We start from the raw sequence: 72089 nt of genomic DNA on the forward strand, positions 1-72089 counted from the left end.
AAAACATACTAAATACTAGGCTCATCATGCACTTATTTCGAAGATTATTATATAGACAAGATAGATTTTTAAGTTGATTTTCAAAGACCACGGTGTTGAAATGGAATGTTCTGAATATCAGTCATAAATAGTAACATCATCATTTAAATAATTTCAGTTAGCATTCATTTCATTAACAAAATAAATAATATGTACAACATGTATGCATACAACATTAATTAATACAACATATTCAATATTTGTATTTGAATGGTATATGGGGAAATTCGGACCCTCTGGTAGGGCACACACCCAAATGAACCTCATCAAATGGGTTATGGGTTCGAATCTCGGTTCAGTAACATCAAAGAGTTCTAGCCTGGCGATCGGCACTTAATTGTATATAGGACTTGCTGCTAGAGCAGTTTTATTACTGAACCAGACATGGTAGCTCAGTGGTTGAGCACCCGCCTCATGAACGGGAGTTCTTGAGATCGATCCCCGGCCGAGTCATACGATGAACCTTTAGACTTAATTAAAAAAGGGAAACATGTTTTATACGGACTCCCCCCCCCCCCACACACACACCAAAATAAGAATACATATTCATAACATATGAAAAAAAAAAATATTAACAATGATAATAGTAATAATGAATAAATAAATTCATAAAAATGTACATATAAAATATATATTTAAAAAAAAAAAAAAAATCTTTAAGCCGACGAGTGAATGATTAAACGAATCAGGCAATGAATAAAAAAAGTATTTAAAAAATGTTGGAAAAGTCTATTTCTAAGGATATGGTTTTCTATTTGGTCACATGAATGTGGTAGGTGAATATTATGATGCAAGGTAGGGATAATTTATCTTTTTTGCTTCAATGCACAACATGACCAAAAAAATACTCCCCCCCCCCTCCCCAACCCAGAACTATAATTTGAGTTATGTGTGTGTGTGTGCGTTTAATATTGATGCTAACTATTAAGCTACATGAATATTTTCAGCCTGGTGGTTGAGTAGCTGGCCGGCAAGCAGTAGATGACAGGTTCGAATCCCACTGGTTCCAATTTTTTCTGACTTATGATTTTCATTTCAGATCGAGCGTGCGATCTTAAACACATAGGAGTAATGCCAAAAATTTGTTCTCAAATTATTATTACCTCATATTAAAGCCTCTTTATTTACTTCGAATATTTTTATAAGAAAATAATGTATTATGCAGGTGTAAAAAAACAATCTTCTTTAGAACTTTCTATTAATCATCATTTATGCTGAAAGAAAAATAATTTATTACGAATACTCATGCAGTTTCATCGTCGAAAATATAACAATTTTGAGCAAAAATAAATTACCTAGTTACTATTTACAATGAAATGCTCGCGCAACGAGTCGCAATGTATTTATTTAAACCTTATCAAGACCGTCAGGCTTCTTACTAGTTTTGTTTGTATCAGCCTCTACTGTACTATACTTTGGTGATCAAGTGAAAGCGACACTACCGTGTGTTGCTGCCCTCTACGTTCGTTGGTGAATCAATGCTTATAATAATAGGTAAAAATGAAGAGATCGATCCCAGACATAGCACTAATGTCATGGTCGTTGTTGTGAAAGGACATCGGGGGGGGGGGGGGGCGGAGTTGTCGCTCTACGACATACGGCGGATTCAAGAACACAGTAAATCCATTGAAAATGCGAGTCAAATGACAAAGGACAGCTGGGAGGTCTTTGTCGAAAATTGGTGAACCGGTGCAGCAGTTTCGTCCCAAGTTTCGGAGCTGAGGAAAAATTACAAAATGTCGTTTGTCCAGAATCAAGGACGAAACTGCTGTTTCGACAAAGACTTCTTGGTTGTTCTATGTCATGAAGGGCATTTGACAATACACTTTCTATGTTCTTGAACCGTCCGTACATCGCGGAGCAAAAAATTACCCAGTGTTCCAGAATGTTTCTCATTTTTTAGTGGGCAGCGGTGTATTTGTTCTTCGAGATACAGCTTCTGAATTGTGTGGGATTTGGTGGCTCATCAGGGAGTGGAGGGTATATGGGCTTGGAACTGGTCTTGGTAGAGTTAGGCTTTGTTTAGTCCCTCGGCCTTCTATCGGGAAGGAACATTTACGTCGGTGAAGCGATCCGGATGCGACCATGAACGTTTCTTGTTTCTCCGATTTACGGTGGAAACTCGTCAAACCTTACCAGGCTCGGCCGGTTTGTAGGCGGGTACGGTGTGGGGTACGGGTTGGAGTGGGGGCCGCTGGATGGCCATGGGCATGGTCGTGATCGTCGAACTCGAGTTTGGGGGTCGATGACGTGCGCTCTTTTGATGGGCTCGTAATCCGGCGAGCTGCGAGTAGGCACTGTGGCAAACGTTACATCGGTAGGGCTTCTCACCTGAAGAACGAAAGCAAACAACAAGAGAGGAAAGAGAATGGTTAAATAAACATGTTTAATGATAATATTGGTTTTACAAAATGGAACTACGTAAGTTTCAAAATAAAAAGTTCCAAATCTCATCCTCTCCATCGATACAATGTAATATTTCAATAATTAAATCGTTAAGTCGCCAGGGCCTGCGATGAGTAAAAAAAAATGCGTATATGAGAACCATTTTAGCCATTGCACATACACCATAATTTCATTTCATTTAGTCTCGTTAATTTCCATTTACAATATGTTTTGTTCCATACATCTTCGCCCTCGCCGCAATGGTTCAAAATCGGATGAAAAATAAGAAAGTTATGACATTTTAAAGTTTCGCTTATTTTTCACAAAATAGTTATATGCACAATTTAGTCACAAGCAAATGAGAGAATCGATGATGTCCCTCACTCATTATTTATTTTGGTTTTTATTGTGTGAATTATACAATATTTCAATTTTTACAGATTTGACAATAAGGACCAACTTGACTGAACCATAGTAGTTCCACATGTTCAGGGCAAAATAAAACATTGTTTCACAGGACAATGAGGAGAAAATTAGAATATTTTATATTTCATATAATAAATACAAAAGAAAAAGTGAGTGAGTGTTGTCATCAGTTCCCTCATTTGCATACCGACCGGGATGTGCATTTAACTATTTTGTAAAATTAAACAAAAGTTTAAAATGTTATAACTTTCTTCTTTTACATCCGATTTTGATGAAATTTTCAGTGTTGTGCTTGTTGGATTTTTTTCTTTTTATTCAAACCAATTTGTTATTTGGGATGTACTTGTCCTTAAACGTGAAGTGAACCCATTGCGCAGCGAGGTCATTCACTTGCTGTTAATGAATGATCAGGCCCTTATAATTCACGAATTTTTCTTTACTGTGAATCTAAAAATGACGTGAATCTCTTTCTTTGTTGTTCAGGCCCAATTGTTATAAATGAATAACAATACTTGGAATCCAGTACACATATACATGATGCTATGTCTGACAATCCTCTGGCAGGCTTCCAAGAGCAACGTTTGTTAAGAGAGCGAATACAAGATTGAATAGGTTAGTATTGGAAACCGTTCTGTCCTGAATGTATACGCAACTTGCTGTGCCGTCTAGCGAGATATGCGTGTTTGCAAGAAATTAACTTTGGTTGGTTATACAGTGTGCAAAACAGACGCCGAGCATGTAAGTTGTCGATTTACCAAGATTTTGTAATATTACACATAATTATTTATACAAAAAAATTGCCTAAAAATACTAATCATTAAATAATCATTAAAAATAAAAGTATGCGTTTCTTTTTATCATCCTAAATTATTGAAGAAATGACAGGGGTCGGATCAGTATTCTAGGAAGCTTTCATGGAGCGTATTGTCAGTGACTTTCAGTGACAAAATCAACTCTCGGCCAATCACATGCAAGGATTTCCGTATCTTATAACAGCTTTCTAATGGAATCCCTGATAAATCAATTCGTGAAACGTTCACCAGCATGGTGATCTATTGTGTGTACTTTCATACGGAAAATGAGATTCACAATGGTGGTTTGAGGCTAGCTAGGCTAATTGAATTTGATGCAAAAGTTCAGCAAGTGGCTCCTTGACCTAATATTTTTTTGTTTCCTAAGTAGAACAAGAGTTAATCTTGTAATATGTCAAACATTGGATGGCGTGTGTCACGAAGGGGTATAGCTTTACACGGATCTGAAGAGGGACATTACAGAATGAAAAACTAACGAAGTCGGAAGAGCTTGTGGCGTGTTTTTGGCGGGATAACAGACGAATCTTGAAGAGCAGTTTTCTTTCTTGACTCTTGCTCCCATTTTGGATTGTATTCTCAGATTTCTTGGGATACGTTTCTCGCGAGTCAGCCCGTCAATCTGCCACAAGTTGTTGAACCAATGTTGCCGGGGAAAGAACGGATGAAAACCATGTCACTCTTCAAAGCGTTTGTCAATTGACATGCAGCGAACAAACTGGTATGATATGGCCCGCGAGCGCTATGCCCTAGATGTCCCAGATTTCCTTTTATGTTCTTCACTCAACTTGCGTTTCATATACACGATCGTCAACCCGCAGAAATCGTGCACGCTTTTTAATGAAACCCTCCCCAAATTCCATTTTCCTTTGAAAGAAATCCACTCGTGAAACGAAAGAAAAGGGCAAATGCCAGTGTTTTGTCAATTTGTGATTATCGCTAGTTGCAATCAAAACAATATCCTTTTCTCTCTTTCTTTTCTCCCCAAACTATTTTCTCTTTGTGAAAACGTAATATTTCCTTCTCGCCAATTCTATATTATTCCATTTTGGTGGTCATCCCTGCGACTGGCCCGTTGGCCGCAGGGTGTTGGTATTGTTAGAAGAAGAATAGAGGGTATTATCGGGAGCAACCCATCCGTTACTCATCGCAATGGATAGGGGTACGATAGAGACCCCCTCTCTCCCCTCTCACGTGCATAGGATGGGGGTAATTGGCCTAGTGGAGGGTCACTGTGCATGTGTTTGACCACTCTTTCAGAGTTTCATTTTCTCTTCGATTGGGCCGATATAGGGTGATGCGGTTCTGAATTATCATTTCTGCAATTCTTATCTTCTATTATCCAAAGCAGACGAAATCGGATACAAGTCACGTATACGCATGCACAAAGTACAGTTTCTCAGTTGATTGTAGTTTATGACATCATTATCGACTGATACTGCTATGACATTTTGATGTATTTCCTTACTATTCTTTTGAGGAATGCTTTTCAAAAATAAATTTTATTAAGTAATCCTTTGGATAACATTCATCAATGAATCAACCACGCGATCAGTCAGTCAATCCATATGTCAAACATTTATTATCTATCAAAAGGCTTATTATCTATCAAAAGGCTTATGTTTTAATTAAATGAATAAATAACAAAGATAAATCGAATCAAATTTTATATTAATCAAACTATTTATCCATCTATCTATTTATCTATCGAACTATCAACCCATGAATACTTGTAATGTTGCATATACATTAGAGAGGTCGACATTATTTCAAAAGCATGAAAATGGTAAATGGTTAAGGGTGTCCAAAAGTGAAAAACAAACAAACAAACAATGGTATCTGATAAAGGGACAAAATGAATAACCATACGGATCTTATGTCCTCCTTATGAGACGAGGAATGGTTTTGATTTTCTGGGGGCGGGGGGCTGACCATGACAAAAGTCACAATCAGATTGTGGGGGTATTTTTTTCGTTTCTGTATACGTTTATTTTCTCTGGCCACTCATCCCGACCAAGAGCACATGGGCCAGCTCCCCTACCACCCCCCCCCCAAACAAAATATATATATATATACATCTCGCATCTATAACGCGGCGCAAATCAAACATCAAAATGTAACCCTAACAAATTATGTTTGAGTAGCATGAAAAAAAAATGACATTACAAAGTAAACAAATTTGATGATGCGGGGGGGGGGGGGGCTGCGGTTCGTTGATGATCGATGCTTCTTTTATCATTCTGTATATGAAAAAAACAATGACAGCGGAGAACAATCATTGACATAATAACATCGGCACGGTTTTCGTCACATTTCTATAATAGCAGGGAGTAATAAAACAAACTTTAATGGAAAGAAAGGACGGATAAAACGTGGCGGGTCATTTCCCTGCAACCTGCAAGGGATAAAACAAGAGATGGTGTGAAAAAGAATCAACGGGCTGCACGCCTCTGTCCGCAACAGGTCCGTATTCAAATCGGTCAGTGACAAATAGAAAGCCGTCCGCGTCGGTGCATTTGAGCAACATTATCCCCTCAACACTTTCAACAAGAAAATGCCTAATCGTTGTGTATAGGGTTAATAAATGCCACTCTTTTTTTTTCTCTCTCTCTATCTTGCATTTTTTGTTCGTTTTGTTCCGATGTCCAGCCTTCCCTTTGCAAGGTCGAATCCGCCCGAGGAGTGTGTGGTATTGTTTCTCGGCGGCAGCTCGGACCGTTGCTAGGCCGGCGCATGCCGTTGAAAATGGACGGAGCACTCGCTTAGCATGCAACTTTATCTATGGGGTGCAGCTTTTTAAAACCTCGTTAGGCGTTCATTAGTTCCTCGTGAAAGCCAACAGGAGAATGTGATATTCCTTTATTTTCCCTCTCTTTCTCGATTTTGTTTTTAAATATAAGATTCATCAATTTGCACACCAGTTGCTTTACGCGTGTATTTGCACCTGAATTTCGACAATTTGTATTTAAGAAGAGGAAGGCCTATATTTGTTTATGGATTTTAAGGAGTTATTAAACGTGTAAAGATATTAAGTAGGCCTAACGTTAAGGGAGAAGTGAGATAAAGTACATATAACCACATCGTAAATGAGATTTTAAAAAAATAAATAGAAATGTAATAGAACTCCTTAATAAGATACTTTTTGGTTGTCTAAAAACATTTCGCGGAGTCAAACGAGATAAAGAGAAATATTTAAAGACAGATGGATTATAGCTTATTGTGAACCATCAATAAAATCTGAAGAAAATCTACACAATAACAATCAAAGATTTAACCTTAACCCTAACCTCTAACCCTAAGGTCTATATGTATATGCCTGTTAAAAATACGATAAATCTTTAGTTAGTATATATACTGTTTACATTTTGGCGCGTGGCTATACGCAGTCCATAACATTTCATTCAGCAAGAAAAGGGGTGATCATCATGATCATGGAAAAGAAGTAAACATATGTTTTCTTCCATGCATGGATGATAGCCTATCATTATTCTCGCAAAATGTAAACTTTAATTTTGACCGATCAACTATCACCATTATAATACAAGTTATAGATCTCACCCATCACAATTCATAATCACAGGAGCAGAATCAATAATAGTATCATAGGATGGAGGACCCCATTGACCTCCTATGTACCTAAATAGATGGGAGGACCCCACAAATTAGCCAAATGATTAGTTTTCTCTTTAAGATCGTCTTAAATACCCTTCGGCCCATTTTTAAGCTAGGTGTACCTAAGGTTTGCGGACAGTCGGTAGGAGCTTGCGCCGAAAAGCCCCGGGGTTAATACGCCGCGTGCCGTAAGAAAACCCGTGTCCTCTATGTGGATTATACTGGAGGCTCCCTACCACTTAAAATGAAGAGGACGCTTGTTCGCATCTCTTTATTTTCTCGTTTTTTTTATATTCTGTTCTTCACTGAAATGTAGATACCGTTGACTGGCTTCTTCCAACATATTCATGGTCTTCATTGACCAGTGCGTGTTTCTCCGGATTGTTCGTATTCTATAAAACTGTAGACGTCTTTACTAAATAATGATATCAAAATAGGGCATTTTATCACTTCGGAGACGCTTTCTATCACGCAGAGAATCTATTGTCAAAAGTCCTTCATAACAAAGCAGTCTTTGTCGAAGATCAATGAATCAAAAGGGCAGTGACGTCCTGGACTCTGGACGAACGATATATTTGCAATTATTTGTCCGGTCCGAATCTTAAGACGATGAACTCTCCCGGTCCACTATCTTTCGACATTATCCTCTAATCTGTCCATAGTGATTTAACGGTCATGATCAATAGATTCTGAATGTTGCAGAAAGCGTCTGAGAAAGTGGATGCTAAGATACGTTAATAATAGAATCGCGATCAGAGTATTTTAGCTAGTAATCCTGAGAGTATAATGATAAGGGGGGGGGGGGAGTGGATTACTGAACCATTTTTAAAAAATTCGTTTAAAGGGTATTCCACTTTGAAACAACAATCAATCCATGTACTGCGCGAATTTGGGAAATTATGTAAAAATAGAGAGAGAAAGAGAATAAACATGGACATGCAGGAGGGAAAAAAAGAAATATGATAGAAGATGGGCAAGGATGGGGATAAAGGGAAGACGTAAACATATAGAGAGAGTGACAAAATACATAAAAACAACAACACCCCCTCCCGCCGATAAATCATGCTTTGTGATTCCGGGGGTCAGTTGAGAAAGGATATGGCCAATACTTTGAGCGAATCACAGTTTGGCCTTATAGTAGTCTGCAACCCATATTCCGTTCGCTGACATGGCTGAGTGGTTCGTTCGCCCAGTGTCCGCAACTCACATCTCGTTGCTGATTGGTTCGTTCTGTCTATCTTATCCAAGTCGCTGATTGGTTCGTTCTGTCTCTCTTATCCAAGTCGCTGATTGGTTCGTTCTGTCTCTTGTGTCCCAGTCGCTGATTGGTTCGTTCTGTCTCTCGTATCCAATTTGCTGATTGGTTTGTTCTGTTCCTGCGCACCACGGTTGCTGATTGGTCCATTCTGTCTGAAGCTTGTATTCCAGCTCCTGATTGGTTCGTTCTGCGTAGAGCACTAATCACGTGGCGTTTCGGAGTTGACACTCTCGATCTCCAGCAGTTCAACTCCTCTTAGCCAATTTCACACGCAGGTTTTATATGAACAAATTAACAAAATAATGTCGATATGTATTATAGTTTTCCTTCCAAACAAAAATGTCGATAAAAGAACACTTCGTGCCTTATTTTTTTTACATACGCCGTTCAATAAGCTAGCGGTCAGTCATCATCTCGATGATGGCCTACTTTCGTTTTGACACTGCCATAAGAAGAGCCTCCTAAATTATGGCAATTTTTAATGCTTGAATTAATCCCAATACACACAGCACTGCTGCATATTATTTTCTATTATCCTGTAATGTGTGTGTTTTATGCTATGACCCGTGGTAATAATGATGGACAGATATAGTGGGGTTTTTAAGGCTTAGAAGTCGGAGCAGGTCAAATCTTGAGATTGCCAGGAGTAAAGGACGCATTAATTAGTGATTTTAGGGAGAGATCCAGTCAATAAGGAAGTTCTGAAAAACTGGAACGTGTTGATAATATGACACCTGCTATAAAGAAAAACGATTGCAATATGGAAACGCTGGGAGTGGCGCTGGAGGGCTGGGCGGCCAGCACCGGGCTGGCGTTCACCCACTCTCCGGTGGAAAGCCCCTCACTTTAAATTCGCAGCTGTCTGATTTTTAGACTGAGATGTAAGTGCAAAATATGAAGAAGGGGAGAGGCGGAGGGAGAGTGAGAGTTAGCGAAACAAACCTCGTTCTGATCGCGATCGGGCGTATTCCCCTTACTTTATATACCGACAATCCGGGCTCAAGGGGATTTTTAAATAGTCATAAACGAGTGATTTTCTCTCCATTATCCTCTCCCGCAATCATAAATTACCAACGGTACATAGGAGAAACTCGCCCCAGGAGTTTCGGGGCATACGAGAGGCTTGAGAGTACGTTGATCCGGCCAATGAATTATCGGATAATGCCTTCTTCTATAATAACTACGTCAAGTGCGCGTTTTACTCCCTTTCCTCTCAATAACTCTTTTCCATTAGATTTCCATTCTCGACATTCTGCGCCTCAAAATTGATTTAGGTTATTCAATATCAACGATAACTCTTCTAACTTCAAATTATAAAGTCACAAGTAGAACGAATATTCCGATGATAAAATTAGAAATCAAAATACAGTAATTTATAAGAATGGCAGGATAAATAAAAAATCACGAATTCACGAATAAACTTTTAGTTGGGCAGTGTTTGGAAGCTTCGTCCAAAAGAATACAGATTTTGTCTAGCACCTATGAGACAGAGTCACCCCCTGCCCCCGCCGCTCGGAAATGACGAAAAATAAAAGACTAAAATCGCCGCGCCTGGTCATGAGGTAAAGCTTTTCAAAATATTTAAAGGGATGAGTAACAACGTTCAACTTTCCAAACGGTATATTAAAAAAAAAATTAAGCATGTCGAGTATATCGTTGGGTCCACTTCCCACTTCAAGTTGATAATTTCCTTATTAATTGTGGCTAATATTACATTTTGAAAACAAGAGAGTCTCCACCTGACCATTTTGGCTAGTAAAAGTCAAAGCGATTTTTAAACTTGGCTTTGGCAAAGACGCGTTAGTCTCCGAGTTTGTCTTCTCGCGTTAGACGACAGGCCTCTACGATGCATTTGATGTGCGAAAGATATACAAATTCGAAGGGAATCGCAAACTGAAAGGAAAAATCTTAGAATGAATACAAAAATATTGTATATTACTCACCTGTGTGGAGCCTCGTGTGATTTCTTAGCGTTGAAGACTGGCTAAACCGACGATGACAAAACTTGCACATGAAAGGTTTCTCTAGCGTATGAATGCGCATGTGCGAGCGAAGGTTGCTACGAGAGTTGAAGCCACGCCTACAAACTACACAATGAAGACGGCTTTGAGGAGTGGGTGTGGTCTGCAGATCACTTACGGTGTCTTCTGTATAGGGTGTGGGTTAATAAAAAGGTGTAAAGAACGAATAAAAGATACATAGATATAGAGGACATTTGCCCCCAAGCCAAGTTGAACTTTAGTAGCAGTAATAACTTGGAAGTCATGGGAATTGTGTATGCATTGTTAAGAGACAAGGGTTTTTTTCCCCAGAGTATAAATATAATATCTAATTTTACAAATTTTGTTTGATTTTTACACATTGTACATTTTTCATCCATATAATATTTTAAACAAATATGAGCATGTCCATTTTTGGCTAAATATTTTGGTGATATTAACCAAAACTGTTTAGAACATGTAGAACGTAATTACAATATTTGATATGAAATAATTGAATAAATTATATCACCCCTCCCTCCCTCTACCTTTCTCTGTCTCTTTCTACTTCGCCCACTATCTCCTATAGCTCTTTTATTCCCCCACACTCCCTCTTTCTTCTTTCATTTGCCCCTTTATGACTGATATATGATGTTCTTCTTAATCTACATAGCCATCCCTTCTTTATGTGCTCTTCGCACTCTAACCCAAGTTTACTTGTTACACCCAATTTATCTTTCCCTTTTGTTTTAATTTGCCCCTATATGTTTACCTCCTCCTTTTCATCGTAACCTACACCATGTCTCCTTATCATCCGCTCTTAACCCACTGCGGATTGCTGCCCCTCCCGGTGCGAAGTTCACACCCCTACCCTCCCTCTATACACCCCTCCACCAGCACCATCGATCACCATTAATACCCCCTTTTCTTTGACATAGTACCTGTTGAGATCTTTGTTCGCTGCTCTTGAATCACGGGGCCACAGGGGATGCCTAAAAAGAGGTCAAATGATGACCCGTAGTAGACCAACAACTCCTGATCTGGGGGAATGGTCTAGACAAAAAAAAGAGAAAGAAACCGGGAAGAATAAGAGAAGTTAGAGGTAATGAGCTTATGAAAGATTAACATGAACTATAAAAACCTAAACAAAAAAGGTGTCACCATTCATTCCATGGTGACGCGGTGTGGTACTGGGGCGCCCACCAATCCATATTGCGGGAACATATTTTCCCCGGATATTTTCTAACTGAATTGAAGTAATATTAAACCTCCTTTGAAAATCAAAGTCGGTTTGAAGTCGTGAGCGATCGCAATTCATAAACCAGTCTGACGTCACTTAGAGGTTCAGTTCAACGTCCACAAAAACTTGAAATCCCGTTGTAATCTCAAATTTCACAAAAAATCGTTACAATGCATTTGTACATAATACTTCAAATATTCCAAAAAGCGAAAAAATTACCCCAAATTATATTTTTATGACGTTTTAACCAGGTTTGGATGCTATTCAGACAGTATATATTTTGCTACTTGGCTCCCCACTTAACAAATCTTAAGCACATTTAGAGTTCCGAGCACTGAATCGATCGTTATGATTAATTAACACCATGTACCGACACACTGTCCCCAGAAGTTTAATGTTGAATGAACAATACCAGGACAGAAAACCACTGACACCACTTCTCACCTTGATTGCACGGTAGTAGATTTCAGAACCCATTTGGAAGACTTCGAGATTTTGTTCCTGGTCGTTTCGCGCGCAATTTACGTGTGACATCCAAGTCTGCGTGGCTTCCTCGGACGCGTCGACGAAGTGGATGAGTCTACCTTCATCATCGAAAACCTGGAAAGGGGGAGTAATAAATTAAACAAGATTCTGAAGATGTTCTCAAGGGTAGATGTTTTTTTTACTTTCATTAAATTACCAATTTGTGAGAGTGTCAACGAGTACCAACTCGGCGCCCTGTAATCCGTAGGTTTTGTTTTTTATAATTTATTTATATTTTTGTAGAAACGTTAGTAAAATGGAATCCCTGAAATTCTTGAATTGAAGGAAATTTTTAACCAATGCGTAGAAAAGTAATCTGAACTGATCTTAAGGCGGGACTAACGATTATAGTAATTCTGCCATTATAATGATTATAGGAACTACTATGGGCAAATGGCTCGACTGTCATTCAATATCAAGATTAAATAGAAGTTAACAGCATGATTGGCAAAGTTACCATAACCGGAAGTGTTTATGAAATTCAGACTTGGACCAGCTAAACCAGTCTAAACTAGGACAGCTTAATTACCTCCCACATGAACCTGTTGTCCCTGTCTGTAGGGATATCCTGCGGCCTGACGATACGGCCCGAGTAGGGTCCCATCTCTGTACCCTCCTTGATCCAGTCTGTTGAAAAGACCCCTAGGACTACTCCGGGTAGGGAGGACGGGCACAGGGTGACTTGAGGGGGCATCGGTAGACCTGAAGTCAAAAAATGAAAGATGGTCCCATGACGGTGTGATTGATCAAACAAAGTAAATTGATATAATTTTTTACGTTTTGTTGAGAGCAGTCGTTTTAATGACCCCTTCACGGGCCAAAGTGATATATACCAGTCATTATACATGTTACACCACTCGACTTCTGGCTTACGTCGTGGTATTCAAGATTCCCTCGAACCGTCCAAACTCGCCAAATTTGGGGATGGCTAAACTGGCATTATTGATCGATATTTTTTTTTAATTAGATACCAAAGGAAGATTAAATGCTTGCATCGAATAAAGTTGTGACTATGATCGCAGTGATGATAACGTAGATGACGACGACGAGTGTTATATTTTCATATTGTATGAACTATATTCTTGAACCCCATGATGCTCAAGTAAGGGGAAAAAACGAGAAATTATAGCTCCTGTGCCTTCTGTCTGCAAGTCTTTCTCAGTCAATCTTCTCTATCCTTCCTTTTCACCTTCTCCTCCCCAATATGGCCAGGTTACGTATGTCTATAACTGACAGAAGTCTATGACTCGAACTTGAGCAGTTCTTGCATATAGTCGCTAGAATGTTTGTAATGAATAATTCGTGTACCTGTCGCGTAAAGCTCTCCATTTCACTAAAAAAATGGGACATAAGTCCCCCAATTCCCTATGCTCTCTCTCCCTTGCTCTGCGATTGAGCCAGAAAGTGTCAAGATGGACAGAATGGTAGATACACGTAAAGAGAGAGAGAGATGGGGAGGGGATCCCGTGATTGACATGTTTTAGGTTTCTAATTGGCTTTCATGGAGATGTCCACACGATGGCCATTCAAAGTGCACTCCCTTTTGTTGTCTTTATTCGTGTGGCCCATGACGGGACGTCCAGACCGGGCGTCCAGAGCACAGGCATGACAGGTCAGTCGTAGGACCTTCACTCAAAGTTAAGGTCACGGATGATCAGGGATTTCATGAGTTTGATCAAGAACAAGTAACGATCATACTGGCGCGTGGCCCGGGTCCATTGAGGTACGCCCCGAGGTGTTTGGTCGGAACTCCCAAGGGGCAATACAGCGGCCATCGCTTTCCCATTGATGCACGCAGCTTTCTGGAATTGATCACATTCAACATTTACATGGAAGGGGGTGAATTTGAAGGGTGAAATTAATGTTTTGGACCAATGAATTTCAAAAGTATTAAGAGCATTTATTTTCTTAGAGTAACGGGTATTAAATGGGAAAGAAGGATATAAGAGTAACTGAGAGAAGGAGACATGGTAGAAAAGACAAGATGCGCAAAAGTACAAGAACGTGTCTATCTTGAGTAAATAATTCTCGATTTATCAGTTATTTAAAGGTAACCAAAACCCCAAGAGAGTAAATTAGAGGAACAAATTAAAACAAGTTTCGTCAAAATCGGTTAAGAAATAAGTAAGTTATGGACGTTTAAAAAGTCTTGTTGTACTTTCTATGGGAATCCTCAAGCATGCTTCAGAATATCGAATTTTGTTGACAACCGTTCATTTGTTTTAAACACAAATTTTTTGATTTTCCCCATTATCTTTCAAATTGCATATTGCCTCCTTCTGAGCATAAAAAATTGCTACCTCCGTGTATTTGTTCTGTTAAATCGGCACTCTTGTTCATGTCTGTGTTCTCAATACAGGGATGTTCCCATCCTTTCTAGTATTGTCCATCGGTTGATGGAACTGCGAGCGAGCAGTGTGAACAACGCCAATTCAAACTTCACGGTTTAACGATTAATGTACTTGGGACCAAGTACAAGTAGGGCTCGAAGTCGGTCAGGGTCGCCCCAAGGGCACGATTTACTCCCAAAACCGCCATGTCAAGTGCTGCAGACATTCCAAATGCATATACCATCCATCATGGCGCAACCTGATACAACAAGCCTGTTGATAGGAGAAAGAAACGGAGAATAAGTCTTGTAGACAAACTTTGGTTGGTCAATCTGTCACTACCACTGTCCAGCTGGTGGTCTGAGACTGACTGCCCCTCCGACCGACCAGCGGGCCGGTATGGTACAAGATTGGGAGGTGGTCGGTGGTTTTGCTCCTATGGAAAAAATAAGCTGCGCTCAATTCGTTTTATCATATTATTTGACTGAGAGGAATTTCTTTCAAAATTTGCTTCAGAGGAAGGTCATTAAACATTTCGTGGACTTGAAAATCGGGTTATACGTTTGCATTGATTAACAAAAGAAGCATATTCGTTGAATGAAAAGAGTAGCCTACAAATGGATGAAAAATTTGAAAACTTGGACTTGAAAATTGAGTTATACGTTTTCATAGATTAACAAAAGAAGTGGCATGGTGGCTCAGTGGTAGAGCGTCCACCTCATGAACGGGAGGTCGTGGGTTCGATCCTCGGCCGAGTCATACCAAAGTCTTATAAAAATGGGACCTTCTGCCTTCTTGCGAGACGCTCAGCATTTAGATTGGAGAAGGGTAAAAATAAAATATTATATTATGCAGGGCCCGCTGGTAGAGCAGTTTCCTAACTGAAGTGGCTACCCTGCAGGGTAAATAAAACGTTATTATCTATTATTATTATTATAAGTATTTTCGTTGACTGCAAAGAGTAGCCTACAAAATGGATGAAAAATGGGAAAATCAGACTACGTTGTTCTTAAATATTGATAAAGAATAGTATGCCACCAAAATAGATGATCATTTGGTTCTTTCAAGGTCCTTATGTTAGGGTGGGAACCTTAGAAACACTCATAATACTGTAATAAGATTCCCATCATGTGGAAAGAGATAGGAAGGAATCATAATATACCATATACTTTTCTAGAAAAAATGCTTGAATTGCAATGAATACCATTAGTTTTGAATGAAAAATGGTTTGGACAAAAGGCGTTGCCTGGGCTCTGGAGAGTACTTAAAACGTTGTTATGCAAAATTAATTGACGATTAGACAATGTTAGAGTATTGGGGTTGATCAACAGTCGAGCCACTCGAATCTGACAGGTTAAAAGCCAGACTCTGAGGGAAGAGACCGGATAGGCGGATGGGGTGCAGCTGATGGGGGTGTCCTGAGAAAACACGCAGCTGATTGCAGCATGTGGGACTGGGCTCAGATGGCGTACATTCTTGGGCAGTCGGCGGGGTCGGAGGAGGAGAGGGAAGTGGAAGGAGAAAGAGAATGGCAAGGTAGATAGAGGTAGGGGAAAAGATGGAAATTGGACTAAAGTAAAAATTGGATGACGATGGCATGAAAAACATGACAGCAAAGAATCACCATGTTCATAACCATACATGAAAGAGTAGATCAGGAGGAAGGGATGGCATAACGACAAGAGAAGCACGGGTTAAGTTTGAAGAGAAAGAGAGAGGGGGTAGACAGAGAGAGTATGAGTGAGAGGGACAATTGGTTGGAGAAAGGGGACGTTGTGAACATGGACATATGAATAGAAGAAAATAAGATGAACAGAAGAATGAAAGAAAAAAGAAAGATAGAGTAAGGGCTGTAGGCTAGATAGCAGGGTACGGCCTGGTAAAGTATACAGAAAAGTGGGCGTGGCAGAAACGGAAACAAAAGCAATCCCCTTTGTGTGAGAAAAGGAAACGACAAAATCCATGGCCCCATTTTAGAACTATGTCTCGCTCAAGGAATACTTGTTTACTGGCACGGAACTGATGCATAAAGTCATAAATATATCGACAATTACAGGCATAAAAAATTGCCTTCAACTTTTTACAATTACAGACCCATAGCTCGTGCAATTCGTTGAATTGTTCCGCAAAATTCAATTGCTCTTTTCTTGTAAGCACTTACTATAGCAGTAATTACTATATGATTTAAAGTATATTACATGATTTTAACCTCATTCTACCTTTTAAAACAATCCTTCATTTATTATATATTTATCAAGTACCATCACTTCTTGTATTCTAGACTACCAAACATGATTTAGTGTCTCGACACAATGCGGGCACTGTGAAATATTATTTAAGACACCCATGCTCTCTTAAAGAAATAAACATGAATTAAATTATCATCAGGTGTTAATATCAGCATTGGTCTATTAATCACTAATCATAAAAAATAACTATACCGGGGGAGCGTTTCATCAATATTTTCATCCGACAAGTTGTCAGATCTGACATCTTTCCATGATTATGATTGGCTGAGGAGCACTGTTCCTATGGTAACTGTCTGATAAAATGGAACTTGTCGGATAAAACGTCCGACAAGTTCTTTCATGAAATGCCCCCCAGATAACTTATTTCTCCTGGGGGTGTTTCACAAAGATTTAAGTATGACTTAAGTCGCACTTAAATGCCTACGCGTACATGATATGGAACGCGCGATCTTATTGATAGACACGCAGTAGTGCACTTCCTCATGACACGATCTGACCAATGCGGTCAAGCCTTTCATACCGTACGCAACTTGGTATTTAAGTGCGACTCTAAGTCATACTTAAATCTTTGTGAAACACCCCCTGATGTGCAGATAAGGGTCCTAGTTAAAGGAGCATCTTTTTACTTACAAAATTGCGAAAGAATATACTCTCAAAATAGCAATTATAGTTGGGCCTTCTTAAAAATAATAACGACAATGTTATTACTTTTATTGGAAACCACCACTTTTTTATACTTAAAGTTGAAAAAGTTGAAGTGCTTATTGAGTTTTTATCGAAAATTGCTTGGTGATTATTTTTATCATGATCACCGAAAAACAGGGTTGTAAATCTTCCACAAGTTTCCCACGTGCGGACGTAGGCGTAACTAATGTCATTCATTCGTCGTCAAATACTTTGACCCTTGACCTATTGACGTCACAGACACGAGTTCTTTGTCAACAACCAAAGTAACGTTACTCGGACGTGCCGCGGTGCACATCCAGACGAACATTTTTGTTTTCATCGACAGAAAAATAAAAAAAATATATACAAAGCAGAATAATTATATATATTATATTTATGTACCCTAGGTGCTTATAACTAATTAAGTCTTAACTTTTGGATGAATTTCTAATTTAAAATGAAAATGAATGACATACATTCATTTATTCTATGAATACATAAACTGTTTTAACAAAACAATCGTTCTAAATTCATTACTTTCCTCTTTTGAGTTAGCGTGATATTCAGAATTCAAGTAGGCTATGTGATTCCGTTCGACAGAAAGGGGTTAAAAAGAAATATGAATTGTTGTTCTTTGATATATTAACCACAATGGTTAAGTGCGATTTCCTTTGTTTTGTCCTTGTTTGTTGATTCTTTTCATGATTATATCAGTCTCTCTTGAGATTGATGGATTCGTGTGGCTATGATAGGGACAGTTATTGCACATCTGTATCCAATTAGCAACAATAATATCGACACCGAATAAAGAATACAGGTTGTCGCCATACTGATTTATTTACTCTGGAGAATCTTCGTGGTGTTAAATGCCCACTACGTGTTCATATTAGACAATGGGGAAAAATCAAATAAGCCTCATCAAAGCGACACGTCACTAATCATAAAATTCACAAAGAGTTATATTAAGATAATACAAAGCAGTGTTCTATTTGAAACGAATAACGCCCAAATCGCGATACGATATCATTTGTCTTACGCACTCAACCCCGCCGATGTCTATTTATGAATAAAGAAAATTATGGAAGAGGACACAGGCATAGTCTTGCAATCAAAACTCCTTTTCCCACTATGCGTGACAAAGTGTATGGAGTCATATGACTACATAAATCGGTTTGCTTCTTTATACCCTTCTTGATATCATATTTTATAAATCAATCTGATATAGTTGGTCTGAAAAGCCAGGCTGGACTCAAGACTAGGTGGAATCGTGGTTTAATTCATTACGGGTCTGTTATTATAGAATAGCATTAACTGAGCGTAACATAGGACATCCCATATTCGCATCCATCGAATATTCGAAGGAAGTTGGTTAACTCCCCATAGAGAAGCGATAAAAATTTATTGAATCTGAAATTATGTTTTTCAGTCTTGAACTTGATTATCGCGGTCATGTCATAATGAAATCACTTATAGTACTAGACTCGGACACGTATTTTTCCCACCACATTTTTTTTTTTTTTGGGGGGGGGCGACATTTTGTGATCGAGAGTTTTTCCTTCTACAAGATATAATATCAATCACAATCATCTGAATCTAACTAGATTATTACGTGTATTAATTTATAGGACATTATTTTCTCTTTTTTATTTCAAAGGAAAGGATGAGAAATTGCTGGCACTACATGAGCTAGGATATTAAACACAACTCATAACCATCTTCCATACCTGATGAACATTATCATAGTTACGGCGTCAAGTTTCCAAGGAGACGAGCGACAAATAAATTTTATCATCGGTGAGTTAACAATTATCTTTTAATTGTTTTAACATCAAGATTACTATCTTGAATAAGTTTAAGGATAACATTTCTGAAGGTTTGTTGTTTTTCCATTTTTCTGACTGCATTTGTCAACATTCTCATATTCACTTCAGCCAATCTTGCTTCACTTGTGTATTTTTGTCTGGACTTCCATTTAAAATATTCTCATTTGACTTATCTTTTTGTCTTTTCGTGTAGCTTAGTTTACTTCCCTTTCAACTGCTTTTCATTTCGTTTCATTGTCATTTTCATTTTCATTTCCATTTCCATTTCCAATTTTCATTTTTCATTTTCATTTTCATTTACATTTCCATTTCCATGTCAACTTACATTTTCATTTCCATATTCATTTCAATTTACACTTATATTTACTTTTTCATTTTGATTTTTATTTTCATTTTCATTTCCATTTTCATTTCATCATTTCGTTATCTTCTGTATGTAATTTAGAGACGTCACGAATGTATGTTCTTTTTGTAATTGAGCAGAAAGTAAAACTGAGAGGGTGTTGTCAATACAAGCAAGGGCCGCGGAAGCGGGGGAGCCCCCCCCCCCCACACCTTTTTCCAAAACCGTATGATTGTGTGGTTGTTGTTTTTTTTGCATGGTCAGCCCCCCCCCCCCTCCACACTTTTGGCTGAGCTACCCCACTTTGAAAACCGTTCCGCGGCCCCTGACATGGTTGAATCAACTGTCCTTTAAACAAAACAAATTGCCACGAGAATTTGTGTTGGAACCATTGCTTTGAATGGTGTCATTTGTGGGGGACACGCGCATCGTCTTTGAATTGTCTGTCGGTTTTTACATTGTTTCCCTTGTTCGTTAATCCTGTATGACCTCCTTCTCACCACACTCCCTTTCCTCGTTTACTCCCTGAAAAAAACCGAAATGATACATTCACTCATGTTACAAACCCATCTGCACTTTAAGGGATTCTTACATTTGAGTACACGAACTAAAACCATTTTAAAATATCGCTTTACGCAAGAGACCCATGATCAACATTAGGTTTGTATTCTTATATAGGTTTCGACAAGCGTGCCCCGTTGTGGTATACGATCTATTTACATTTAGGGCTTCTCGAATCGGACACAATTTTTTCATTAGTGTTGCCTTACTTTCAAACTGTATATCAATTGTACGATTGTCAATTTTTCTTGCAGGGCATGTTTTTTTTTCTTTGTTGTTTAAGTGGACACTAGCTTGATAGCATAAGTGGCCAATTCATGACATTAATCTGCAAAGCATTAATCTGGGGGTTTAATACCGATTGCGCTGGGAAATTTTGCCACAAGAAACCTATCAAGTAGATCCAGTCAATTTTAATGCCCCTTGGAAAATTGAAAGGGGTTACCCCTATGAATGAAAGTGGGTCTACAAAAGAGAGTGGCAAATAAAGCTATTTCACGTAACTATGGTAACAGACAAAATCGCAAAGAGTGTAATTCCAGAGAATTGTTAGTGTTAGTGTATCCATAGTTGTACATGGCTGTAAGTAACCTTTCTGAGAATTCCAGAAAGGCCTGCCTAATGTAACACTTTCTCTTGGAAACGTACAGCGGCGAAAATATTTTTTTTCTCGAGGGTATAAAATGGCGACCAAAAAGATGTCACTGATGGTATTACGTCGGTAAGTTCAATTAACTCACTTTCTAAAAGAAAAAAAAAGAGTATCGGGGATTAGGATAGTGAGAGGGAAATAGAGAAATTGGGAGAATTCCATAAGATGTCAAAGTAACCAACGCTCATAATGCATGTATGATATATTGAAAGAGGTGACACGACATGCGACATTTTGCTTCGGGGGGCATAGGGTTAGTGTTAGGATTGTAATCAAGTTTTCGTTTCAGAATAATGAAAAGATATGAAGGATTAGGGTTTATTTAGTTATGGAGATTAGTTTTTTTACGTTTGGCTTAACATGTAGATTTTCCACCGGAGAAATTGTCGCCGGAGCAAACGTCATGGAACCATGTTTGACAGGACCATTTTTCTTTTTACTGTATCAGAATATTAATTGCCATCTTTGAGATAATCATGTGATCTAACGCACGGTCAGGTGACCGATCTTGTCTACTCGGTTGTCAGGTGACGCTTTGCGTGTGTCCATCTCGAATAGTGCACATGAACTTCGGAAAGCGACCGTGCGAGACCGGAAGTATTTTTGCACGCAGCAGGAAAATCAATCGAACACACTGGTAGTCTGCGGCTATGCAGACCCTATGAACAATTTCCCCTAAAAAAACAGTGTCAGCAAGTGCTCTAATTTGACACTTTAACGCTGAAATATCTGATTACATTCTTATAAACGATTTGATTTCATTATCTCACAATATTAACTTTGTGTTTTAAAAAGCAGTCTAGTGGATGCCTGCTATTATATTAATAATTATGTACATTATTTCACTGCGCTTCATTACAAAGACTAGCTACGAACGTGTTTCAATAATCAAATGCCATATGATTACTTTAATACCTTTGTTAAAATCGTTTTAAACACAAAGGCTATCTTTCTCATCTACAAATCAGTTTTCAGACCGAGATAAGTCAACGGTTTTATTATTTATTTTTTTAAAACGAATTTCGTCTGTCCCTTCTCATTAATTATGCATGAGTTTACTTTCTTTTACATTACCATTGGAGCGCGACGTGATCGGGTTTATGGCATATATACGTGTGTTACATGCGTGCATTTTTCATGTTTATCAACGATTTCCCACGTGACTATATAAGATCACATGAACAAAGAGTGACTTAACAAAGCGAAAATTGTACGTTGTAAAAATCACTAATTCATGAGAATTGGTTCGATTTTAGATTCAAATATTAGAAAGGGAGAGAAAAGGGAGAGGAGGAGGGGGTGGGGAGTGGCCGGGGAGGATGTATCAGATGGATATCGAATTTAAACAAGAATGTCTCGGGTTCCCTTCTATATTTCATTATTTTCTAATTTCATTTTTTATGTATAACAGAAGTACAATCAACTCAACAAAACCGACTTTAAACCAATCAAACTCTCTTCCCGTGTGGCGTCGGTCTATTTGGAGTCGGGTTTGTTAAGAGGCCGATCCACAGTTCTCATCTTTTTGTGAAGAAAAATAAATCAGAGTGAAAGAGAAATAAGAAAAAGTGTATAAATTATGTATGAATTATGATTTATCAAGGTTTATGTTTTAAAAGAAAGGGGAAAAAATGCTTGGGTACAGGTTAACCTTGGATGCGCTGCTTCCACCGCACGCTTTCGTGTTATGTCATTGTTCCCGCGAGGAATCCCCGCTGGGTAGCTGCAACGAAAAGTCGAATTGCAAACATGCGTGAGTCGGTATTTTTGGCTCCATCCTACCAAACATGCAAACCTTGCGAAATATCAAACCATGTATATCAATGCGAATGGTATAATGATCTTGAGTTTACTTTGAGTTGGTTCGAGAGAAACGTGTTCTTTTTACCTCGTCTTTGGTTTCTTGCATTTGGGGTGTCAGATCTGATAGAAGTGGATAGCAAAAACGAAAATAAAGATATACTGTCATAATAAGCGCTAACGTGTAAATTTCAGATTGAGATTCAGATTTAGAAGTTTTTTAAATCTCTCATGACAATATATACAAAGTTCTATGAACGCAAACTATAAAGCATTATCAAACAATGACGTAATGATAACTTTGCCGACTCTGAGAGGCTTGTTATTTAATTAACAATATCAATAAAAATCATGTGTACATTTTTTTAATTCAAAATGATTGATTGGTTTGACGATGGTTTGCATAAAGTCAACTTCATGTTAGTAAAGCATAACATAATTTCGGTTTAGAAACTTAAATCAATTATTTTGTCCTCTATATATTTCGTAACAACTAGTCATAAAGTAGTTCTCAACTTCCTTTAGTAAACGACTTTAATTTAGCAAGGTCTCGTATTTCGGCTCATAACGGAGTTGCCTATTGACTATTGTAATTAAATCAATATGAAAGAAGAAACAGAGACCACTGTCTCTCTCAAAATCATAATTATGAAAGGGGATTGGAAAGCATTGATTTTGTTTTTGATCGTGCTAAATATTAAACACCATCCCTCTGATGAAGTTGTCATAACAGCAGATCCCGAGATTTATTATTGTACTGGACCGAGTCGCGTGTGATTGTTTACGGTGTGGCTACGGTACAACGACCCTCAACTCTCGGGCTCGATCTCTCTAGAATATGCATATATTCCCGATTATAACATCTTCCACCATCTTTCTCTATCACCCCCCCCCCCCTCCGCTCCTTCTCTCCCTGTCTCTCATTCTGTGTTTTATATCAATAATATTCTCACAAGTGGTTGTCCGATTCCCTTACACGGCCTTTTGCGTTTCACGTAGACCGTTAAATCACAAGAGAGCCATAACAGTCCCATGCCATCTGTTTTGTGTTGGGCAGAGCTCAAAAGCAAGGGGGATTTACTGTTGAGGGGAGTTTGATGATATTTTAATGGAAGCGGGTAGTTGTCACCCGTATGGTGTGCATGGCACCTTGCAAAGTCGAAATTAATAATGGCAAAGGACCGTATCATAAATCATATTCGAAGCCTGTAATGAAAAGTAAACGAGATTTATATTATCAAGCCGAAAGGACCGCAAAACGGTGTGCGATCACCGATGGCCTAACTCTTATAGTCTTCGAAGAAAACAAGTCAAGAAGGCCGCTTTTAGAAGGTAATTAATCTAGTATATTTTAGAAGCAAGTAATACTATGAGTAATTTATCGCCGATCCCCCCCCCCCCCCAGTATAGGTAAATTATGTGTTAGGATGTGTCAGGGGTGATCACCTGCATTGTTCTCTTGAAACCTTTGGCAGCTTGGAAAGCGCCCCCTTGGTTGATATTCTAATATTTGTTATCAGTAGTTAAAGAAAATACTGCATAATTATGACGAGATGGGGCGGGACACATATACACAATAATGATCATTCAATGAAATACTATAGCAACGATTTATGATATTATGATAATTTGGAAATTGTAAAGGTTATTAAAAAGACAAATATATGAAGAAAAAAACAGTCCTGGGATTAAGGGATTTTTTTTACCGCCTGGAAGATCTTAAACATTTTTGGTTAAATTGAAACAAAAGAATTTTCATCTCTTTCATGTTTCTTTCTCAAACATGCTCAAATGATATGGAATCAATGTGTTTTGAGAATCCACGAGCAAGGAAATGGCTTTGATTATCTAATTTCTAATTTTCCCGTCGTAATTATGTAAACATGATCCTTCTCTGTGTTTCACAACTATGAGCAAAGAAAGAAAATTTTAAGAGGAGTAAAAAGGCAAATTGTTATAAGCTACCGAATGACACGATTGTGGGACTGCGCGTCGAGTAACAATCTAAAGCAACAGATGAACGAACAGGCTCACGACATCTTGGAGACGGTCAAGTTTTAGTATTTAGTTTATATCCCGTTTACCCTCTCAAATCACTGTGTTTTCCTCCCTCGCGCTGCCCTCACTCTCATCTTATTATCACGGACACGTTTGATTACAATACCAGAGAGGCGGCAATATCATGTCACGCATGAAGGTGCCTTTCGTGAAAGTCTTCTTCACTTTTGAGGGCTGTCAGGATCCACTTTTGTGGCCATCGAATGATTCTTTTAAGAAATTGAAGAAGTTTCTATGTTCATTTGTTTTGCACCCGCGGTGTAATGTCTTGAAAATAATCATGGCGTTTATTATGTGAAGTGTTTGATAGACAAACAAATTAAAATCTGTATCGTAAGACAGGCTGCGATTGAATCAAAGGAGTGACGAATTCGACCCAAAGCTAGAGGTTTAATCGTATATTGTCTAAGATCAATTTGATGTATTTAAAAGTTTTGGAAGATTTACATTTAATCAATAAAACATTGAATTTTTTCTCATCATTATATTACAAATAGGATGCGACGTGAATAGGCCTACGTAAGAAACAAGCATTCAGTATGAGCTTACGCAAGCGTCTTTAACCCAAACAGGTCAAGACTGTCTCCGCCTACTCTGGGAATCGATTAATCTAAAAGCTATCTAGTCGCCGAGTTTTGTTTCTTTCTTTCTCGTTGGAGTTTCCCCTTTTCCTTCTCTTTAGGACCTGGTGAGGAATGAATGCGTAGCTCGGAAGTAACAAACAGAAGATATTCGAAGGTCCACACTTTTTATTTGAATATGTAATGAAACGCAACGAAAATCACAACTGTGGCGCAGAACCTCGTAATTGAGCGCGCGTGCGGTGAATACACCGCGTGCATACGAACACACGCGCACTCACCTCGTTCTACACGCAACACTGGGTTGAACTTTGAGGGGGAATAAAACTGAACAAGAAGTTTACAGTGAAAGCTTGTATAAATGAAAGAAAATGGGCGAGGGGAAGGGATTTTGATTTGGAATTACAAGAGAAGGGATAGTGTAAAAATAGAAAGACACAGGAAATGTACGAAAAGGCACGAAGAAATGAACACATTGATCGTCAAAAGCATGCTAGGAAGATGGAAAAGAGAAAGGAGACAGCGAACGAAAAGGGAGGAGTCGGAGACAGCGAGATTTCAAAGAAGAGACAAGAGACGTAAAATGTGAACCATCGGCTAAAATATCATCGGTTGTATCGATTTTTGGCAAACGCACCTCTTCTTTTACATTTATCCTCTTTCTCTATTCCTCCTATACTCTTGTCCAGCTCCTTTTTCATTCTCTTTCTTTTTTATGTCCCGGTCTCGTTCCTTTTCTCTTGATTTTAATACGAGCATATGACACGGTCTGTAATGATCGGTCTCATACAACGCCTTGTGTTGGTGCCCAAGTCTCGCGTCATTAACCCGACCGTTTGGAACAACAAAAGAAACCATCTTCATATGTAGAGGACCGTTGCACTAATCTGATATGTTATTATCAGACCCGCCATGCGATCGCCAACGATGCCCCTCTCTTCCTTTCTTCTCTCCTTACCTTCTTTATAATTCCTTTTCCCATCACTTTGTTTATCTTCTTCTCATTTCTTTCTCTCTTTCCTTCCCCTCTCCCCTGCATATATTTTCTTATCTCTGTCTCCCCTCCCTTCAAATTCAATACGCGCATGTAATAAGCATTTATTACATCAATTTGAGTATAGGGGCAGTGCCTTGTGCTTGTAGCAGGTCCTTGGTAGCCCCCGTCCATGCCAATGATTTGTGATTGTTTGGGGCCGAGTACACCCGCGCCAGATGATATCGTCTGTCTTATTGGTCGTTAGTGTGTAATGCTCCCTCCTTTTGAGATGATAATGAAATTGAAGAAGAGACGGAATTTGAATGAGAATGAGCTTGCGATGCTGCAGCTCCGTCGCCTCCCCCGACCTCTCCGCAATCGAAAGTGAATGGCCTGTCTTTAAATCACGTTAAATCACAACCCCGAACAGATTTTGGAGTCATTACACGATAGAATATTACTAGCCTCACTTTGGAAGGCGAGTGCGCTGGACTTTGTTTTTCACTCATATGATTGTAGGGGAAGTTCTCACCCTACAATCATTGATGTAAGAATTGCATTAGAAATACAGCATGGCACATCATTACAGCTTACCATGCAGGTGGCACAGATAAATAAATACAAAGTGAGTGAACTATAGGGAAAAGGAAGAATAAGAGACAAACATATTGGTAGAACAGAGAGTTAGAGAGGAAGAAAGGGAGTGAGAGAAAGAAGAGAAAGAGTTTAATAATCATTAATAGAAGGTCGAAAATGTATTGAAATACTGAATTAATAAAAAACTATTTAGGATAGTTTATATACCAACATTGATATTGTAATCAGGGAAGTAGGACCGCCCCCTTATTTGTCAAAAATGCGTATTGATCAGAAAAAAAAAAAAAAAAAAGTATTTAAAAAGACAACCTAAGAGATTTTTTAAGCTATTGAGTGGGATAGAAATAGAAGAAGTACGAAGGATGAGGAAAGGAAATAATTCAGGGATGCGAAAGAATTGTGAAGAGATAATAGGAGAGAGAGAAAGGAAGGAGGAAGAAAAATTGACATAAACTGTTGCAGAGGTAATATGAACGGAGGGGAGAGGGGAAGAGAGGGGAAGGGGTGAGAGTAAGAGAGAGAGAGTGGGAGAGAGGGAGCAAGAAAGATGGAATCGGCACTGACACTGTAGCTACTATTTCTACCATCTGTTTCTACGGAACTCCATTACCGGCAGACGACATATGGGGACTGTGGATTTTTTTGCCCTTTTTTTGTTTGGCGCGTTTTTGCCCGTACCAGATGGGTGTAAGAGTTCGTTCATGTGTCTCCCCACCACACACCAACCAGTCACGTAGCTTTCCCCCTTCCCCGTTAAAATTTACCTCGAATAATAAGAATTCAATTCATGAGAAAAAAAGAAGGAAATGGACGAAAAATGTGATGTATTATTTGATAGGAGTTGACAACACATGGCATCTTTTCTCTTTCTTTCTTTTATCTTTATGGATATCTTCATCATCTTTTCCGCTTCGATCACGAGTGCTATCATTTCATGAATGTATTTCAAATAATAGGCAAGACGCATCGCACCACTGCGTGAGAATTGATTATTCTCTTTAAGGTTAACCCGCTTTTATGTCGCCCCCTTTCTGTGGGCCATTAATTGCGTTGTCTCTAGCCAGACTCTAAATAGTTATGAATACTGCGTTTTATGTCCTCATTTTATCTGATATATATTTTCGAAAGAAATTTAACAAAAAATGCAATGCTCAAATGAGAAAAATTGTACTTCGAATGTGGACCATGTCTTTAATTCTATTGAGCAGGTTATGTACCAGTTATGTAAGTACACACATGGATGCTTATCGTATTATGTATGTATATATTTCAAAGTCTATTTCTAATTTAAAACTCTGTCATATATTTTATTTTTGTTGATTTTTAAATGATGAAATACTGGAATTAGAATGTAATAAAACCTGACTTCACCGTTTTTAGAATGTTATCACTCAAACCGATATCATTTAAAAATCAATTACATACACCTGGATACGTCTTGCATAACATGTTTTTACATCATGTAAATTGAGAAATGAATTCAAATTTACATATTACTTTTTTATTATTCGTGACTAAATTATCTTTTCCCCGACAGAATGAATTTCGTGACAAATTTGTGTGTAATTCCACGCACAATACGATACAAGCGGACCTATAATATAGAGCATATACAGCAACCTATAATTGCCTAGCTGTATCACTTGAATGTGTTTTATATCATGACGTCATTTTCGTTATAGATAAGCTATTTATTAGTTTAATACAGGGTGACGATAATCACAATTAATAATCACCCTGATGAAAAAATATTATCTCAACATCGTTATTTTGATGACATATGATAGATGATACATCAAAACACGTATCAATGTGTCTTGCCGTTACAATAGGCTCTTTATTCTTCAATTCTGACGTCATTTTCTTACGTAACATGCTGGATGACGTCATGGCCTACCAATCGCGAAGACTTTAAAACTGTGCAAATATTGGTTGTCGAAATTACCAACAAATGTAGAAGGAATTTATCACTTCAGAATTTTCTAATCCTTAAAAGTGTCAAATAGAAATATTGTGTTTAAGTTGCAGCGATTAACATATTACTTAGCTTCAAAAGTAATTAGTGTTTTTATTATTAATGTTTTAGTTGCGATTATGTAATGACGTCACGCGATGAAATAAGGGGTATGTATAATGCACGGCAGAGCAAAAACTAAGAGTATTGAGTGGCTTTATGTGCGTTTTCCAAAAAATTGATACATTCAGAATTATACTTGAAAAGGAAAGAAACGTACTCAAGATTTCTTCGTCATTTCTAATCTGTATTTCATATTCACTATGCATTGCTATGTAACATACAAGCGAAATATTACGTCATACTAGAACATCTTACCGTACTTCAAATCTCGAATCTGATTACATTGATTGATTTACCATGTAAAAATAAATACCGTTTGATAAAAATGTAAATAAGCATTGAAATGTATGAATTTATAAGCTGATTTTTGTCAAACTTTTCACACACGTGCCCAAATTCTCCAGCTTTACGATGATACCCTTTTTATGTATTTTGATGCTTATCTTGTTATGTAACAACGTGGGTGACGTAATCAATGTAAATATATAGAGTAGTAATCTTCGTAAACCATGCCGGATATGAGTTCCATGATATATTTAGCAAATGAATCATTAAAAATACAAAATTTTAAGAACTTATCCTTTCAACTTGCACATCTGTATGTAGAAAATGCATGCGTGTAACTGACTCTTGTAACAAAATATAATATCTTACGTAATAATGATGGTGACGTCATCATCATAGTACAAGTAGTTTATAAGGTGAAATTCACTCAATTTAGTTGGGATTGAAAAAAAAATGCATTTGGTTTCCAAGAGATATATTTTTAAAGCAATGATTCAAATATAATTAGTGCAATCGTATTTCACACGTACAATGGTATGTACTATATCGAATGAAATGGTATATGACGTCACTGCTCTTCAAATTGTTACGTAACCATGAGGGTGACGATGTCAATGCACTTTGCATGGAATGTCTTGGGTTTCTAAAATGAGTTCACTATTTTGGACAACATACTTTTCTTTGCAAGATAATTCAAATTAAAAGTAGTCCAAACGATATAAAAATACTTGCTCCATGTAGATTAGTATTCTGTGCGTTGAATAATATGTAAATTAGGTGCATGACATTTGATGTTATTACGTAACATATATGGTGACGTAACTCCATCACTGACCCAATGTGCAGTTTCTATGTATGCTATTTGTATCTAATATGAAGTGAAAAGCGATGCATTATTTCAATCCGTAAAGTTTAAGAAAAATAATAATATGATACAAGGTATCTGCTTTCATCACATACATATGAGTACAAAATATATAATTACGTAACATCTTTAGTGATTGTGCCCCTCATTATTACGTAACATATAGGGTGACGGCTTGCCTCCATTGTATTACGTGTACAATACACGCCTCGAATGAAAATCATTTTGTGTATTTTTTTTTCATTACAAAAAATCATTAAAACATATTTTCTTATCCAAATATCTGATCTTATTCCACCTTTTCCTTATTCTTAAGAAGATAATATGTTGAGGGACAAAGGGAATGACGTCATCATCATTAAGTAACTTGATAATGACATGTCAAAATACATGGTTAAGATCAGTTGACGAAAGTGAAAGGGGAATAATTAGTTCTACTTTTTAAATTACAATTTTACAAAGTTTCAACGATTTTTTTTGTTCTACTCTGCAATACTCGCGTACGTTTATTGCCCTATAATACGCTGAAATTACCAAGAAGTGCATGTTAGGCGTTGTTTCCAATAGGCAGAGGGGTGACGTAATGCGTGTTGTTCTATATCAAGTCCAAAAATTACTTATATTATGGTTGACGAGAAATTATTGACGTGCAAAAAATGCAGTAAAAATAAAACTGTGATAATTTATTCCAAACTTTTTTTTCTTACATCTTATCAAATGTATTTAAAACTTGATAAAATGATATAGACATGGCCATTCTTGACATAATGGTACGTAACAAATGTGTGACGTAAGCATTACATCACTATTTGCACATCATATCTAAAACTGTACATAAATCAAATTGAGCTGATTTGAATGATGATTTCGAGAATTAATTCGTTTATTTATTCTGGTTTATAAACTTCCGACAGTGTGTGAATGAATGGCACATGAAGTTATGTAGACACGTAATGAGGTACCTAGAACCGGTGAGAGATTATTACGTAATCATCATATTCTAGGTGCATTGAAGTGGGTATATAGGTTATACACTACAGAAGTATAGGCAACCAAGGAGATCTCTTGGGTCGCAGAAAGTTGTGTTTTCTTTTAATTCTTGCAAAATCATTTTGATGATAACCTAAAACGATTTTGAGGTTTCAGTCGTAATTTTGAAAATAAATCAATTGTTAATTACGCATGAAGTGCGAAAATATTTATATATCATGTTAGTAGTCCTTCCTTTGGCCTAAGTTGATATTTAGGACCATCTGGAGAAAGCAAATTCATCATTCATTATTTTTTAACAATATTTTAGAATTGATTGAATAGTTCATCAACCTCTAGCATAGAAGTCGGATATAAAAACTCGGAAAGTAAAAGCAAGGAAATTACCTTTCTTAAGTGGTATAAACTTAGATGGTTTTGAAAGTAACACCATGAACAATGCTTGATGCGGCTACGGCTTTATCATGAGCTTGGTTTTTAAGTGTTTGATTAGTTTAAAAGTTACGACTTTTTTGATAGATCGAATGAATTATAATGGGAGGAAAATTACTCGATGTAATTCATTTTTACTGATCCTAACTCAATTTGTTTTTCATTGTTGAGAGGTTCCCTCCCACGCCCATATTTTCTTCTCTCTCTCTCTCTACTGCCCGGCTAACTAACTTCACCAATACGGCGAAGCGATGCTTCCAGCTCCCCTCGTAAAACTTTATACAAGTGAAAATTGTTATCACAGTGCACCTACATCAAAACCCGCCACTAAGCTCAGTAAAGTTGATACACAGAGAATAAAATACGTAGGAAGAGAGGGGCAGAATGCGAGATGAAGAAGAGATGGAATAAGACAGAGAGAGAGGGGGGAGAGTGAGTAGGGGTGGAGGCATGTACTTAGTCGGGTCAAAGAAAGCTTACCAAGGATTTATCCTTTTCTTCCCCATGATTTTCAAAGTTTGATGTGCAGATTTGTCCGCAGACAAAGACGAGCGAAATGGAAGCTTTTTAGTGGGAGTTGGCAGAGAGATAACGTGGATATAACAAACAGCCTGCGTGCTAGCCAGAGGTTACACGCACACTACTAATTTGATTCACATTGCAAGTAAAGAGCGTAATCACAGATTACATCTGTGAAGACGTTGCGCGCTCTGCCCCCTTTACTCGCATCTTATTGCCTGGCGATGCCGACGAGGGCAATCTCAATTTGTGGTCTGATCAGGACCGTGGAAAAAAGCACGTCGCCGCTTTTTCTTCTGGCAGGTGGATTTTCAGACAGAAATTATTACAGGTGAAACAGAACCAAGCATATCAGTTACAAAACAAAAGTTTGCTTGAGCAACAATAAAGATATTAAAGCGTGGCTTTTGTGCGCCTGGGGCGTGTTTTTGCTCGACATCAATAATATATATGTTTGGAGCGGTTACATTGGGTTGATCTTCCGAAACAATTATTCGTCTGGTCGGCCAAACACAAAAAGAGAACTTTAAGAAATTTAATAAAGGAAAATGGAAGCAAGCTGACTTTTGATAGCATTGATTTGTTCGCTTCTCGCATCACTTGGTTCGGAATCCTTTATGCTAAGCACGCACGGAAGGGAGAAGGGGTCATTCTAGAAGCGAGTGAGTTCACCACCGATTTTCTCAAGTCAAAACACATATCATCTTGAGTGAATCAAATCAATTGTTTACTTTCATCAAAAAGTTTTTTGGGTGAATAAGATTTTTGATTTTCGAAATGAGACATTGGTTTGATTTAGAATTCGTTCAGATTTGTAGCTGCGATCTTTTCATCGTGTGTTTCAGATGGTTTATCTTGTCTACTGATACCTAATATTTCTTTCCGATTTATTCCTTACCTAAAAATCAAAGCGCATTGAAATTTATTGAACTCCAATAATATATGCATACACTCTCCGATAGTTTTCTACAAAATACGCTTTTGAAAATCACAATTGATTGCAACAATCAACGATTTAAAATAAATCTTCGTTGTTCTACAACTTTTCTTGAAGAAACATTCTAGAGAATGTGGAATACATGCGTATTAGACTCTTGTGGTAAAGTAAAAACATACATAGGTCTGTCCAATTGACAAATAATGGCTCGAATTAGTGGTTGACGAATCTCGACAACCCAGGACGACGAAAAATCGGCATGACGAAATATTTTTACAAAGCGGCAACAGGTGAGATAAATTCTTTCGCATAAATACATATTCCATCGACATTTTCTTGCTCGATTGATTATTAGATTAAACGATATTTAACTCATACATTCTCTCTCTCTCTTTGGTATAATCCTAACATCCATTCGACAATATGTTAACGATTGCCTTTACTTTCTTAGAATATTGATAGAAAAAAATAATCTTGATTTTTTCTTTATTTCATACCGTACAAAATAAAAACGACGTTTTAAGTTCTTTGAAAAAAAAAAACATTTTTTGAAAGCTTGAAATGCTAATTTAACTCTGAAAATGTTAATAAACAGTTAGGATTGCAATTAAAAACTAATGCCTAGGTCCTTAGAAATTGTGACGAAAATTTATCGACTTACCTTTCTTCTTTTCGAGAAGTTGACGAGCTTTGGTGTTGTTATCAGCAGGCAAACTTCGGCCGCTCAGGTCGCACCACTTGCCGTAGAGAGCGTTTCTCAACATCTCTTGACTAATATAATCTGGGGAGGCGATTCGTCTATCCATGGCAGCTGGGGGAGAGACCTGCAAAAGCCAGGTGAATTGAGCTCAGTTGTGATTCTGTCTGCGTTCAACACTTGTTTATATATCTAGCTTTCAATAAAACCTGTGCCTTTTTAGGCATTCACTCTCGCCACCACGTAATGAGAGGCAAATATGCGCGTAATAAGCCCAAAACTACGGTGCAGCGTCAAACAAAGAACCGTGTTTCCCCCCAATTGAATATAATAAGTGTCTCCGATGATGATTATGTGGCATATCAACCAGCAGACCTTTTTACTGAGCTCTCTGACTACTCGCCTTGCACTTGACGACTAGGCCGCAGCTGCTCTTGGCGACCAACGGTGCGCTTCTAGCCGGACGCCTGCCCTGGACAAAAGTCGATCGTGTGCTCTGATTTCAATAGTGAGGCAAAGAACATGATGAATTATCGTCTGCCCGCCACTGCTTGTTCTAATAGCTCAATTAATATAAATAAATAACAAAACTATAAATGTTTTGGGGGGCGTGTGTCGCTCGCGCGTCGGCGGCATTAGCCCACCAGTTAGTGGTGCACTGAGTGGGCAGGTCTACCAGACGCTGTTTGCAGATAACGGCATCATAACGAAGGCCTGTTTTGGTCGCTCCACACTCTAATGCCGCGAGGAAGCGGCCGCCCGGCTGGTGGCCCAAACAATACCACAAAACACCCAAAAAAGTCGCACATGTGGACCCAAGAGACTTTCTGCCTTTTGGGTTTTTGCTCGCGCTACGGTAGCGGTGACGCGTCACGACAGCTCTCGGGGTTGGTGCAAGGCTCGTGGGAGAGGGTGAAACCTGGTGCCTAGCTTATTGTCGGTTCAGAATTGGCGACCAAGCGAAACCGACTAGCCTAGCCAAGCGGGCAGATCGACGAGTACGAATTGGACGCCTCTATTGTTCTCTTCTAATTTATTCTTCATCAAGCACAAATTGAAACACCAAGATTTTGGCAAGAGTTTGATGTAAGTTGGCAAGCAGTGGCTCGCCTGCCCTACGTGGGCTGAATCATAACGCACAGATGAGGCTCACGGAGCCACGGCACAAGACCTGTACTCGTGCCCAGCTCACAGCAAAACAAAATAAAATTATGGAAATCTGGCATGACTCCCACCTGGCGAGATGATCAGAAAACATTGTGGAATCAAAGGTAGGGGTACCCATCCCGTGGGTCTGGGGCGGACGGGCGGGTGTCGAAATGACGAGCCCCTAACGGCGCATCAAAGACGCTGCCCTCATACACAATAGACCACAAAAACTCGGCACAACTTGGGCTCGGAAAAAACCCTCTCCGTCTATCACGAAACTGGGCTCTTTTTAATGCAAACATTATGACTGGAACGAGGTCTGCGATTCATTGAATTATTGTTGGGGGTGTACCCCCTGACTTGGGGTTTCTCGACTCCAGATTTCTTGACTTAAATTAAGACATTAGAAACTAGAGAACAAAGGAAGCTTGACAGCATCGCCTACTGTCGATTTCGCACGGCACTGGGCGACAGATTCAAGGTAAAAGAAAATTAAGAGAATCATCGATCGGCTTGCCTTAAATGAGGCCGAATCGACACTGCGTCTATTTGGATTTGATCAAGGCTTAATCAACAGGTGTAATGCCCATTAGACCATATGATGGTAACAGATTGTTATAGTTCTTCAGGAACATAGACTGAAATCATATTGTTTAATGTCCCCCCCCCCCCTTTTGATAGTATGTCATCCGACATGGCATCTGCGGTTTCTTTAAAACAGATTAAGATGTATTGATGTATATATTTTGTTAAATGTTAAACGTGAAATAAACCACAAATATTTGACTAAAAGCAGACGTGATTCTAGCCGCCAAAAAACGAAAAACGTTGCGTTTTCAAAATATAACAATAAACAAAGAAAAACAAAGAAAATTGCACGCGCACACAACTTTCGGCTCTTGGAGAAGCCAATGTTTAAGAGTATTGTTGTGCATTATAAACAAAGTATGACGCAAAGATGAACGAAAAGATTCAAGAATAATTGGGCATTTAATGGTTGTAGGAGTAAAAACAGGACAGATTCCCTGCTTTTGTAACTTATTGGAAACTTGAAATACAAATGAAATAAATAAAATATCTTGTAATTTTGATGTAATTTCATAATAAAGATGTAAAATCATATTGGCATTTAACATGTATCGGTTTCTGATGGCGAATTTCGTATCAATGGTTAGACTATTTTAATTTTTATTAACCAAATAATTTGATTTCGGGTTTAACTGCCTTATTCGGATGGCATGTAGCAAATTGATGCTTATTGTTTAAAATTGCTCACTTTTAAATTTTGTTCTATATCATATATCATTATTATTATTATACCAACTATTTTTCGACATTTTATTTTTAGATTGAACAATAGTCTTCATAAGTGTCAACTTTTCGGTCTTCGCTCCTATTCTTGTCCACGGGATCGACTAACGGTCTGACATCTGTTATACATACTTTGTCATGCTATTTCCTTGCATAATCGATGATTTTGAATAACCTGTCAGAAACATCACCGACATTGTCCCGTGAATTTATTCAATTTCGAAAACGTTGAACTTCTGCTGTTTTCCCTGTTAATTCGTTTACCATACAAGGAGTTGTCTTACCCCCTAAATGGGTATAGGACCCCATACCCTTTGTCCTTGTTACCAAGCTTGTATCAATTTGTCTCTCTTAGTTTGTTGTTACTCGGATTATTTGCCGACGGACCGTTTAAAGTGGCAAGAAAGGCTACACTCACTTAACTTAATTGGTAACACATCAAAACGGGTCGATCCCGTTACTGAATGAAGAATTGTCAAGAAATTCGATTAATGAGCCGGGACGTATGTAGGTTAAAATGAACAAATGGTCAAGCAAAGAATACGACTGATGAAAAAGCGAGCAAGCAAGCCTAGAATAAGGCCGATATGAAAGACTAGAAAAAAGAAAAGTAAGAGAGAGAGCGGAAATAGATACTATTTTCGACCAAATTACTTTAACACAATAGAAACGCATTTAACCTTGTTAATGCACCAATTCCACGGTATATTGTCCTAGATTTATCTGTATCATTTCGCTGAGTCGAGAGATGGGGGAAGAAGGAAGGAGAGGGGGAAACCAGAGTGCATCAACTCGAGTGGTGTTGAGACGCTGGAGGGCGAGAAAGGTTTCTCTTCTGGCCGACGCACTTCTGCGGCTAATCCTAAACTAAATAGCACAATTGCTATTTAATTTTTCACGATTTCATAACGGCAGGTCGGCAAAAAACATATAGCGTTTGTCAAGCAGTAAGAGGAGGGATTTGGGAGGCACGCAAAGAATAAAAATTGCGAGAAAGAAAAGGAGGGAGAGAATAAATTTGCCTGTAGGCATAGTATATATTATTTTAGGTCTCACGTTCCCTCTCCGTTTGACTGGTTTAGAGAAACATAGGAACCATAACATTGATTTTTATTATATATTTCCTTTTTTAACGAATGTAGGAGGCGTTTAGACACGGGACCGCAGGGTTGGAGGGGACCTGCGATTCGGACAAGGGTCTTAATTATCTGCAAATGCGAAGAAATTATTTTAAGCCGCAAATGACCCGTTTAGTGAAAGCCTAATCTCGGGCGTGGCACAGTGAAGCAACCTGTTACTCGTTCTTTTTTTTTTATGGCAGTCGTCGCTATTATAAAGAATTAAAACGTTTTGTTTGTATTCTTACGTTATATATGTATTCTTACGTTATGATTGTATTCTTCCAAATTGTGATTTTATTTAAGAAAACATGTAATTGCTCAATCGGCTGTTGCAGTAATCACTCGGTAAAAATAGCTTTTGGATATTGTCATTGTCACTCATTAGTTATCTCTACAAGGAGCGACAGAGTTATGAAAAAGTGAAAGCAATAGACGGGGTAATAAAAATATTAACTGTGGAAAGAAAGGGGAAGGAAGGAAGGAAGGGATACGCCATATCTGGCCCCCTCAAAACGTTTGCAGTCTTGCTTAACTCTACGCAAAACATTTATGTGTACAACATTGGCGGTATGAAATTGAGGGGACCGGTGGCACAACAAACTCACTAATTCGTTTATTTCATTGCATGAAATATTGCAATATATTTTTCCTTTTAGGGTGCAAAACACAACATGACTCCAACATGAATATGCGGGATCACCATTATTTGTATATCATGAAGATTTCCTCAATAATTTCCCAGTCAGATGTTATAAGCTACTACATATCATTGTCTCTGATTAGCTGAGAGCAAAAAAGTTAGTGAAAGTCACTGGCAATTACTGATAACGTTTAGTGAAACACTTTATCTGGTCTCTACATGTACGGTACCAAGGAGTATTAATTTCGTATATATATAATTTTTTTTAACAAGTGCACATCTAGTTTCCAATAATGCATATAGCATTTCCATTTATTTGAAAGCAGGACAAAAGGAGCATTGTAGATTAAATGCCTTGCTCACGGGCATATAGGTGCCGCGGCCGGGGATCGAACCCCGGACTTTCCATGTATAGCCAGGCGCCTTAGACCACTCGGCCACGGCACCTCAACATATACATAACATATGTCGATAACAGGTATCGATACAGTGGAGGGGCTGTGGTCGTGTGGCGCCTGACTAGATATTTGAAAGTCTGGGGTTCGATCCTTGGCCACGGCACCCATGTCCGTGAGCAAGACATATAACCAACGATACTCTATTATCCTACATCAAAATAAATGGAAAATCTATGTGCGTTAGTAGCAACAACTTGCATGTGCAATTGTAAAAAAAAAAATTAAGAGGAAATAAATGGTGTTGGGAAAATCTGTTTGTTTTATTTTAGATCCCTAGTTTGTTTCTTTGGCTTGGCTTTGCCCGACTACGAATCCCTTCATTTTTCCTCTATCTTTTATTAATTTCATTTATTTTAGCAATATGGAAGGGGGTTATTTGGAGGTTTCTGAGTGTGCCAGTGTCTGATTAGATGAGGTTCGTATTCTTGCACCTTTCTTGAAAATTGTATTTATCTTTTTCAAGCATTATTATAAGATATTGAATGTAACAAGTGTCGATCATGTATAATCAGTAAAACAATTTGTGTAACGTGATCATAATTATGTAATTCAATCTCAGTTTAAAACCTGATTAAATTCAGGTAAGGTAGCTAGTCATATTGTTAACCGATCAATCAACTAATATTGTGTAATTACTTAATATAATAATTATGCCATTAATGGGCCTACATTGAAGAACCGATGAAAGAGAGAGAGAGAGAAAAACAATCTAAGACCAAATTATTATGTTTGTAAGTAAATTGCCTGTTAAGGTGCCGGAATTAGAGCTAGCCGAAGTTTTCAAATCATCGTTGTTGACAATATTCCTCGACTCATTTTCATATAAACTTTCGATTAAACTTCCGTGACGCGATTAATATTCCGCCAAAAAATTGTTATTGCTATGAGCTTGCGCAGGGGTCCGTTGCAGAAAGAGTTGCGTTTAAACGCAAGTCAAAAAATCAATCGCAAGTCCCAAATGCGCGCAGTTGATTGGTTGAAAATCAAGTTGCGCATAATTTTTAGAGTTGCGATCGATTGCAACTCTTTCTGCAACGGGCCCCTGATCTCCTAATCCATGTCTTGCGCATAAGCAAGTTTTTTTGGCGAATTGAATTCGTCAGAGAAAATGGGTAGGAAATTGAAAGCTGTCTAATATTAACACACGGGCGGCTCATTAATATTTCGATATATGGCAAAACGACCTATATGTGACGTAATTTTTCTTCAACGAAATAATGAGGATATAAGACAATCACACAAGCCAATCGTCTCTTTCCAATATTTGTCTTTATCTTCCTCTTGTTCATTTTGTCACGACCTTTAAACGTTTTGCTTTATTGTTTGAACAAACAAAACCAACAAAATAAGGGTCATCGCCCCTGACCTCTCACGCACCTCTCCCCGTATAAAGGTTTTGCATGGAACATTGGTCGAAGATAAGATAGACATCGATAAACTTGCTCAAAATTCATTGTCATGGTATGATTAAGAAAATATTGTTGAATGTTGGACGTTATATTTGAGTTTGATATTACTTCCTCCATCTGTTCACCGTGTTCATGGAGTTCAATATTTCACCTAGTCTCATCACTCCAGACCTTTTTCTGTCAAAACATGAGACACGAAATGGAAATTTTCACGTATTCTAAACCGATGTAGTATTTTTTCAACTCAAATCTGTTTATTTTTCATCCATTTAGATTATTGCCATGCCATTCTCAATGATCTAGGAGTTATGAAATTGTCTTCATTTTCTTTATTTATCGAACATTCAGCATTTCGTTCATATGATTTAAAAAATTATGTGTCATAAAATAAATGTAATGTGATAATACGACTCTGGTTTATGAAGCTTACCACATATTACCCGGATAATCCGAGATATGCAACCGTTACACCAACGAAACCGACTCCAGACCGATCAACGCTATTACGTTATTTCTAATGACATACCATCGGTCGGTTTGGAGTCAGTTTCATTGGTGTTACTGTCACATGAGCATTTATCACGACTGCAATTGAAGAATACACAAAGTATTAACATCCTTTGTTAATATTTTCAAAGTTTGGCTTACCATGCATCACTTCGCAGCAATTTCCCGTGATGGACAAAGAAACTTTTTTTTTAATACTTCTTTCCGAAATAAAAATATTGTATTCCCTTGTTCGCTAAAAATCACAAATCTCATCTACAAACATGTACCAAAGGAAAATAACTTGGGTCAGTAATCCATGTCAAATCGATGTTTTTTTTTTTTATTAGTTTGTTTTTCCACAATCTAAAAATGTAGTGTTATAAATCAATAATTAAAATTTCGGAGGAGTGACAACATTTTCAAAATTATATATTCAATCCAACCTTGCATTAATGCAGAATCCAACAATTAAAGTGTTGCGTAGAACCATTTGAAGTATTAAAAAGCAACATTTAGAAATGGTTCTTTTTCCTCCAGTCTTTCAATTTTTGATTTAGTATTTCATATGTTAGAGTGCACGAGAGGAGTTACAAAAGTTCAACAAGTTCAAGTGTAGTGTTAGGTACTAAATGAGTGTTAAATACATTTTCGAAAAGCAAAGACAATACTTATCATGGCTATCGTCGTTATAATGTTCGTCGTCGATGCGCTGAAAGGGAAAACCCAAAATTAACCTTAGAAGTCTTAAGGCTTATTTCATTAGCAAAACGGCAAAATATCTTTAATATATATATATATATATATAGGGGCATCTATTTATGTTTAGGATTGGAGGGGGCAAAGGTGAACAAAAGCAGTTTCTAGAACTTTTCAGCCAATTAAAACAGACAAAAATAGTAAAATTGTATTGATAAAATGCCGACAACCTTTGTGAAACCATTCAAAATATGCTCCGAGGACTATTTTATGAAAATCATTGGAACTAGTTCATTAACTAAATTGGTCTGCTCGGCAAATTTGATTAAGACCCTTGATTCTGAATCTCTGATCAACTGGATGTTGTGTTGCTATGGTAACTATCTGTCGTAGAATGAAAACTAGCCGGTGCTAACAAGCTTCTTGAAATGGTGCAATGATCATGCAGAATTTTTTACGGCGTAACAAACTCCGACAACGTTGCCTTACATTCACCATTGGCAGAGGCAACATTCAAGGGGACAGAGGGTCGCCCCCCCCCCCCACACACACACATAAACAAATATTGTAAGAGACAATAGGGCATGCTCCTTATATATTTTGGAGGAACCTTTTCACTCGCTCGCTACCCTTGCTCATAAAATTTATGGATGGTTCCAAAACATAGTCAAGCTTATTCTATCACCTAAAATTATTTCAATTATCATCAGCATTTTGACAGAAAATGCCTAACCAATTTATTTAAGAGTCAAACCATACGTTGTATAAAGAAAGTGCTACGTTTGCCGCTCATATGCTAATTATAGTAGAAATAGTAGACATTTTTGGACGGCTTGATTATAATTATGTTCGGCAGAAATGTTAATTGAAATATATAAAGTGGCCGATATCGTTCGCTTAACCTAACCCGAAGTGCACAACTGCCAACCCATGATTCATAGAAAGCACAGTGTGGAATTATAGTCGACACGCAGTCAACTGCAGCCTTTCCACAGTGTGTGAACACAATGTGGGCACAGTGTGGTGCGAGTATCCCTTAGAAATAACACACCGTTACAACACAGTGAAACGATTTGTACCATGTGATTTAACTTCTTCACTGTGCGAATACGACAAACACGCTGTGTGCACGTAGCCGACTTATAGTACTGTAAGAAACTTGCGACTGTGTAAAATTAATTTGTCACAGTGTGTTCACTCGATGCCCAGTCACGCATTGAAGATAGTTGTAGCCCCTTTGTGATGGAAAAAGCGATTGTGTGGCATTCGTCTAACACATTTGTGTTCATATAGTTCCACACAGTGACCACACTGTGATGAACATAACCACTGTGTGGCATTAGTTCAGCACAGTGTGATCACAATGTGATGACCTATTTAGCATATTTTAGGCATAAAAAGCCAATTCTGTATATTGAGGAAAAAGAAGCCACCCTTTTTTCATTGATAATTGATTGAAATATACTTTCGAACGAATATTCAGATAGGTGGATTGTCACATTCGAATTTTATGGCAATGATAAATATGAAATAACCTTAATTATAAACAACAATAAAAGTGGGTGAATAAACATGTCAAGGCGATGTCATCCATGGCCAGAAAGAACGTACAGTGAAACGCAATATGTGACTACACTGTTGTCGAAATGTGCTTTGTACACAGTGTGGTACACGGTGTGCCAACACTGTGAATACTCTCATATAGTGACTTAACCACAGAGTGAAATGGTGTCCTAGTTTATCCCAGTGGAATGGCTGTGATGAGGACACAGTGTGATGAAATTGATTTTACACCTTGTGGTTAAGACATTGTGTGTAATTATTCATGGTGTTAACACACTGTAAACAATGTATCATGTTATCACAGTGGAATATGATAATGTGAACACAATGGGAAACACCTTGGTAATTGCCACACTCTGCGTTTCACAGTGTGGTGCCTGTGTGATCTACTCGGCCGGCAGGGTCCGCTCCTCGCCTGCATGCCGGGTCGAACTACCCGGACTTGATAAAAACTGTAAGATTTTAATTAAGCAAATTTGACAAGAACTGAAGTTCGTTGCCATTTTTAAGAAGATAAGGCCTACTGTGACCCGTGCGCTACGCCTCCCCGGACAGCTAAACAGTAGTCATTAAGGTCCGAGGGTGTGAAAACACTTGACAAGAAACAACACAGACGATGATGATTATGCTGGTAGTCGTGTTGTTAATGGTGGTGTGATAGCAGTGATAACAAGATGGCATCGCCTTTCCACGACCTCTCATCTCCTTGATGTCCCATAGAAATCACTTCCGGCGGGCCGTCAACACGTATGAAGTGCATAAGCAAACACTTGAAAGGGGAGGCACGCGCACGACTCCGGACATGTTTACATGGGTTCGGGGTGGAAGCAGGGACGTCCGCAAGATGCTGTACTGTCCTTTGAAGGTAGTCCACACAGGGGCCGCGGAAGCCGGGGGCTGGGGGGGGGGTTGGAGCTTCAGCCCCTCCCCCACTTTTTCCAAAACCATGTACAAAAACGTAAAAATGACCATATGATTGGGATTTTTTGCATGGTCAGCCCCCCACTTTTAGCTCAGCCCCCCCCCCCCCCCCCCCACTTTGAAAACCGTTCCGCGGCCCCTGCACAAGTGCATCCAGTTGGTCTTGATAAAAGCAGCAAAAATAAGAAAAAAATGATGTTTTGCAAAAATCCAGCCTGGTGTCATGTTGGTTTTAAGAAATAGATTCAGACAAAATAATGCTTGAAACATGATCACTGATTATAATGAGAATTTGAGGAAAATCCTGCAGAGAATACAAGTTTGGGATTTTAAAAGTTTTTTTTTCATGGCGTCACTTGCAAGTAGCTATTATGTGTAATGCAACATAGTTTTGATAAAAATTCTATTTCAATGGTTTATGATGACACGATATGTTTCTAATAAAAGCTTGCATGAAATAAATGTGTTTTGTATTGACTACATAGGTAAAATCATGGTCATTTTATTTTGGACAAAATTACACTCATTTACTCTCTAAAGGCAAAAATCAATTCCATAATCACTCTCCTCTTGGAGTGATACTAAAGACCAATCCCATTGGAGTGAACTGTACATCCTTTTAGAGTGTATTATGACTCCATTCGGAGTGAACTGCCAGAATAGGCACATGCAATTCACTCCAAAATGAGTAATAATGCACTCTAAAAAGATGTACAGTTCACTACAAATGGATTGGTTCCTAGTATCACTCCAAGAGGTCTGGAGTGTGATTAGGGCCTAGATTAGCACGTTTGCATTTAGAGAGTCAGATTTATACATGACATATGGAGGAGCTTACGCATATTGCCTTATGAATTTCATGATTGTTTTTCCTAAAAAATATCGTATATGCTTTTCAAAATTCCGCTGTGAAAACCATCGTCTACCAATAGTTAGAGGGAGGTATGAAAACGTTGAAAGAAATGATAGAATTTGCAATCTGTGTCAATCACAACTTATAGGCGATGGATACCATTATTTGTTTATTTGTCCGGCTTTTTCAGCAGAGAGAAAATTATATTTAGACAATTACTTCACAAAGAGGCCTAACACTTACAAAATGGAAAAATTATTCAACACAGCTAAATTAAACACACTTCTAAATCTGGCTAAATTTGGTAAAATAATTATGCTTCGCTTCTGATAGAGTAATCAAAGAATAGAAGTATTCATTTATTTCGTTTTATTTGTCTTTTAATAATTTATCTTGATTACTATATAGATATAGATATCACATATTTATTATTTGATAAACTGTTTAGTTTTTGTATTTAGTTTGCTGCTGGTGCCTTTGTACGCATCATGTTTTATTTTTTTTCCTGTTAATTCTAAAATTTAGTAATTCAAGAAATAATGTATTTATATCCTATTATGTTAATTATTATAATATTTCAGTGAAATATGTGGGTTTCTTGTTTGTATTTTTTGTTCATATATATTTTTTGTAAATATGTTTAAAATTCAAATGTAAATATGTTTCAAATGTTGTTGTGTTCTCCAATACCCGTTGGGGTGATCTGAGAATAAATATTATTGTCATTACTGTCATTACTGTCATTTCTGTTAGTAATTCATGGCTGTGTTATTATTTCGTTAATTTTCGTCAAACTTTTATCTGTTTCATGCTGATGCTAGGCTAGTTGCATCAACAAAACCAATTACCGATGTCCTTATTGGTTACTTGAAGTGATTTCTAAAGAACTTTGTCATAAGAAGATGACATGATAATGATGATAATGATTAGTGTAGTAGGTTTCACGGTCAACCATGCATCTTTCTTGGGCAAGTGTTGGTCCTGTAAAGGACCACCCAATTTCTCCTTGGTCTCTCCTTGGTCCTTTTGAGGACCGACACTTGCCCAAGAAAGATGCATGGTGTCCCGTGAAACCTACTACACTATTCTTCTTCGCCATGGAAACCTTCAGAAGTTAGATGATGATGCTGCTGCTGATGATGATGATGATGGTGATAACAGTGACTTTTTATCTACCTCGGGTAGCCACTTCAGTTATAAACTGCTATACCAGCGGGCCATGCATAACATAAGTAGTTATTATTACCCTTCTCCAATCTAGATGCTGAGCGCCTATTAAGAAGGTCCCATTTTTATAAGACTTTGTTATGACTCGGCCGAGGATCGAACCCACGACCTCCCGTTCATGAGGCGGGTGCTCTACCACTGTGTCACTATAACCGGTTGAATGAAAACAATTTTTGTGACAAATAATATCTAAGAATATTAGATTTACTTCAAAATTGAGATTTATTTAAAATCAACAACAATTATGAAATGGAAAGGAAAGGGGAAGCAAGATTAAGACGAGCCTTATATATATGGTCGGCAATAAGACCGCTGACCGTGATGTGTGTGGCGCCTGTTAGATGACAAGAGTGATAGTACGCTGGTAATGGAATATATCATATAACAATAATTGTTTGCTACTGGTTAATAAAATAATTATCTAAAATGTCAATGACCCCTCAGTGATTAAGCTTGTTACTTGTTAATTTTATTCTGACATAAAGAGTGTAATGCGTAGAATTATGCTTCGACAAGCATTATATAGGATGAAAAATTGTTATTTTCCAATTTTGCTAGTGTGGTCACCGACTGTAAAATGGACATATGGGATGAAGTTTTCTAAAGATTGTCGTTGGCGAGTTGGCGCCTGGCTTAAAAGGACAGTATGTTGCAGCCAGCCAGCGAAGAAGTCAGAAATAGAAAAGGGGCGTAAAACCGGTCATATGACATCTTTAAACCACCCGTTTATACACCGAATGGGAATGTTTGACCACAACAAATTCGTTTGGTTAAACACGACTTCCTTACAATACCAACAACAAGAAACGAAAAAATTACATTTTCTTTCCCCACTTCGTTCCCCTTTTGACTATTGTCCCTTGTTAGAATGAAAGAGGTAATTAATTGCGCTGATTTGAACTTGGTATAAGCCGAGTGCTCAAAAGCATATTCTCGCTCTATTGACGATCGAAACCGCATCAGAGACCACAGTTTAAGCGGAGTGAAATACATTTTCGATAGTTTCAAAGAATTGCACTTGGCTGTGATTTCGAAGCAGGTCCAACTTATCCTGTCAAGTACGTTCTGCTATTATGATTATCATCAAAATAAGAAGTTTCTTTTTAATTTATTGTTTAATATCTTCCCGATTTGGCTTAAAAATGATTCAATTAGATAAAATGAGATTTTAAATCATCAAAAGAAAAGAATGTTGGAATGTGGTAAATTGAAATAACATTTTCGTTCCCCAGTTTATTCCTCTCGTCTTCTTCGTTATTATTATTATTTGTATTATGATCATTATTATCATTATTATTATTATTATTATTATTATTATAATTATTATTATCATTATTATTATTATTATTATTATTATTATTATTATTATTATTATCATTATCATTATCATTATTATTATTATTATTATTATTATCATTATCATTATTATCATTATTATTATTATTATTATTATCATTATTATCATTATATTATGATCATTATTATTATTATTATCATCATTGTCATTATTATTGTTATTATTAATATCATTTTTATTATCATCATCATCCTAATCATCATAATTTTTATCAATATTAGCATTATCAGCACTGTGTTCATTTTCATTTAGTACCTTATCATTCCTCTCCTTTATTTTGTCCTCGAGGTGCTTCGCCTCTCCCCATCCTCCTCCTTCATCCTCCCCTCTCTCTCCCTCCTCCGCCCCTGCCTCTACCTGCCTCCCACCCCCTCTCGTGTCGGCTCCCACTCAGCCCTCATCTCCTCATAACAAAATCAAAGTCAAAGTCCCTCCTCAGATCAGTGGAGCATACCGGTAACCAGGCATTGTTAAAAGCTACAATCGGGAAGGTGACATTCTAGCACCCTTGAATGCACATAGGCCGAAGGTCGAATCAGAAATACAAAAGGGGGCTAAATGTTCGAAAGCAAATGATACTTGGTTGTTGAATGGGGACACCACCTCAGTCGATTTACAATGGTTAGTGTACTTCACAGCGGTAACTGTGCACTTTACAATGGTGGTAACAAGGGGCGACTCAGAACTTCGAGGAGAGTAAGTATCAAAAAAGAAAATGAGAAGAATATGAATCTTTGAAAAATAAAGAGAGTGGGAGAAAGAGGGCAAAAAGAAAAGAAGAGAGAATGAAGGAGAGAGATGGAGGGGAAGGGGGTGCATATTCGTTTTCAAAAGTACAGAACCAAATATTGAGTGTTTTGGAGCTGAGAGATGTCATAATGTTTAACAAATGAAGGACCACTATCATGAAAGTAGCGCCCCTTTGAAAGCCAACTTTGAGCTGAGAGGGGTAATCGTGTATGCTTATGAAAATTAAGTACTATACCACTATCGTGACTGGTCTCTTTGAAATACATGTTTTAGCTGGGAGAGATGGTCCTGCTTTTGAAAATGAAGGGCTTTGAAAATGTTCTAGAAAGGGAGATTGAAGGGAATGAAGGTCGTGTGGAGACGAAGGAGGGAAAAATGGAGAGAGCGAATGAGGTCGATAGAGAGTGAAATCGGGAGGGGGAAAGAACCACACTATAGAGAGAGGAAAGGAAACTGAGAGATGAGGAAAGAAAAGAAGAAAGTGAAAGACAGGGAGAGAGAGATCAATTTGGTGGGCTCGCAAATAGGCATTAGCATATACATGTATGAATGTATTATTCATTATTGTTTTTCTACTCTCATTTGGTTTATTTTCTAGACGGAAAATGGCTCAAATGAAGTAGGATAATATTTTTTTTTTTACACAAAATGAACTATAATTCTTGCAAATGGAATTTAGAGAGAGAGGGGGGAATAGATAGAGCCATGAAGAGAGAAATAAAGAGAGAGGGGAGGGCCTAATGGGAAGGGGAGAGTGAAGATTGAGATTTCAATTCAATTATTTGTTTATGTTTTTATATTTGACATTTCGATATGTCACACAAAATCAGATAACCATTGCAGGGACAGATGGGGGGGGGGCTGAAGAGCCAGTAGAACGAGAGGTCCAGTCCTGTCTGGATGGGAGGGGCGGGGGGGGGGTAAAGAGGAATGTTTCTATTTGAATAGAGTATTGTCCGCTGCGGCGGCCATGTTTGCTCTTCCGTGAATAGATTGTATGCATAGCCAACACGTCCTCGCGGACCAAAGTAAACCCAACGCCGCGCTGAATGAAAAATAATAAAATGAAGAAGAAATAACAAACCACACCTTGTACAATCCCCAGAGGGGCTTCGAACCCCACCCACCTGTGGACTTGATCAACGTTTGGATGGCGGAGTGTCGATAATCTTTGCGAACCGTCCCTCCCCTTTCATGGAAAGAGTCAGAAAGTGACAGGGATGACAGGCCGCGGGGAGATGTGGGAGAGAGAGAGAGAGAACGAGAGAGAAGGGGAGGAGGAGGAGGAGGAGGAGGAGAGGAGAGATGTGGGAGAAAGTAAGGGAGAGAGAAGAAGAAGGGGAGTGAGAGAAAGAGGGTGGTGGACAGAGAGTAAGACAGACAGACGGACATACAGAGAGGAGAGAGAGAGGGAGAAGGATCGAGGGGTAAGGATGGAGAGACAGTCTTATGGAAAAGAAGGAGAGAGACGGGGTAGAAGGGGTGCTTTTGGTGAAAGAAGTGGAGTTGGTGATAGAGAATGAAACAGACAGACAGACAATAGAACGAGAAAATAGAGGAAGACAGGGAATCAGAGAGAAGGAGAGGGGAGAGAGGGTGAAATAGAGAGGATAAAGGATGATGAATCGAAGAGAGACAGAGAGAGATTTACACACAGACGGATAGAGTGAGGGGATATAAAGAGAGGGGTGTGAGAGAGAGAGAGAAAGAAAGGAATCACGGGAAAAAAAAGAAAGTATGTGACGGACAGGCATACGATCAGATTGACGGATGATGTGAGAGAATATGACAAGAAGCAAATATGAATTGTATCGAGGCTTGTGTAAATATTAGATCTACACAAAGAAATGACGCGTTCGGAGTGAAAATAGAGAATATTCCCATAAATGCACATACAAATACACCATTAATAAGCCGATGGGCAGATGATTCGAAAGGGAAACGGAGTGATAAAAGTCACCATTAAAATCGGTTTTCAAATCAGAGTAAGGGAGTACAAAGAAAGCAAAATAATCACGAAAAAAAAATCAGTGACAATGCTGATGTACGTTCTCCTAATACAACGAAAAGCATAAATCAAATCACTTTAGGTAAATAGATGTGATAGATATTCTTAGAGCAATGGAATATAAGGGAGAGAATAAAAGTATTGATTTCGGTGGAGAGGCCTGGGAAGAGATGTTAGATAAGAAAGGGAAATATAAAACGATGAATAGATAGTTAGATTTGGTAGGTAGGTAGATAGATAGATAGATAGATAGATAGATAGATAGATAGATAGATAGATAGATAGATAGATAGATAGATAGATAGATAGATAGATAGAACATAGATAGATAGAAAATAGATAGAAAGAAAGAAAGAAAGAAAGAAAGAAAGAAAGAAAGAAAGAAAGAAAGAAAGAAAGAAAGAAAGAAAGAAAGAAAGAAAGAAAGAAAGAAAGAAAGAAAGAAAGAAAGAAAGAAAGAAAGAAAGAAAGAAAGAAAGAAAGAAAGAAAGAAAGAAAGAAAGAAAGAAAGAAAGAAAGAACAAGAAAGAAAGAAAGAAAGGTACCTAAGCAAAGCGAGGAGAGGGGGAAGTATTTGAGTGTAAACTGGTAAAATGAAAGAAACGATAAAATCAAACTAGTATAAAAAAAAAAAAAAACTTATCACTGGGGGTGTGAACGATAGAGAGGGGGAGAGAGAGAGGGAGGTGAATGAGGAGAAATATTAGAATAAATGAATTAAAGAAATATGTTTAGAATTAGGAGTAAATAAAGAAATGATATGATAATTTACAAACCCCTCTGTGATTGCAGGCTTGTAGTACTAGTAATAATATACGATTGCAAAATTCACAAATAACATCATGATAAATGAGTCACAGTTTTTCGTAACAAATAGTTCTTATCGTTGAAAAACAAATCTGGCGTGAACCAACAAAGGACAGGGTTCAACTTCGTCGGAGGAGTATTTTACTATTTTTCTATTTTCTTCTTCTTTTCTTCTTTTCTCAGCAATACAGCGTGAGGCAGTGGTCTCAAGATACGAGGAAGAAAGAAAAAGAAAAGAATTCTCAGACGGGTGCAAAGGCTGGATTCTATTGGACAACGCGTTGGCCATTCAGAGCGCGGTACTGCGTAAAGGCACCTCATTGGTCGATTGTTTACACCAATCACGGAGCGCAGACCGCGAGCCTGGACAGTGTTTAACAGCAGATGGCGCTGTGGGATTTAGACAATAGATTGGGGAGAAGAGATTTGGCGACCACAGTATTTTAGCCCTTGTCTAAGCTAGATCGTTTCGATGCGAAAATAAAGGACAATAATCATTTTCGGCTCCATGATTAGTTAGAGTGGTATCAGTTTGTCGTGTTAAACAGTGTCAAGTTAACATGGGGAAACTTTGGTTTCAGCTATACATCCCAAAGAATGCAAAGTGTGGATATAAAATGTTATCTTTATCAGTTATCATCAGGCTTTATATTGCAAACGCCCCTTTCCGGTAAAGAAGTGTTATCAAAAACTCAATCCCGAATTCATATAAGACTAATAATGTTAATTTGTTTAATCAAATGAAGAAAAAACGTTATGGTACCACTGACATGGACCCCCCCCCCCTCATTTAGTGGACCCCCCTCATTTCCATTTACGCTCAATATTATACTGTTTTTTGTTTTACGAAGTAAGATAAGAATGCTCGTCTGTAAAATTGTATTTGATTTGTATTACTTTATATAACTTTGTATTGTGTTTTGAATGGAAATGGAATAAAGAATTGAATTGAATTGAATTGACATCGGTGTCTTATTTCATGGAACTTCTAGTTCATGGGGGGGGGGGGCTTGGATCATTATCTTAACTGAAATTATGGTGGGGGATAGCGGAAAATGCACAAACACGCCACGCCTTATTCAACACATAAAACACTCAACACCCCATCAAAACTATATGATAATAATTTAGCTAATATTTAAATGCAATTAAAAAGCGTGTCTGTTGCTTCATGGACAAAGACCCAATGAAAACGGGATATAAACACACGCGACGCGGTCCGACCTTGGACAGTTTTTTGTACTATTTATTTCCTTTCATGTGCGACGCATAAAAATAAAGGATCGTCATCAAAAAGATGATACCAGCAAACTTTTACGCATCAATACATGCAATTGTATTACGCGTCGCGTGCAGTTGACAATTTGGAAAACGGATGCGCATGAGCGAGAGACTATACGCGCGTCCGTTCAACGGACCGTTTTAAAGAGAATGAGAGAACACGGAAAAAGGGGAGACAAACAAATAAACATCAACTGTCACCGAGGAAATTCAGACAGAGATAAATCAACCAAATCTAGAAATATACTTTGAATCGATATTGATGTAATTTATTTTTGTACATAGTTACTTAACCTTGAAGATTATTGATGATTTTGAATAAAAATCTCACTAAAAGTAAACTTCATATTTTACACTAATAAATGCGAATTGAAAGAAGTAAGAGTTGTAACCAGTATGACCCTGGAAAACATGACTTTGTAATTCGATTTAATCATGGTTAAAATCTGTTCATTAATATCTGTATGAATGGGACCTTTTTTTGTTTGATTTCTAAAAGCAAGCTTGTAAACGACGCTACCATTTCATGCATCGATTGCTTCGGAATTAATTACTCTAATTAGCTTTGAAATTCGATTAATATTAGGCATATGTCAAGCAGACAACAATTAAAGGCTCTTGGACAATTTTTCAACAATACGTATTTGTTGCTTCACGATTAGATTGGGCGGAGTGCGTAAACTGAAGATAAAAACATGTGAATCATTTTTAATATCAGATTATTTACCAAATAGCTAAAGATATAATTTCTAACGTTCTGCTATACGATCAGGGGCGGGTCCAGGATTTTCCAAAAGGGGGGAGGGGGCAAATTTTCCCGAGGAAAAAAAAAAAAGGAAAAAAAAAGGTTTTCACCAAAATTTAAGGTCATTTCGTCCACGCAAAAAAAAATGCAACAAAAAAAAGGAAAGGAAAAAAAACGTTTTCACTCAAAATTTAAGGTCGTTTCGTCTACGAAAAATATTGGCAAGCAAAAAAAAAAACGGTCCTCGCTGTTAAAACGGCATATTTACATTACAAATTTTACTTGTCCCTCTCAAGGGGGGGGGGGGGGGGCACGGGCCGGCTGTGCCCCCCTGGATCCGCCAGTGGCTACGATGTATATAGGTCCTATAGGCCAACATAAAATTTTCAAAATGTATACTCGTTTTTATGCAACGCTTAAGAAAAAAATGCCTAATTGATTGAGGTGATGGCATCTTCGCATATAATAATGAACTTCTTACTACACAAGACAAGTTTCTATGTACATTATTCATTTAAAAATATGACAGAATTAACATTTAACGATATCACTTAATAGAATAAAGTAATTATTGTTTTGATGTGTGGACTTATAAACAGTAGATATCGTCCGATAAGTGTAGGCCAGTCGTATCATTTAGTCGTTTAAAAAGTAAATTATAAATTACAAATGAAAAACGTTGCCTCTTTTATCTACAATTTGTTCATTGTCTTCAAAGAAATTTCAAATAAGATAATTGAGTAAAGAAACATGGACTAACTTGATATAAAACAATATAATTAATAAAAGTTATCAACTATGCAATAATTGACCGGGAGTTTCAAAAGAGAGGGGGGGTGGGGAACGCCTTATTATCTGTCATGTCTGTGCATTATCCCCCTGAATTAATTGATCTCTCCTTATTCTACTCTCTTTCTTTTTAATAAGTCATTTCCCCTAAGGCAGGGGTTCTCAAACTACGGCCCGCGGGCCGGATCCGGCCCGCAGAGCTTCTCAATCCGGCCCGCGAGACTCTGCTGGGATTTTTTTTATCACTTTTAAGTCACAATATGAAAGAGCTCAATATGATTACATCGTGTATCCACGTAGACCCAACCGTAATAAAAGTAATGGCAGTCAAATTAATTTGACTTTTAAACAGAGTTTAGTGGAGTCTTTTCTGTCTGTTTTATCTACTTTCTTATTAGATGACCAGCGCAATTGTCACTATGTTTGGATCTACATACAGGTGCGAAAGTGCATTTTCCATAATGAACATTTCAAAGAACTCACTCATACCGAAGTACCTTAGTGGCCACGGAACGGTTTTCAAATGGGGGGGGGGGGGGAGGGGGGTCTGGTCATGCAAAAAATCACAATCATATGGTCATTTTTACTTTTTTGTACATGGTTTTTTTTAAAAAGGGGGGGGGGGGGGCAGCCCCCCCCCCTTTCACGGCCCCTGCTTGACCAGTGAACATTTGCACCAGTGTCTTCGTCTGGCAATTACACCTTTTGTGCCAAGGTTCATGCAACTTGTTGCTGTCACATTTCCCATATTAAAAGTGACTAGGAGACTGACATCCTTGTTATAGTCTACAACAGACATGGTCTATTATTCATTTTACTTTGACTACAAAAAATATTGATACTTCAAGACATTATCTGTCTCCCCAATACCAGGTATGTAAAGGTACTATCTAGATTCCGTTTAATATGTTTTAAAGTACTACAATTTGTTATCATTAATATTGACTCTCGCTGTATTTTGAAATCTTTTCTAATTTTGCCTGCGTTCCATATGAAACTGTTATAAATTTGTTAGATTAAATGCTCCCAAAATAAGGGCCAGATTGCACAAGAGGGCATCTAGGACCCCGACCGCAGGGGTCTTTGCGCTTCGCGCACATTTTTTTTCTAAGTATCCACTTCACGCTGGCCCTTTCAAGTTTACTTGGAGTCTCATCTGGCCCTTCAAAGAAAAAGTTTGAGAACCCCTGCCCTAAGGCGTACCAGTTTGTTGAAAAATATTAGAATTGCGTCGCTTTTGCATATGGAAGATCGTGAAGAAAAACAGTTGTCATTTCAAATCCGTGCAAAACGAAGGTGGCGTCGCGTGTCTAATTACCTGCAAAATATGAAGTTCAAGACCGTCTGTCTGTTTTGTAGATGCTACTCTCATTACGCAAACGTTCAATGGAGCGTTTAATGAGTTTACAGGATTCGGGCGGTTTATCATGGAAAGTGCAATGAATATCATTGTAGACCAAGTAAAATCATATTCTGATTTTTAAATATATATTTTTTTCTTTCCTCAATTTGTGGAGGAGCGGATTAAATCCAGTCTTTATATGCTTGAATATCATGTAGAAACTTTAGTTAATCACGTTTCCATATTTTTCACTGCATGAAATTGAATTATTCATTGACCTACAAAACTTAATATATCTTCTCGAGTTTTCGTTGTTAGTACATGTATTCTAAAATTGATTTTTTTTTTCAAATCAGTTACGGTGGTAAAGCTGGCTGACAAAGGATGGCGAGGAGAAAAAAATGGACAAGACGAAAAAAATCCTAATTTAGTTTTTAACAAATACTTTTAAAACATGATGTCATTTTTCATTGTATGGGTAAAATATCAAATAGAAATCAATTTTCCCGAATTTCATTGAAATAAGCTAGAAATATTGATTCCCGATGAGTGAGCGCTGATCATCCACGCCCATCGGTTGACTAATCGGAACGTCAGCCGATACTGGCGGGGCGAACACGGCGTTGAAGATGGAGAGGAAATGTCAAGTTTCGGAACGTTGGTTTTGTCACAAGTATCACCTTGAAAATGTGTTAATCTTATTTTTTTCTTCTGGAGATGATAATAATTTTTCATAATAATATAATAATAACAATAATATCAATTTCTTGTAGTTGATATCATGTTATCACTCAAAGTGCTTTCAAAGGGACTTTTGGATATCATTACCATGAATCTAACGTTGCTGAGAGGAGTGTAGAATGGAAAGTTTTAATTAAGTTGAAGTTTTTAAGGTAAAAGTATCCGCTGTAAATTATGTTGATGATGATGTTGTTCGTCAAGTTCTTGCCCCCCCCCAAAAAAAAAAAAAATCACGACCAAGAAAATAAAGAGAAAAGGAAAGAAAAGAACACAGTGAAGGTGAAGATTTAATATTATGTCAAAATCTATCACAAAATTTGATTTTTTAAATAAAATGTCGAAATCTTTGCTCGCTCGCAACTTTTATAAATTTTGCCCGATACGCCGTATCTGGCCCCCTCAAAATTTGTGACTCATTACGCCAGTAGTAGTAGTAGTAGTAATATACATGTAGTTTTATTATCAAATTTGAGATCGAACACGTAATTACTTCATTTTGGGGAAAGTATATATATATATATACATATATATATATATATTTATATCTATCTATCTATATCTATATATATATATACTTATATATACTTTTATTATATATATAAAACTTCTATCTTAAATTTCAAGACCCCCCCCCCCCCATTACCACACATATAATCTATAATACTAATCACTAAATAAGTGACTCCATCCTACCCGCCATCATAATCACTTAGATAATAGAAGTCTGCATTTGTGACCTTAAAGTACAAGTGGTGTCAAGCGATTCATTAACGCAGTTTCAAGAAGACCAATATCACCATTATATCACCATTTCCGAATCGGCGGGCAAACAGGAAACTCGTAAGTTTTTGGTAGATTGGTCAACTGTAATGAGTGTTTGATGAATCGAGGAAAGCGCCTCCTCCGGTCATCTGACTTAATTATTGTTTGTCTTATGCCAGTGACACAAACATGGGCTAAATTTAAGCGGCGTAATTAAAATTACAATATTGTGGTGTTTCCAACAACAAAAAATGGTGTGGTAAATACACGGTGTAAACTGTACACCACACACTGCAAAAACTCCGGTGTTGATTTACCACCGGCCCGGAATCTTTTTTGACCACACCAGAGAAGTATTGAAACGACACCAGTTTGGAATCAAACCGATGCTGTTTTAAAGGGATTGTTTCACTTTGTGAGCAATTGAAAAAATTATCATATTGCTTTTTGAAAATGGTATGAACATTTGACTAACAGCTCAAAAATACCCATGTGAAAGTTTGGGATCATAACATGTTCGGGAAGTGTTTTAAAAAACTGAAAATCTGAGGCAATGTTTGAAGAGAAAAATGCACTTCTCGACGGTTGATTCATGATTCTGTTTCCAATTTAAATCGATATTATATAGCGCCACCTTGTGATGTATGCAAGAAAGTAGGCGGAGCTTACCACGGGGAATTTCGCTTCTTGCGTGATCTGTGGGCGAAGTTAGTTTGTTTTGGGTTTTTTCTGTGTCTCCGCTCGGTGTGTGCGATAAGCGATCGATGCATGTGCGTTGCTTATTGCCTGTGTGAAAGGGTGTAGCTGTGTGTGTGTCGCTTGTGCATAACATTGGGGGAATATCATAGGTCCATGATCATACTGTCAAACTGTGTCGAACTCGTGAATGTCCATTCCGTCTGTGGTCTGTACATTTGAATATGCTACATGTATGCCTCATAATGAACTTTGTAGACTTACAGACCATGGGATTTTGATGAATTTATATTTTGGCGACGTAAATTAGAAGCAAATAAAACGACAACAACAGAAAAGAACGCGACAAACCGGGGCTACAAATACAATCTCGGATCTACAGTGTAGAGTAATAGTAGTTTTTTTTTGTGGATCATGGGGGCCGGGGATGGAGCGTGATTTTCCAGAAGCTATATTGTGCCCCCCCCCCAAAAAAAAAAAATAATAAAATAAATTCCCTCTGTTCTTTTCTTTAGTTTACCTTTGCATGCACTACAAGATATATCCTTGTGGTTGTTGATAATTCTCTTTTACCTGGTCACGATATAGCAAACGTCCGTCGACTGATTCGAGAAGAGAATGCAATATAGCTCCATGTAATGCAATATCATGGAGCTGTAATATGTATCCGAACTCCACTCTGGTCATGTTACGTCCACGTAGTCACAGGCCTTCGTGTGTCATGTGCATGTTTACATACACGGGGCATAGCTGGGTAGGAACTCGGAATAAAGGCAGTGACCTCTCCTTCTCCCCCCCCCCCCTGGCATGGAAACATCCACCATCGTGGTTGTTTTTGTGTGTGTGTGTGTGTGTTTTTACGTTCTCCACGAGCTCCCCCAACAAAGATATTCCCATCCCGGATTTCCCATCCCATCAAAATCTTCGGTAGGCCTATCTTCACGTAAGATGCTTATGAGAAACTCCCGGGGAGAAACTATATGATCAACATGATCAACGTATTGCCCCCCCCCCCCTCCGATCGATCGGGGCCTATCCGTTTTGGACTTTATTTTGGAACGTGGTAGATAGGGTAGTTGCAAACCCAAAACATCTCAACTCCTAGACCCCGGACTATAATGACTATTAGACCTACAAATTATTATCCATAAACTTTGTTGGTTTTTTATTTTTTTTTATTTGATTGGTTTTTTTGTAAGGGGTAGGAATCGTATTTAATTTTATCCATGATTGGGGTCAATAATTCTTTCAATAATTGGTGTTGTATAAACACCTATCCGGTGTTTGACCAAAACCAAACTGGTGTTGTTTAACACTTCTCTGATGTGGACATAATGTATAGATACCGGGCTGGTGGTGAATCAAAACCGGAGTTTTTGCAGTGTGTGGTGTTACTCCGGTGTTAGTTGTTCGTAGTTCAACACATGCGTGTTATTACAACACATTTGGTTTTTACTTTTACACTCTTTGGTACTATGTTCAATCTCTAGGGTATAACTTTGACACCTCTTTTATCCTTTATTATTATTATTTTTTTTTTTTGGGGGGGGGAGTGGGTGGGCACCAACTGGTCGGTTCACATGTTGTTTGACAGTGTACGATGGCTTCTCATTGATCTGTCATGGGTTGATCTTGCACTCTTAGAAAACAAGGTCCCGTATTTAGATTGTTCCCCAAAAGCTTCTAAACAGCCACCTTGGAACCTTTTTGGGTTCTTCATAGAACCATTTACCATGTTTAAGGTTATTAAGCACGTAAGGTACCCTTTTGTGAACCCTTTTCCTCGAGGGCTCCAAATACGGGATAAAAGGGTTCCAATTCCCACCTTTTTTATTCAAAAAGTGTTTTTTTTTCTCTCCTCACCCTCTCTCTATCACCTCCCCCTCTCCCTTTTTAGTTCTTTCTTGCTCTGTTGACGTGTTATAGTCCCTCAGAGTATCTTCCACTGATGGCCCCAAATGATGAACAGAGTGACAATTTTACATAAAGACTAACCATTGCTGGAATATTCATTTTAGGCCTACATGTAAGGAGCAAGGAAATAATTAGAAAAAACTATACATATTTAAAACTAACATGACTAATGAATCTGAACATTAGCACAAGCTTCTGTAACATAATGGTGATGAATACAACATTAAAAAAGACTAAAATAGCAATGGTTTTTTTTAGATTTTTTTTTTATTTGTGATAATTTTGATATCCTGGTGGGTTTTTTTAGTCGTGATTCTGTTTCTGTCATAAGATGACCGTTTTGTCAATCTTATGCATCTTGAAAAAAAAAAGAGTTCAGAAAAAAAAAGACCAGGAATCAACTGACATGTTTAAAGAAATATAAAAATTCCTTTATATACAGCACAGAAGTAAGCGAAGACGACAAGTCTTAAGACAACTTCAATCGAGCGCATCGGATTTCCTAAAATTATACCGCAATACTATATCAACCACCTTAAGACAAGCGGTCTGTGCGAAAAGAGTAAATCTCACAAAACCATGGCAAATCCTCGTGCATTATGGAATTGAAATACACTCGACCAGGAAAAAAATGAAGGAAAGGCAAAAATCCTATAATATTGCAACAAGTAGGGCATCGTTCCAAGCTAAGGTAGACATGATCGTTGCGTTTTGGATTTAGCCGTTCACATTATTCATGACCGAAAGCTGGATAAGCCAACAAGAACCGCACCAGAAGTCAAGAAACCCAAGATATTCGGCCAGAGGCGCCTTGTATGTAGTAGGGCAATATTAAATGCTAATCATGCGATCATTTTGGCTGTGAAAAGGGGACCAAAAGATCTGTAAATGGAGTCAAGGAAAAGGCGGAAAAGGAGGAAGGGGGTAGCATTCCCCAAGGTGCGTCATTTGGTATCATTTTAAGGCGGGAAATGTCCATCAATGGCGCGAAATGAATCGGTAATTGGAGAGTTCTGGGGCTTCGGAGACGGCTAAACGGCTGTTGGAGGGGTCACTGTCCCTCACCCCCAGAGCAAGCCGGAACGCCGGGGGAGGAGAACCAGTCGTACCATGGTAAGCTTCGATCGCTACACGTCTGTCTATTCTGAAGTTGAGGATCATCTCCCACACATTCTCAAAACTCTGTCGCAACAGGATTACACATTTATGAATAATGCAACAAACCTGATAGCAGTGTTGGTCTTTCGTATGGTAAGGCAAGTGTCGTTTGGGCAATTATTGCGAAACAAAAAAAAAAGGAAAAGGGCCTGGGTAATTTATTCAGTTCAGGATTTGAAAAAACGCTATACCTAAATCTTGGAGTGGAGAGTGCGAATTTAAAATGATAAACGCTGTAGATTAGATATTCGATTGCACCCATGGGGAAGCAAGTCAGAGTTTGGTAGAGGGGCGTATGTATAGAGGATGGGTGAGATGGTGATTATATGCAAGTGGGTCCAGGGGGGTTTTGTTCGCCCCACCTCCCCAATTTTGGCCCTCATGTTTGTCAAAATGATATTTTTGGAGGCAATATTTTATCATGGAAGTCGCTCATGGTTTTCATGATCCCCATATAGTGCAACCAACGGCAAATAAAATCAGAACAAACATGTCAAATATTATAGATAAAAATGATAAAATAATGGGGATCATAACAACCACAAGCGACGAAAACAGACAAAGGCAAATGACAAAAGGAGATGTTTGTCAAAGTTATTGAATCAATCATCACAAAACCCGAAAACAATTTGAGGTGTCCTTTCTATCGAAAGATTTTTTTTTTAATCGGAAAACAATCAACACATTGATATGTTTTTCTACCAACAAATCAACTAAACTGCATGCTTGCCACATGTAACTAATTATTGAAACTGAAAGTCGGACCAATCTATCGATCAATCAAAACAGTGCAATATCTACCTATCTATCTATCGTTCGAAAATTAATTTTAGATAGATCCGGGATAATGCTCATTTCCCACAGGTTATAGAATTCAGCATTTTCTTTTAGTATCTTTTGAAAAAGAAATTCCAATTCAATTTATTTCATTTTCAACAGAACAAAGTAAAGTGGTCGAAATAATTACAATGAACTTATACAGACAATGTAAATTGAAGCATTACAATAGATATTTTTCTATTAGTAAAACAAAACAGAGTATTCAAGTGGAACAGACTACAAAGACAAGTCGATATGAGAAAAAAATCATGTCATGTTCACCAACATGTTTCAATAAAATCGAACAAAGAGACAAAAAAAAGACTGAAATAGACGGACAGAAAAAACGTGAATAGAAGAGAGAGAGAGAGAGAGGGGGGGGGGGATGAAATAAGGAGTTACCCGAGGGATATATATGAAGACGATGTGTGGCACGCGAATTGTAAACTATAAGTGCATAACAAGTCTTTGATTCATGCGAAAAGAAAAGAAAAGAAACGAAAAACAAATGAGAAGAAAGATGGAATGATCTTCATCATAAGTCATCCAATTCTGCTTTGAAATCTTTCGCACTGAAAGGATTACAAATCATGAAATAAAATTACAGTATTTAAAAAATAATATGTATTGCTCACGAAGTGACAAAAATCTTAATCTGATTATTTTGTCGATGTTCTCTAAGACAAAGAAATATTTAATTTTTACAGTGTATACTTCAATAATTTGTAAGAGTTACTGTACAATATACATTAGATTGATAAGGAACAAACATTAACTTGCTTTTGTCTGTTTTTTAACGTTTTTCCGGGGGTTGGGGTGAGGGTTTCCTCAATATTCAAGGTATGCAAATATTGTACTCGTATGATTAATCATTGATATAACAAAATATTTCTGAATAGGGTATAAACTTGCATGGGAACAAAATACGAAATTGAATAAAATAAAGTACTTTTTTTAATCAAAAGGGACAATTAATATAAAAATAAAAGAAAGGGTCCACAACGAAGAAGGAGCAAAACACAATAGATTGAGTTTTCCCATCCGTGCCTGACTTGAACTTGGCAAAAAGCGTAAAGAAGAGCTTAACAAGATCGTTATATCAGCATTTTTTTTACTGCTTTTTATTTCTCGCTTCCTTCAACAAATCTTTATAAGAGAGGAGGCGGGCGAAACGAGACATCATTCTCCTAAATCTGTCATCGAGATAAAGTGAGAAAAAAGGAGAACGTTTAACTGCCCCAGGCCAGCAGAATCGGGGCGTAAAATTAAGTGACTTCTCATTCTTTCAAACTTTTATCAATTTATGACCTTAGCTTAATCTTTCTCCTTTGCTCCGATGAAGCCTGTTCATGAGAATTATGAAATATCAAAGAAATATGATCCCACGAATTAAACTTTTGTCTTCGTTTTTTGTTCCGAATTCGGAAGCGGCGTTGATCGCTGGGGAATGGTTCCTATCGGTGGCGGCGCTAGACCAAATAATATGACAGGGGTCGGTTAGAGCATGGACCTATTACAATAGGTCTATGGTTAGAGTATCGCTAAATCTCGAAAAGCCGTTCCGAAACTGGAAAAATGCTGTCATTCATTTTTTTTCTTATCATAATTGATCAAATGAATTTAATCTTGGGCTATCTAATTCATTCTCCAATATAAAGGCAATACATAACTATCGACATGTTACGAATAGAATCCGGGTAATATTGATAGAATGAACTGAATGTAGAATATATTTTCAAATCCTTAGAGAGTTACCTGGAGTTATCAAGATATGATTTAATTCAAATCATAAGTCTATTTGTGATACCAAAGAGACCCGCATAAGAAGCCTATTTTTAAGAGCCACCTGTTTATGCCGAAAATATCTAAAGATTGTTCCTTTCATAACTGAATTCAATTCAATTAATGCAGTTTAGTCTCTTTCAATTTTTCAGAACTTGTTGTTAAATGTCATTGAACCGAATTATATACCATTACACTGATTTATTTTCAACGAGGAATCAACCTACATTATTTGAGGAGGATGGGTTGGGGTATGTCCAATATTACATATAACTATGATAAAACACAAATGCATTCTTGGCAAATTGCGAGAATGCTATCCACCCTTTCAATCCTGGGAGTAAATATGAGCTCATACCCCTTTCATAAACCCAATTATGCGGCTAATAGCAGCATAATTTGGTCGTAAAATCGGAGGAGGACCAGAGTTATCCGCATTATTTTGATGCTGCAATTATCCGCATAATAGCAGCATCGGGACAAGATTTTGAGTTTATGAACGTATTTCCAAATAATGAGGATAATTGCCATGGTGCGGTCACAAGGTCACCCTTTTCCAACATAACCGCATCGGAGGGGGCGTGTCCAGTTGTCATGACGATTATCCGCCTTTTTCAGGACGGGCGCTCGTAAAAATAATGCGGATAATTTTCGGAGTTTGTGAACGCAATTTTTATTGAATTATCCGCATTACTTTTAGGCGGCTAATTGGAGGATAGGTTTATGAAAGGGGTATCAGTTCACGCAGAGAGGTAAATTTACATAATATCTTCCACGTGTTTTATTTGTTTTTAACTATAAGCAAAACTGCATCGGATTTTGATGAAAACTTTAAGTAAAATGCTTGTTTTATTTTTCATACTTTATTTAATACAATTTGTTGCGGTGAACTAGGCGTTTGAATATAATGGACACCAATTCAATTCATTGTTACTTACATAATACGATTTTTAAACCACATTTATTTTCATCTAAAATACTCTTTCAGTGGGCGCCAAGTATGTCAAGAATCGTTTAACAGTCTAATGACACACGACTGAATTTGAATCTACATGCAGAGATATGGATACGTGTAATACGGGAAGGCAACCCGAAATTTCCTGTTGAAGTTTCCCTTAAGGGATTAGCATCTACATTTAAAATAATTTGAAATTCATCTATATACGTTTTGAACACGGGAACAAAGAGTGATCACTTGGATATTGATTATATTTATTTTGCAATAAAATTTAACCATGCCTTATTAACTCGTAGCATAATTCGAATGAACAAAAGTTTTATTGTTTATGCTTACGCTTCCTTGGGTGGGTTGGGGTGGACTTTGGGGTGTTGTAAAGTACGATTGCATTTCTTACAAATCTTGAATTCAAAGTTTTCTATAGACCTATGACTGATACCATTCACAAATGATGATCAGTACAATAGTGCTGCAAGGTACTGTTTTGACTGGGCGCTGACTCAAGCGGTTGGGGGTATAGGGGCGCATGCCCGGACTTTTCACCACAAACTTGTTATTATGTCTTTGCTTTAAGTGAAAAGTGCCCACCCACCCCCTTTGTTGAAATGAACATTCCCCCTTTTTGCTACTCACATAATCTTTTGGGTGAAATACATTGACTTTATGTGTTCCCTCATTAATGGAATACCGGATCCGCCCCGGTTTCTGAGGAGAAACCTATTTATTACATAAAAAAGAGGGTATATACAAAAATGGCCCAACTTTCTTTTTCGGAATTCAGTAGACAAAGTGAAGTGCTTTGAGACGGGCATCATCGGTTTAACCTTGAGTAAATTATGAGTCAATAATTGTATGATATAAGCCGTGTTTATCATAATACAGGATCAGCAAATCTGTCAACTCAAATTTAACCCGCTTTTCACATCAGTTCTCGACGAAAAGGTCTGTCCATTGTGAAGAAATAAAAACCAGACGCCGCACATGCGTAGAAGACAACCAAACACGAAACAAACTGCAAAATATAGAACTGGAGATTTTGGAAACGAATAAACTACTTTATATATAAAAAGGGCTCTCCGTTTCGACAAATTCAATTTATGGGCTTTGTTATACAGCTAAGAAAGAAAACAAAAGCAGCTTCAAACCCCCACAAAATTGGACGATTATAGATATTTTCTGCTTCGTTGAACGTTTTTTCCACCCTCTTCCTTTACGATATGACGATAATCCTTTGTTCTCTGACGGACAGCAAAAAAAGAAAGAAAGAAATAATGTCTCATAATCGGCAAGATTTGTCTTCGCATTAGGATTTTTGTACAAACTGGATCTGGTGAATGCTTACTGACAGCTGCTGCTGCTATTTCACCCCCAAAAATCTGAACGCTATACTCACTTTTCTGTAACTGTAATAACCGTAACTATATAGAATCTAAAATAGAATCTATTAAATTTCAACACCTCAGGTTTCAAAACAATAAATATTACAAATTGATCATTGCTGTTCAAACGTCAAAGCGTTTGAAATACTACGTGGATGTACGTTCTATGAAATATTGGTTCAATTCCGCACTTTTTTGTTTTACTAACTATGAAAGGTTCAGACCAAAATTACCCTGGAAGTAATCTTTGAATTTGCACCCATTTTTACACCTTTCAGAAAGGAGAGCAAAGTGCTTCCAGTGTGATATTACCAGTGACGGATCCAGCCTCCGCCAATAGGGGGAGGCGATTTTTTTTCACCCATTATTTTCCGCGATCGGCCGCTCAAAGTTGATTTTTGTTTGTTTCTTTGAAGGGGTAGTCCTAACAGTCACTTCTTAGCTTATTCTTATAAAACAACATAAATGTGTAATAATCTATATATATTTTTTTAAATTTCATGTATTTTGTCCTGAAAATTGAACATTTTGGGCAATGTTTGAGATCCTGCTCAAGATGCGTATATGAAAATAGATAATTACTGCGAGCGCGAAGCGCGAGCAGAAATTTTTAATATGCGTTCTAACCTGATCAAAAAGAGACATGTAAAAGACTTTTTGCAGTTATCCATTAAGACAATACACTTTTTAACGATTAAATAATGCGAGCGCAAAGCGTAAGCTGAAAATGTTTGATATTCCGACCTCAGAAAATGGACATTCTAAGCATTTTGTAATCATGAACGGGATAGGTATAGGCCTGTATAATATTACTAAACATATTGATGCGAGCGCGAAGCGCGAGCGGAAAAAAAGAGATTTCAGACCTAAGATCTGGACACTCTATTCATATTTTGTAAATCATGGAAAAGGATGGGAAATTTGGTATCTTCTTACATTAATAATGCGAGCGCGATCTGAAACTGGATAGTTTAGGCACGTTTTAAATAAAGAACAAGCTGCGTATCTCAATAAACACGCGTTCGCGTGTTATAGAGTTAGACAGAATCTGGGTATTCTGTTATGAAAATCAATAATGCGAGCGCGAAGCCCGAGCTGAAAATATCATATTCTGATCAAAAGGGTCAATTTAAGCACTATTTCATTCACTGTGTACAGGTGTAGGAAAATTGCAAAGTGGATTTGAACGCACTTAATGATGCGAGCGCCAAACGCGAGCTGGTAATTTTTATTGTTATTTTGCACTAGGACCTTGAGATTCTAAGGATATTTTGTCATCATATGAAAATGAAACTCGTCGATATTCCGTAATAAGCATAGGCGGCGGAAGCGGGGGGGGGGGGACGTGTCCCCCCTAAATTTTAGGTGGGGGGACGGTCCCCTCCCTAAAATTTTGGGTTGATAACTTTTTTTTTTTTTTTGCTTGTCAAAAAAATTTTGTGGTCCCCCCCTAAAATTTTAGGCTTCCGCCGTCAATGGTAATAAGGGACAATTTAGTTATTAGGAATTCATGAACATGTTATTAACGTATCTATTAATCTAATATAAGCCTTATGAGAGCTTGAAATTTGATATTGAGGGCTAACACTGGACATTTTAAGCACTTTTGTATAATCATGAATAGGATGCAAGGGATAGGCTTTAATATTGTTAACAGTAATGCGAGTGCAAATCGTGAGCCGAAATTTTTGATAAACTGTCTAAAAAAAAAGGGGATTTTAAGTAGTTTGTTATAGAATTAATATAACTCACCAATCAAAATACGAGCGCACAGCGCAAGCTCATATGCCTACGTTTTGACAATCAGACACCTGAAAAGGGATATATTGAGGACTTTATGGAATACACGAAGACAATAGTTACTTGGCAAATCAAATAATGCGAGCGCACAGCGCAAGCTGAAAATGTTGATATTCACACCATAAAACGGACATTTTACAGAGCATTTAAAAAAATCAATGAAAGCTCGATTTCCGAGCTGAAATATGTTTTGTTTATTGACTTTAAAACTAATATTTCAAGCTAAATATTAGCCTATTGAGCAAGATATGTTTCTCAGCGAACAGGAAATGCGAGCGCGAAGCGCGAGCGAAGATTTTGTATAGTGACATGATTTTTTTTTATTTTCCAAGTCTTCCTCTGACCTTGTTTTATTCTTTCGTCTTCCTCCTCTTATCTTCTCTTTCCCCTTCTTTTTCTTTTTTCCTTCTTTCCCCCTTTTTCTTTTTTTTGCTGCGCCAATAGGGGGGGGGGGGGCGGGCCCCTCGCCCCCTGGATCAGCCTATGCATTAGTTAAGAAAAGTTGAACCTACATTTTTTTACATATGGGGGTCATGCCCCCCAAACGTTTCATGACCAAGAAAAGAAAATAGGAGAAAAGGACAGAAAAGCGAAGGTAAAGAGTGAAATATTATACTGTTTTCTTAATAGCATGTCACTAAAAATCTATCCAAAACTAGATTTTTGTATCGAAAAGTTCAACATTTTTGCTCGCTCGCTTCGCTCTCGCACCTCCCCCCGATTTTTTACCCCATCCTCTCTATCTGGCCACGTTAAGAAAATTTTGACTCATTGCCCTACTTAGAGTGTAAAACCAGGTTGTATAAAAGCGAGTTTACTTTGTATACTTTCAAGTATTGTCTGTGTGGTCCTTATTAACTCTGAGTTGTGTCCGGTCTAACAACTTGGTGTTAAACCTGGCTCCGCTCAGTTGCTGTGAAGAAACATTACAACTCATCACCGTAAAAAAAAAACCAACGCACTTTATAATTTCATACAACGCTGTTTACTCCATTAACTTTATCACTGCCGTACAGTTGGGGCCTTGGGGCCACCCCCCCCCCCCCCAAAAAAAAAAAAAAAAAAAAAGAGAAAACATGTTCCATGAAAAAGACACCAAGGGGGGGGGGGGAGAAAAAAAAATGGGGGAAAGATGAATTAGGATGTCATTTTCTGAATATCCTCTCAAAATTATCTATCACAAAGTTAGATTTAGAAAAACGAATACAGCAGGCTAAGCCTGTGTAAGATGTCAAAAGAAAGACATCACACATCCTGGCGATGATGGAGGGCGTCAAGGTAAGTAGGTATGGGGAACATATTGAGTAGTCCCTATATAAGTAAGTAAATATACGTGTACATCAGCATGATTAGTAATCAATAAATAAGAAGAAAAATAAGGAGTGTTAGTAAGGAAGATAGTTAACGTAAGTAAGCAAAAGAGTAAATTGAGAAATAGTATAAGTAAGAGTTAGTAAACAAGTAGGTGAATAAGTAAGCAAGTGAGTGAGTAAGTAAGTAAATATTCTAAGTAAGGAATAAGTTGGTAAGTATTCTGACTGATGAGTACACAACAAACATTGAACGAAGTAGTATTTGTCAGCATTGTGCATTACAATTTTCATTCATCTTGCAAATCGAATTCCCAGCGCATTGTTTAGTTTTAAAACGATTGCTTCTAAATGTACACTTACTCTATCATTACAAATACAATAATAATCCTCATTACAAATTAAACATATATTTTGAGAAACTGAAACATTATCATGGGAGAAGAGATTGATAGCGATTTTCAGAAGGCTTATCAGAAAATTAGTAAAACTACGTATAATTTACTGAAAATTAGCCGCCACCAACTCTTATCAATTGAATTTCAAGTTAGCACATGACGGTTATTGTAGAGATAAATGTAGACTGAACATAATCTTGGTTTTGTACTCCAATCGTGCAATAATTCTTGTAAATGTTGTGATTTTCTTGATTTTTTTCAATAAAACATAATTATAAAAAGTATAACCTAGAATCTACAAAGAAATGACAAAGATTGACTTTACTATAATAGGTTAATAACATGGGCGGTGTCGCCTAGAAGGCGCAGGGGCGATCGCCTGCTAGGATTTTTTAAGTAGTGAAAAAAGGGCAGGAAAAATGATGGAGAAAAGAGAATAAAGAAAGAAGCTATAACAAGAGAGGTTTGTTAGTCTATAATATCGCTATTATTCAACTGAAAAAAATGGCGACCACCTTGGTCCTTCTGCCCCGACCCTATATAAAAAAAGATATAATAGCACCGCCCCTGGTACATGCCATCGGTGGTGTAAAGTTGTAGAAATCAGGAGGGGCACTGTTCCTGATAGCTCACGTGCGAATGGGTGTCCTAGATTTGATATGGAAAACTTCTAACCTGTTCAAAGACGCCGCACATTCAGGGAAATCGTGTGGAAAAATATCATTACAAAATACAATGTTCTTCCCTTCGAATACTTTTGTATTTTTAGGGGGCGGTGTAGCCCCCATTCACACTAGCACGCAAATGTAGTGATTGAAATTGCTCGATTTCTTTGTCAAGTACTGAAAAAAGTAATTGATTTTATTTCTATTGAGTTTGATGTGTTTTAACCTGGAGTTTAAAAAATGCATTTCAGTTTCGTTAAAAATAGAAATGAATAAAATGAAATAGCTGTTAAATAGTGTTTGATGGAAATAAACATCAGAAATAAACAAATATATTTCTCATACAAATTATTTTGACTGCTTGTCAGATAACTTAGCATAATATAATTCATATCATTTCGTCGCCCATTCATTGTAAAACAGTACAAATTATTGCCATCTAAAAAAAAATAGTCCACATACCTTTGTCTCCAATTCCTTTTTGCGTAGAGATTTGCTTGATGTCGTCGATAATGTCTGCATGAACGCCGCGGTAGTCGAAATACGAGTACGGTGTCGTTAACGAAGAGGACCAGTGGGGCAGACTCTACGATTTCACTTTCCAGTAAGCCAAAACAGGAGCAATCATCGACGACCGATGATCGAGCGATGATCGTTGTCCTTCCAAACTCCTCCACCTATTGTCCAGATGATATGAAAATGAATATGTGGTCTTCTTCTTCCCTTTTCCCCCCTCTGCCAACTTGTCGCCAGACTCCTCCCACAATTCGAGTGGTGATCTATATAAACCCGTTAATCAAAACCCAGTAACCCCTGACATGGTTCTGTGAAGATTCCTTAGATGCATCCATCGGGACATCCAACCCGAGAGCCTTCATCCATCCCATATCTCCAAAAAGGCCCCCCTTTTTATTGTCACATTGGGTGCCAGCGAACATCATAGCCATTCGAGTGGCAAATATGATTAGAAACTTCAGTTTAGTCTCTGTTCGCTATGTTTCGCTTGAGCTGCCTTGAGTTGCATAAAGTACGAATGAAAATGTAACTTTAATGGGGAAAATGAATATTTCGCGTCAAGCAAAACTGGAGTTCATGTTTTCAGTGATGCATTAACACAACTGACTTATCGTACTTTGACAGCAAGAATGTATTTCATTCATGATCTCTTTTCAAGTTAAATGTGATTTTCATTAATATAATGACTGGTTGTTAGTTACAATCTGACTTTGCATGATTAATGATGATTCGAATGTGCGGGGTTTTTTTTACATCCGATTCTTAAAAGATTGGTTTAATCAAGATGTGTTTATTACTAGTTGCTGCCTGCACCTGCCCATATAATCCTTGATTCAGATTTGTTTATTGTTTAAATTATTGTATTCTCTATATTAAACTTTTTGATAAAATTAATAAAAATGGTAATTTCTGGCCGTCTGTATCTATGCCCTAACGACCAAGATTGTTTTTATTCTAAAGGCCCATCCTTTCCTGTTTATTATGTTAGGGCAGTTAGGACAAAACTTTTTAGAATTATCACAATCATTGTAATCATTTCAATTAATGTCCCAGAAACCTAGAATTTACGAGATTATAATTACACCAAGAGATACTGGGATAAGTACCCGCACTTAAACAGTCGAAAGAGTTGTGTTTAGCTCCTTTGATTGTTTTCTTTTCTTGTTTTTCTTTGAAATATATTTTTGCGTTTTGCGGCAGGCATGGATGCGGTTTACAATAATCTGAAAAAAAAGCCCAAAACGACATAGTCATGACAATGGGCATAAAAAAGTTCATCTTATCCGGCTATTGTCTGCCTGAAAACGATTTGATCTGTGTCATTTCATTATGAAATTTTATTAGCCGACTCTTTGATAGTCAGCTGACCGCAAAAATGTCAATTATGTAGTAAAATGCATAGGTCCATCCCATATTCAAAGTCCACAGAGATAGAATAATATTATGTCCAAATTGTAACTTTCATTATGAATATATATACCAAATAAAGATAATTTTGAATTTGTAATAATTTTCAATCATGTAAAAATTCATATTGAGGAGACTTGGTTTGGCTCAATATTCAATGGAATTATTCACCACTCGCATCGTCTTTGAAAAGGTGAAGATGATGGTGGTGGTGATGATGATGATGATTATGGTGTTGCCTGTTGATTGTGATTGTGGTGATGATGATTCATTAATTTATCTACTTGAACGATATTTAAATAGGCTGCCCTTTTGGTAAAATATGGTATTAAAAGGGGCACTAAAAGCATAAAAACAAATCAAGTATATACAAATGATAAAATATACAAAATAAATGCATGATATATATATACATATTGTTTGGAATATAAAAAGGCATACAAAGTCGGAATCCTAAAAGTACTTAAATCACAAGAACCATTGACAGTAGATCATTTGCCGGACATAATATGATTTGAGATTTTGATTTTGATTTTTTTGGTATAAATTAGAGAAGGTGGTTAGGGGGTATTAAATGAAGGGGTGAGGAATTAAAAATTGATATTGAGGAGATAATGAATGGGCATTATTGCGTGATGATGATGATGATTGTAGTGGTGGTGGTGATGTTGATGATGATGAATGATGATGATTGTGGTGGTGGTGGTGGTGGTGATGATGATGATGATGATGATGGTGGTGGTGGTGGTGGTGATGGTGATGATGATGATGATGTGGATAATGGTAGTAGTGTTGATGATGATGATGATGATTATGATGGTGGTGGTGGTGGCTGTGGTGGTGGTGATGATGATGGTGGTGGTGGTGGTGGTGATGATGATTATGATGATGATGGTGGTGGTGGCAGTGGTGGTGGCGATGGTGGTGGTGGTGATGATGATGATGGTGGTGGTAGTGATGATTATGGTGGTTATAATGTTGATGATGATGGTGGTGGTGGTGGTGATGGTGGTGGTGATGGTGATGATGATGATGATGATGATGGTGGTGGTGATGATGGTGGTGATGGTGGTGGTGTTGATGATGATGATGATGACGATGATGATGGTGGTGGTGGTGATGATGATGATGATGGTGGTGGTAATGATGATGATGTT

At 37.7% G+C, this 72089-nt stretch overlaps 1 protein-coding gene and 1 long non-coding RNA gene across 2 annotated transcripts; one reads left to right on the plus strand and one right to left on the minus strand.

Annotated features, from left to right (window-relative positions):
- Window positions 1-1597: 1597 nt before the first annotated feature.
- On the minus strand, window positions 1598-33820 carry LOC129277129 (PR domain zinc finger protein 12-like). The gene is made up of 6 exons (XM_054913350.2): window positions 33676-33820; window positions 12803-12975; window positions 12193-12348; window positions 11450-11561; window positions 10473-10676; window positions 1598-2370 (listed from the first exon to the last, which is right to left on the minus strand). The coding sequence occupies exons 1-6, from the start codon at window positions 33818-33820 to the stop codon at window positions 2165-2167; spliced, it is 996 nt and encodes a 331-aa protein (XP_054769325.2). The 3' UTR covers window positions 1598-2164.
- A 13575-nt stretch (window positions 33821-47395) lies between these two features.
- On the plus strand, window positions 47396-51423 carry LOC135156856 (uncharacterized). The gene is made up of 2 exons (XR_010295912.1): window positions 47396-47601; window positions 50654-51423. It is a non-coding gene; the product is annotated as an uncharacterized LOC135156856 (long non-coding RNA).
- The last annotated feature ends 20666 nt before the right edge of the window (window positions 51424-72089 follow it).

Source organism: Lytechinus pictus, chromosome 15 (genome assembly GCF_037042905.1).
Source record: "Lytechinus pictus isolate F3 Inbred chromosome 15, Lp3.0, whole genome shotgun sequence".
NCBI classification, from domain to species: Eukaryota; Metazoa; Echinodermata; class Echinoidea; order Temnopleuroida; family Toxopneustidae; genus Lytechinus; species Lytechinus pictus.

What these genes read in the sequence shown, in the direction of transcription:
- LOC129277129 (XM_054913350.2), bottom strand. Translation starts at nt 33,820, where the DNA reads ATGGATAGACGAATCGCCTCCCCAGATTATATTAGTCAAGAGATGTTG. An exon ending in ACTTCTCGAAAAGAAGAAAG is followed by an intron (nt 12,976 to 33,675) that starts GTAAGTCGATAA and finishes TTTTGACTTCAG; the next exon opens with GTCTACCGATGCCCCCTCAA. An exon ending in ACAACAGGTTCATGTGGGAG is followed by an intron (nt 12,349 to 12,802) that starts GTAATTAAGCTG and finishes CCCCCTTTCCAG; the next exon opens with GTTTTCGATGATGAAGGTAG.